Below are 72089 nucleotides of genomic sequence, written 5' to 3'. Positions count from 1 at the left end.
GTTTGACCTTACTGTGTATAATATATGTCTTTAAAACAGGTTTTTCTTTTCATAACAGCTATTTCTATTAGATTATCACAGGGTCCAAACGTTTGACCTTACTGTGTATAATATATGTCTTTAAAACAGGTTTTTCTTTTCATAACAGCTATTTCTATTAGATTATCACAGGGTCCAAACGTTTGACCTTACTGTGTATAATATATGTCTTTAAAACAGGTTTTTCTTTTCATAACAGCTATTTCTATTAGATTATCACAGGGTCCAAACGTTTGACCTTACTGTGTATAATATATGTCTTTAAAACAGGTTTTTCTTTTCATAACAGCTATTTCTATTAGATTATCACAGGGTCCAAACGTTTGACCTTACTGTGTATAATATATGTCTTTAAAACAGGTTTTTCTTTTCATAACAGCTATTTCTATTAGATTATCACAGGGTGCAAACGTTTGACCTTACTGTGTATAATATATGTCTTTAAAACAGGTTTTTCTTTTCATAACAGCTATTTCTATTAGATTATCACAGGGTCCAAACGTTTGACCTTACTGTGTATAATATATGTCTTTAAAACAGGTTTTTCTTTTCATAACAGCTATTTCTATTAGATTATCACAGGGTCCAACTTCCTGGGCATCAACAGTTTATTGTTGTGAACATTTTGCCACTTTCAGGACTCAACAAAAAAGGCAAACTTCTGTTTTTTAGCAGCACTAGTGATTGAGGCTTTCCAGCCAATTGTGTCAAAAATGTATTCATTACTGGAGGCTTTGATCAAAACAGGCCGTAGCACGTGCTTAACGTAGCGGTTTTTTGTCGCCAACGGAAAACCAATACCAAACCAATCCAATCAGGTGGTTGTGAGAAAACGAAGCTTTGGACGTCATGGATGACGTGCTTCTGATAAAGTGTGATGCCGTTGAGCTATAAAAGAACTGGAGACGGCGTCTCCGTTGTTTTCAACTTAAATTTACTCACGTTCACATCCTCCGTTTTGTGGTGACAGACATCTTTCTAGATCCGGTTTGCAGAGCCGACAGCGCATGCGCACCGGAGCCCAGCGCAAGCAGCGATGACGTCATCCAGAAGCATGGCAGACGTTGGATGAATATTAGATCACTCACATATCTTCGGGTGTGAGTGATGGGGGAAAAAATTGGCATCTAAGACGATTACTTGAATAATTAGGGGGTTCTCTGTATTATTTTTTTTATGCTCAAATGACTGAAGCATAGATTGGTAACTGTTTATTCTAATTTGGCACACAGAAACTAGAGGCCATGAGTAACTTGGTAAATAATAATGGCACTGATTGGCCTATAGGTGGCGCTGTTATAAGCCGCCTCACGTAAACCCTCCATATTCTTCTCTCCATTTGACCAAGAGACTTGAAACTTTGTATGAATGTTTCTTTCCTCGTGCTGAACACATTTACCTCAAGGACCCATAAGGTTTGTCAGGACAGATTTTCCTCTATCTTGGAAATTTCTGAAAACATTTTGAAAAACTTCTCATGAACCATAAGTCCAAATAACACCCAAACCATTAACTTAGTTTGAGAAAAGCTAAGGGGTTGGTTAAGAGATGGCTGAGTTATTGATAAATCAGAAAATCAGATTTTACTTGTCCATTTAATTCCCTTCTAAATCCACTCCACAATGGCCATAATGGAAACTTGAAACTGTTTAGGGTCATCAAAGCCATTGCCATGATGAACCATGTTAAGTTTGGCATTGATATCTTAAACAATTAAGGAAACAATTAACAATTCACTTTGACTATGTAATGCTAATAATTGGGATTAGGTCTGGTCTGGACTTTGACTAGGCCATTCCAAAACTTAAAATTTGTTGCTTTTTAACAATTTTCATGTTGACTTGATTTTGTGTTTTGGATCCTTGTCTAGCTGCATGACCCAGCTGAGCTTCAGCTCACATACAGTTGGCCTGACATTCTCCTGTAGAATTCTCTGATACAGAGCAGAATTCTTGGTTCCTTCTATTAAGGCAAGTCGTCCAGGTCCTGAGGCAGCAAAGCATCTCCAAACCATCACACTACCACCACCATGCTTGACCGTTGGTATAAGCTTCTTACAGTGGAATGCAGTGTTTGGTTTTCACCAGGCATAATGAGATGCAGCAATTACATTTTTTTTCCCCTGTCAATTAAATTTGCCTTGATGTGATGTGATTGGTGTGAAGCCAAATCCAAACTGGCTTCCCTTGACACTTTGTTTTGGTGCGCCAGGACCATTCGCAGTTGAGCTCACTCAGTTTAATTTGACGCTGATTGGCTATAATTGTATAATCTTTTATCAAGGGAGGCCAAATCCTCGCTGGCTTCCCTTGCATTCAATGCTACGGGCGGCAACAATAATCATACGAGTCCCCTGTGTCTGTAGCCTCGATGGATGTGTCCCCTATGTCTGTAGCCTCGGGGGACACAAAACGTACAATTAGAGCATGTACTGGCAAACAATTGGAGTCGCACTCACATGCTGGAAAAAATTGTTTTTTTCTTTAATAGTGCTATAGAGAGCGTTGAGCTGAGCTCTTGGTAGCCTGGCACGGTTGTCTGTGGCTGGTTGCTTGGTGGTCTCACGTTGCGCCGGGCCTGCTGGGTTTCAGCGTTGGGTGAAGCCTCTCGCAGTTGCGTCGGGCATGTCCCCGTGTCAGCAGGCGAACAGCGTAGAGAAGCAGCGCACAGCAGTAACGAGGTGGACGTCCGTTGGTCGAGAGGTCCCCAGTCCCAATCCTGCTGAAGGTAAGTTCCAGTTCCTTTTAACTCTAGTTCTGGGGGTGTGTTTAGCAATTAGTTTGGGGAGGGAGAAGGTGATGTCTAGCTCCATGGAGGATGACCTGTCCAGTTCCTGGACTGACCTTTCTAGCGCCATGGAGATCAGAGCCGTCTGCATCACCACCAACGACCTACTGGAGTAACCGGTTCATCCTGAGGTCAATGACACCCATTTTAAAGTCCTATCCGAAAGACTGCACCCTATGCAGGGCAATGTCCCCTTTACTGCCCTGAGATCTCCTTAGACCAGAGGGAAATGTCCCCTTCGCTGCCCTGGGATCTCCTTAGACCAGAGGGAAAAGTGTCCTTTACTTGGCCCTCCAACACAACTTCCAGCAGCATCTGGTCTCCCATCCAGGGACAGACCAGGACTGATCCTCCTTAGCTTCAGAGGCAAGCCAGCAGTGATACAGGGCGGGACCAGTGGGACAGGGACTTACCTGATCCAGACCTGCCCCCTTGGCTACAATCAGCACAATGATGTTGCCAAAGGCTACAGTCAGCAGCCAGCCGGCCTGCAGCACTGACTTCAGGTTAGGTGGGGCCTGTAATGAACATAGACATATTGTTTATAATTTGTAGGGAAAAGCAGGGACATTATTACAGATCACACAGCTCTGGGGGATCAAAAAATGTCTCTCCTTGTAATTCCAAATAATTAACCCTAGCCTTGTATACCCCTAGACTTGTATACCCATAGACTTGTATACTCAAGTAACTTCATGTATACTGAACAAAAATATTAACGCAACAGGTAAAGTGTTGGTCCCATGTTTCATGAGCTGAAATAAAGCTTATTTCTCTCAAAGTTTGAACAAATTTGTTTACATCCCTGTAAGTGAGCATTTCTCTTTTGCCAAGACAATCCATCCACCTGACAGGTGTAGCATATCAATAAGCTGATTAAACAGCATGATCATTACACAGGTGCACCTTGTGCTGGGGACAATAAAAGGCCACTCTAAAATGTGCAGTTACGTCACACAACACAATGGCACGGATGTCTCAAGTTTTGAGAGTAGCGTGCAATTGGCATGCTGACTGCAGGAATGTCCATCAGAGCTGTTGCCAGAGAAGCCGCTTCCAACGTCGTTTTAGTGAATTTGGCAGTACGTCCAACCGCCCTCAAAACCACAAACCATGTGTAATCACACCAGCCCAGGACCTCCACATCCGGCTTCTTCACCTGTGGGATCGTCTGAGACCAGCCATCCGGACAGCTGATGAAACGTTGGGTTAGAAATGGTCTTAGGGAAGCTCATAGGCTTGTTGTCCTCACCAGGGTCTTGACCTGACTGCAATTCGGCGTCATACAGACTTCAGTGGGTAAATGCTCACCTTCGATGGCCACTGGCATGCTGAAGAAGTGTGCTCTTCACAGATGAATCCCGGTTTCAACTGTACCGGGCAGATAGATGGCAGACAGCATGTATGGCGTCATGTGGGTGAGTGGTTTGCTGATGTCAACGTTGTGAACAGAGTGCCCCATGGTGGCGTTAATGGTATGGGCAGGCATAAGCTACGGACAACGAACACAATTGCATTTTAGCGATGGCTATTTGAATGCACAGAGATCCCGGGGCCCATTGTCATGCCATTCATCCGTCGCCATCACCTCATGTTTAAGCATGATAATGCAAAATGTTTTGCAACGGAAACCATTTACTCCAAACGGGAACCGTTTACTCCAAAAGGAAACCGTTTACTCCAAAAGGAAACCGTTTACTCCAAAAGGAAACCGTTTACTCCAAAAGGAAACCGTTTACTCCAAACTGAAACTGTTTACTCCAAACGGAAAACGTCTTGCAACGAATTGGACAAATGTATCTATCAAAGTGTTAATTTAACTCTGAAAAGTGTGGACCTACAGTACCAGTCAAAAGTTTGGACACACCTATTCATTCCAGGGGTTCTTTATTTTTACAATGTTTTACATTGTAGAATTATAGTGAAGACATCAAAACTATGAAATAACACATATGGTATCATGTAGTAACCAAATAATTGTTCAACAAATCAAAATGTATTTTATATTTGAGATTATTCAAAGTAGCCACCCCATGCCCTGATGACAATTTTGCACACTCCCAGAATGATGCATGCTTTTGTCACTTCTAGATTAGACTACTGCAATACTCTACTCTCTGACTACCCTGATAAAGCACTAAATAAACTTCAGTCAGTGCTAAACATGGCTGCTAGAATCTTGACTAGAATCAACATTTTTTATCATATTACTCCAGTGCTAGCCTCTCTACACTGGCTTCCTGTTAAGGCTAGGGCTGATTTCAAGGTTTTACTGCTAACCTACAAAGCATTACATGGGCTTGCTCCTACCTATCTCTCTGATTTGGTCCTGCCGTACATACCTACACGTACGCTACGGTCACAAGACGCAGACCTCCTTATTGTCCCTAGAATTTCTAACAAACAGCTGGAGAAAGGGCTTTCTCCTTCAGAGCTACATTTTTATGGAATGGTCTGCTTATCCATGTGAGAGACTTAGACTCTGTCTCAACCTTTAAGTCTTTACTGAAGACTCATCTCTTCAGTGGGTCATATGATTGAGTGTAGTCTGGCCCAGGCGTGTGCGAAGGTGAATGGCAAGGCACTCGAATGACAAACCGCCCTTGCTGTCTTGCCTGGCAGGCTCCCCTCTCTCCACTGGGATTCTCTGCCTCTGACCCTATTACGGGGGCTGAATTACTAGCTTACTAGTGCTCTTCCATGACGTCCCTAGGAGTGGTGCGTCACATTGTGCCAGTTCTTTTTCCTGCTATACTCGACTTGACTGCTTTGAGTCACTGACGTGATCTTCCTGTCTGGTCTTGCGCCCCTTCGGGCTTGTGCGGTGGAGATCTTCGTGGGCTATACTCACCCTGTCTCAAGGTAGTAAGTCGGTGTTCTGTTGATCTCCCTCTAGTGGTGTGGGGGTTGTGCTTTAGCAAAGTGGTTGGGGTTATATTCTGCCTGGTTGGCCCTGTCCCTCGTCTCAGCCTCCAGTATCTATGTCGATGTGCCGGGGGGCTAGGGTCAGTCTGTTATATCTGGTATAAGACAGGATAAATATCTGGTGTCCTGTGGGAATTTAAGTATGCTCCTAATTCTCTCTTTCTCTCCCTCCCCTCCCAGAAGACCTGAGCCCTAGGACCATGCCTCAGGACTACCTGGCCTGATGACTCCTGGCTGTCCCCAGTTCACCTGGTCGTGCTGCTGCTCCAGTTTCAACTGTTCTGCCTGCTGCTATGGAACCCCGACCTGTTCACCGGATGTGCTATCTTGTCCCGGACCTTCTGTTTTCGGCTTTCCCTGTCTCTCTCTCTCTCTACTGTAACTGCTGACTTGACCTCTGAATGCTCGGCTATGAAAAGCCAACTGGCATTTACTCCTGAGGTGCTGACCTGTTGCACCCTCTACAACAACTGTGATTATTATTTGACCCGGCTGGTCATCTATGAACGTTTGAACATCTTGAAGAAAAATCTGGCCTTAAAGGCCATGTACTATCTGCACCCGGCACAGCCAGCAGAGGAATGGCCACCCCTCAGAGCCTGGTTCCTCTAGGTTTCTTCCTAGGTTCCTGCCTTTCTAGGGAGTTTTTCCTAGCCACCATGCTTCTACATCTGCATTGCTTGCTGTTTGGGGTTTTAGGCTGGGTTTCTGTATAAGCACTTTGTGACATCTGCTGATGTAAAAAGGGCTTTATAAATACATTTGATTGATGTAGTATAACTATTCTTCAATAGAGGGCACTAAACGCTAAGGCTAGAAGAGGCAATACAAGTATTTTTTTTTGCCTGCCACATCAATGGTTATTGGAGGTGCCTGAAAGAGATCCTGTAGGGAAATTGGAGGAGCCTAAAGGATTGCTAAAACAAACTATTAAATAACCACAGTTAACCTCTCCGCCCTGACTGTCTGTCTTTGAGTCAGCATGTAGGGCTTCCACTGACAGTTGGTTGGCCTATTTATAGACAACATGTGCAAGTGTTTTAGGAAACAGGGGATCAAGGCAGTACTCAAGAAGGGCTTCCCCTGGGCTGGCTGGCAGTATTTATGACCTACCGTGGTGTGTGTCCTCTTTAGGAAACAGACAGTGGATCACCAAAGTGTGTGTGTGTAAAAGGACACAAATTGAAAAATCTTTAAATATGTTTACATGACATTTCAATCAAGTGTATTTTATAAAGCCCTTTTTACATCAGCTGTTGTCTCAAAGTGCTATACATTACCAGCCTAAAACCCCAAAGACCAAGCCATGCAGATGTAGAAGCACAGTGGCTAGGAAAAACTCAAATCAATCAAATAAAAATGTCACATGCGCCGAATACAACAGGTGTCGACTTTACCATGAAATGCTTACTTACGAGCCCTTTCTCAACAATGCAGAGTTAAAAAGTAAGAAATGATTAGCAAATAAATAAATAGTAACACAATAAAATAATAATAACGAGGCTATATACAAGGAGTACCGGTACCGAGTCAATGTGCAGGGGTATGAGGTAGTTGAGGTAATTGAGGTACTATGTACATTTTGGTAGGGGTATAAGTGACTAGGCAATCAGGATAGATAATAAACACAGTAGCAACAGTGTGTGTGAAAAAAAATATATATATATACAGTATATGCAGTGGGGAGAACAAGTATTTGATACACTGCCGATTTTGCAGGTTTTCCTACTTACAAAGCATGTAGAGGTCTGTAATTTCTATCATAGGTACACTTCAACTGTGAGAGACGGAATCTAAAACAAAAATCACATTGTATGATTTTTAAGTAATTAATTTGCAGGAGCCTTTTGGTCCCAGACTTGGGGCTGGAGTCTTTGACACAGCCTGTTATAGAGGTCTTGGATGGCAAGGAACTCAGCCCCAGTGATGTACTGGGCCGTACGCACTACACTCTGTAGCGCCTTGCGGTCGGATGCCAAGTTATTGCCATACCAAGCAGTGATGCAGCCAGTCAAGATGCTCTCAATGGTGTAGTTGTAGAACTTTGAGAGGATCTGAGGGCCCATGCCAAATCTTTTCAGCCTCCTGTGTTGGTGTGTTCGAACCATGATAGGTCCTTAGTCATGTGTGGACACCGAGGATCTTGAAGCTCTCGACCCACTCCATTACAGCCACGTCGATTTGAATGGGGGCGTTCCTTGCCCCCCGTTTCCTGTAGTCCGCGATCGGCTCCTTGGTGTCACTGACATTAAGGGGGAGGTTGTTGTCCTGGTACCACACTGCCAGGTCTCTGACCTTCTCCTTGTAGGCTGTCTCATTGTCATCTGTGATCAGGCCTAACACTGTCGTGTTGTCGGCGAACTTCATGAGGGTGTTGGGAGTCGTGCCCCACCAAGCAGTTGTGGGTGAACAGGGAGTACAGGACGGGACTAAGCACGCACCCCTGAGGGGCCCACGTGTTGAGGGTCAATGTGGCGAATGTGTTGTTGCCTACCCTCACCACCTGGGGGAGGCCCGTCAGGAAGTCCAGGGCGGTGTTCCAAAATGCATACTTGTGTTCTATCTAGAGCGTAAAAAGGGTTACGGAAGTCATCTGTCACTTTTCAAGTGGGATTCCAAACACAGGAACGCGAAAAGGCAAGTATGTACTAAGTTTACCGGAAGTTCTATAAGCGTACTCGGGAGAGCTGGAAAACAAAGCACGCACGGGAGCATACTCTTTCGTTCCCTTTGATGGGGAAGCTATCCCATAGCACCTTGCGACACAGCGAAAATTCCCAAAACGTCTGTATCAATGGCAGACTGAAGACCCTTATGGGGGAAAAAATATTCCTGAGGAATAAGGAAGAACTTTGTAAGTGTTACGTTTATTTATTCACCAAATTATGTTCAGCAAATTACTTTTTCATATGAATTTTGTATTCAAATGTTAAGTCATTGCTGTTTATCAGCCCCGCTAGCCAAGCAAAGTTATTTTGTCAGATGCGATGGCTAGCTAGCTAGCTAGCTAGCAGGCGATCTCGTCCTAGTTATCAGCTGTTTAGGGATGAACAACTAAATTAACTAATCATAAAATCAGCAGTGTCGACAGTCTTTTAAAATCCTGAATTGGTGAACTTGCTAACTAGCTAATTTCAATTTGTTTTCAGGAACAGATGGCAACTGATGCATTCATTTCACTCAGTGGCATTGCCGTGGTAGGACAAAATAGTGGTGACCGAAGTCAGCGTGCATGCGCCCGGCCCGCCACAAGGAGTTGCTAGAGCACGACGGGACAAGAACACCCCGGCCGGCCAAACCCTCCCCTAACCCGGACGACGCTGGGCTAATTGTGCGCCACCTCATGGGTCTCATGGTCGCGGCTGGCTGCTGTCTCCATCATCCTTAAATGGAAGAAGTTTGGAACCACCAAGAGCTAGCCGCCCGGCCACAATGAGTAATCGGGGGAGAAGGGCCTTGGTCCGGGAGGTGACCAACAACCCAATGGCCACTCTGACAAAGCTCCAGAGTTGTTCTGTGTTCCTCTGATGAGAGAACCTTCTAGAAGGACAACCATCTTTTCAGCACTTCACCAATCAGACCATTATGGTAGAGTGGCCAGTCAGAAGCTACTCCTCAGTAAAAGGCACATGACAGCCCACTTGGAGTTTACCAAAAGGCACCTAAAGGACTCTCAGATCATGAGAAACAAGATTCTCTGGCCTGAATTCCAAGCATCACGTCTGGAGGAAACCTGGCACCATCTCTACGGTGAAGCATGGTGGTGGCAGCATCATGCTGTGGGGATGTTTTTCAGCGACAGAGACTGGAAGACTAGTGAGGATCGAGGGAAAGATGAATGTAACAAAGAACAGAGAGATCCTTGACGAAAACCTGCTCCAGAACGCTCAGGACCTCCGACTGTGGTAAAGGTTCACCTTCCAACAGGACAATGACCCCAAGCACACAGCCAAGACAATGCAGGAGTGGCTTTGGGACAACTCTCTGAATGTCCTTGAGTGGCCCAGCCATAGCCTGGACTTGAACCCGATCAAACATCTATGGAGAGACCTGAAAATAGCTGTGCAGCAACGCTCCTCATCCAACCTGACAGAGCTTGAGAGGATCTGCAGAGAAGAATGTGAGAAACTCCCCAAATACAGGTGTGCCTAGCTTGTAGCGTCATACCCAAGAAGACTCAAGGCTGTAATCGCTGCCAAAGGTGCTTCAACGAAGTACTGAGTAAAGGGTCTGAATACTTATGTAAATGTGATATTTCATTTTTTTATTTATATAAATGTGCAAACATTTATAAAATCCTTATTTTCCTTTGTCATTATGGGCTATTGTTTTTAGATTGATGAGGGGAAAAAACGATTTTAATACATTTTAGAATAAGGCTGTAACGTAACAGAATTTGAAAAAGTGAAGGGGTCTGAATGCTTTCTGAATGCACTGTATTATCTGCTTGATATGCATGCATATAATTAAATTGAACATTCTCCTTTATAATTAGCCAGTGTTTGTTTTGTATCAAATGCATTTAGCATACATTAGGATGAAGTAGTCTAGGCCTTCTAATCTAGTTGACTTTCCAGCAGGTCAGCGCATGCACTGTAGCTATTCCGTCTGGCCCTGTGACCATATGTAACAGTATAACTTTACCCGACCCGGGCGCGAACCAGGGACCCTCTGCACACATCAACAACAGTCACCCACGAAGCATCGTTACCCATCGCTCCACAAAAGCCGCGGCCCTTGCAGAGCAAGAGGAACCACTACTTCAGGGTCTCAAAGCGAGTGACGTCACCAATTGAAATGCTATTAGCGCGTAGCACCGCTAACTAACTAGCCATTTCACATCCGTTACACTCACCCCCCTTTCGACCTCCTCCTTTTCCGCAGCAACCAGTGATCCTGGTCAACAGCATCAATGTAACAGTATAACTTTAGACCGTCCCCTCGCCCCGGGCGCGAACCAGGGACCCTCTGCACACATCAACAACAGTCACCCACGAAGCGTCGTTACCCATCGCTCCACAAAGGCCGCGGCCCTTGCAGAGCAAGGGGAACCACTACTTCAGGGTCTCAAAGCGAGTGACGTCACCGATTGAAATGCTATTAGCGCGTAGCACCGCTAATTAGCTAGCCATTTCACATCCGTTACACATACATACATATACAATTTATTTATATAGCCCTTCTTACATCAGCTGATATCTCGAAGTGCTGTACAGAAACCCAGCCTAAAACCCCAAACAGCAAGCAATGCATGTGAAGAAGCACGGTGGCTAGGAAAAACTCCCTAGAAAGGCCAAAACCTAGGAAGAAACCTAGAGAGGAACCAGGCTATGAGGGGTGGTCAGTCCTCTTCTGGCTGTGCCGGGTGGAGATTATAACAGAACATGGCCAAGATGTTCAAATGTTCATAAATGACCAGCATGGTCAAATAGTAATAATCACAGTAGTTGTCGAGGGTGCAACAAGTCAGCACCTCAGGAGTAAATGCCAGTTGGCTTTTCATAGCCGATCATTAAGAGTATCTCTACCGCTCCTGCTGTCTCTAGAGAGTTGAAAACAGCAGGTCTGGGACAGGTAGCACGTCCGGTGAACAGGTCAGGGTTCCATAGCCGCAGGCAGAACAGTTGAAACTGGAGCAGCCGCACGGCCAGGTGGACTGGGGACAGCAAGGAGTCATCATGCCAGGTAGTCCTGAGGCATAGTTCTAGGGCTCAGGTCCTCTGAGAGAGAGAAAGAGAGAGCATACTTAAATTCACACAGGACACCGGATAAGACAGGAGAAGTACTCCAGATATAACAGACTGACCCTAGCCCCCCGACACATAAACTACTGCAGCATAAATACTGGAGGCTGAGACAGGAGGGGTCAGGAGACACTGTGGCCTCATCCGATGATACCCCCGGACAGGGCCAAACAGGCAGGATATAACCGCACCCACTCTGCCAAAGCACAGCCACCACACCGCTAGAGGGATATCTTCAACCACCAACTTACCATCCTGAGACAAGGCCGAGTATAGCCCACAAAGATCTCCGCCACGGCACAACCCAAGGGGGGGCGCCAACCCAGACAAGAAGATCACGTGGGTGACTCAACCCACTCAAGTGATGCACCCCTCCTAGGAACGGCATGGAAGAGCACCAGTAAGCCAGTGACTCAGCCCCTGTAATAGGGTTAGAGGCAGAGAATCCCAGTGGAGAGAGGGGAACCGGCCAGGCAGAGACAGCAAGGGCGGTTCGTTGCTCCAGAGCCTTTCCGTTCACCTTCACACTCCTGGGCCAGACTACACTCAATCATATGACCCACTGAAGAGATGAGTCTTCAGTAAAGACTTAAAGGTTGAGACCGAGTCTGCGTCTCTCACATGGGTAGGCAGACCATTCCATAAAAATGGAGCTCTATAGGAGAAAGCCCTGCCTACAGCTGTTTGCTTAGAAATTCTAGGGACAATTAGGAGGCCTGTGTCTTGTGACCGTAGCGTACGTGTAGGTATGTACGGCAGGACCAAATCGGAAAGACAGGTAGGAGCAAGCCCATGTAATGCTTTGTAGGTTAGCAGTAAAACCTTGAAATCAGCCCTTGCCTTAACAGGAAGCCAGTGTTGGGAGGCTAGCACTGGAGTAATATGATAAACATTTTTGGTTCTAGTCAGGATTCTAGCAGCCGTATTTAGCACTAACTGAAGTTTATTTAGTGCTTTATCCGGGTAGCCGGAAAGTAGAGCATTGCAGTAGTCTAACCTAGAAGTAACAAAAGCATGGATACATTTTTCTGCATAATTTTTGGACAGAAAGTTTCTGATATTTGCAATGTTACATAGATGGAAAAAAGCTGACCTTGAAACAGTCTTGATATGTTCGTCAAAAGAGAGATCAGGGTCCAGAGTAACGCCGAGGTCCTTCACAGTTTTATTTGAGACGACTGTACAACCATCAAGATTAATTGTCAGATTCAACAGAAGATCTCTTTGTTTCTTGGGACCTAGAACAAGCATCTCTGTTTTGTCCGAGTTTAACAGTAGAACGTTTGCAGCCATCCACTTCCTTATGTCTGAAACACAGGCTTCTAGCGAGAGTAATTTTGGGGCTTCACCATGTTTTATTGAAATGTACAGCTGTGTGTCATCCGCATAGCAGTGAAAGTTAACATTATGTTTTCGAATGACATCCCCAAGAGGTAAAATATATAGTGAAAACAATAGTGGTCCTAAAACGGAACCTTGAGGAACACCGAAATGTACAGTTGATTTGTCAGAGTACAAACCATTCACAGAGACAAACTGATATCTTTCCGACAGATAAGATCTAAACCAGGCCAGAACTTGTCCGTGTAGACCAATTTGGGTTTCCAATCTCTCCAAAAGAATGTGGTGATCGCTGGTATCAAAAGCAGCACTAAGGTCTAGGAGCACGACGACAGATGCAGAGCCTCGGTCTGACGCCATTAAAAGGTCATTTACCACCTTCACAAGTGCAGTCTCAGTGCTATGATGGGGTCTAAAACCAGACTGAAGCATTTCGTATACATTGTTTGTCTTCAGGAAGGCAGTGAGTTGCTGCGCAACAGCTTTTTCTAAAATTTTTGAGAGGAATGGAAGATTCGATATAGGCCAATAGTTTTTTATATTTTATGGCTTTTTCAAGAAAGGCTTTATTACTGCCAATTTTAGTGAGTTTGGTACACATCCGGTGGATAGAGAGCCGTTTATTATGTTCAACATAGGAGGGCCAAGCACAGGAAGCAGCTCTTTCAGTAGTTTAGTTGGAATAGTGTCCTATATGCAGCTTGAAGGTTTTAGAGGCCATGATTATTTTCATCATTGTGTCAAGAGATATAGTACTAAAACACTTGAGTGTCTCTCTTGATCCTAGGTCCTGGCAGAGTTGTGCAGACTCAGGACAACTGCGCTTTGGAGGAATACGCAGATTTAAAGAGGAGTCTGTAATTTGCTTTCTAATGATCATGATCTTTTCCTAGTCTTTTCCTAGTCAACCTCACTATGAGCCCTCTGCCTCAGCACTGCATCTTCCATTCCTATCAAGTTTCAAATTATGTTTGTCAGGTTTTGGCCAGGACTGTTCAGGTTTTGGTCACTAGATGTCCCCATTGCACCTTTTTTGTACCTTTTGTTTTTTCCTTGCTCTATTATTGTTTGCACCTGTGTGTCGTTCCCTTGTTAGTATTTAATCCCTGTGTGTTCCTCAGTTCTTTGCTCAGTGTTTGTATGTTAGCACCCAGACCCAGCCTTGTTGTGAACATATAGTTCTCTTATTGGATTTTCCAGAGGTTCTCTGGTTTAGTTCTTGTGTATTTTTGAGTAGTCTTTTGAGGTTTGTTTTTCCCTGCTGTTTTTACCACTTTGTGGAGTTTCTTTGTATTTTGGAGGATATCCATTTTGTGCCTCTTGGCTTTATTTTTGGACGTGGTGGATTTATATTCTTTGCCTGAAAATCTTGTCCTTTTATTAAACCACCATCTCTAGTAATGCTGAGTCTGCCTCATCTTCTGGGTTCTGCCGACTATTAGTGACTGTTTCTCTCACCGGGTCCTGACAGAAACACTGAGCCATTAAAATGAACCCAGAGGCAGCCAGTACCCAGGACTTTTTTCCCATGCTGTCCCACCACGAGGGGACTGTCCAACGTCACGAAGCTGCTCTGGTTCAGCAAGAGGCCTTAATGGCTGGACATTCTCAACTTCTGTCGGAGATGATGACTTCCATAAAGCAGATTTCTGATCAACTTTCCCCTGCAACCGCTTCTGCTCCAGTTCATCAGATTCAAGTGCCCGTGGCAGTTAACCCCCTTGCTGAACCTCGTCTGCCGCCTCCCCAACGGTTCTCAGGTGATCCGAGTGTTTGTAAGGGGTTTTTCACCCAATGTTCTCTCTCCTTCGAGCTGCAACCCTCGTCGTTTCCCACCGACCGGTCCAAGATAGCATATATCATCACCCTGCTGTCGGAAAAAGCCCTAGCCTGGGCTACTGCTGTGTGGGATGCCCAAAGGCCTACTCGACCTTTGCTGAAGAATTCAAGCGAGTGTTTCAAGATCCCACCAGCGGTCCTGACTCAGCCAAACAGCTCCTGACTCTCAGCCAAGGTCGGCGCAGCGTGACAGACTATGCCATCCAGTTCCGCACGGTGGCAGCAGCGAGTGGCTGGAACGACGAGGCGCTCACAGTGTGTTTTTTGAAGGGTCTTTCCGACACCATCCAAGATGAACTGGCCACTCGGGAACCACCGGACAACCTCGAGTCCCTGATCAAGTTGGCTTCACGCATAGACCAGCGTCTGAGAGAGAGAGAGCTCAACCGTAGATCTCTCACCCTAGCTCCTATCGGTCCCAGCTCCGAGTCTCCACCTTTATCCTCGCGGGCTCCACCGGAACCCATGCAGGTTGGACGCATCTCCCAGGCTGAGAGAGACCGCCGGATAAGGGAGCGATGCTGTCTATATTGCGGCAAACCGGGCCATTTCCTCTCCACGTGTCCCGGGCTCCAGGGAAAACGCACTCTCCCGTGCAGGCCTGGGAGGACTGTAACGGGAAACATAACCTCCTCCCATCGATCCAACTCCCGCCTGCTTATTCCAGTTACCCTTTCCTGGGACAACCACGAGCTTCCCCTTCAAGCCTTGGTAGACTCTGGAGCCGCAGGTAACTTCATGGATGGTGTCTGGGCGAAGGAGAATGGCGTTCCCTCTGAACCTCTAAGTGACCCCATAAGGGTTACTACGTTGGATGGAAGCCCTTTGGGATCTGGACTTGTCACTCGTGTCACTACCCCCTTGCGACTTTCAGTTTCCCAACATCAGGAAGTGATGAACTTTCATCTGACCTCGTGTTCCGAGTTCCCTCTCGTCCTTGGATACCCCTGGCTTCACAGCCATAACCCTCACATCGACTGGTCTGTGGGCACTATCAAGCAGTGGGGTCCTACGTGCCAAGCCACTTGTATCTTCCCTAGTTCCCTGAGTTCCCCTCCCGAGTCTCTAGAATCCATCGACCTGTCCCGAGTTCCCGAGTGTTACCATGACCTCAAACCGGTATTTAGCAAACAGAGGGCCACCAAACTACCACCCCATAGACCTTACGATTGCCCCATCGACCTGTTTCCGGGCACCTGCCCCCCCAGGGGTCGGATCTTTTCCCTATCTCCTCCCGAACGAGCTGCTATAGATACCTACATCAAGGACGCTCTGGCAGCAGGCCTCATGCGTCCATCCACCTCGCCGGCGGGAGCAGGGTTTTTCTTTGTGGCCAAAAAAGACAGTGGATTACGTCCTTGCATCGACTACCGGGGACTTAATGCCATAACCGTCCGTAACCGCTACCCGCTACCCCTTATGGCCACAGCCTTTGAGCTGCTCCAGGAAGCAGTGGTCTTCACTAAGCTTGACCTACGGAACGCATACCATCTTGTGCGGATCAAACCCGGTGACGAGTGGAAAACCGCTTTCAACACGCCTACTGGTCACTACGAATACTTGGTGATGCCCTTCGGCCTGACCAACGCCCCGGCTGTGTTCCAAGCGCTCATAAACGATGTGCTTAGGGATATGCTTAACATTTTCGTGTTTGTTTACTTGGATGACATCCTCATCTTTTCGAGCTCCCTTCAAGAACACACTAAGCATGTCAGACAAGTGCTCAAACGCCTCCTAGACAGCCATTTGTACGTTAAGCCGGAAAAGTGTGAATTACATTCATCTCGAGTACAATTCCTGGGATTTGTAGTGGAACCCGGTCGAGTCCAGATGGACCCCAAGAAGGTAGGGGCGGTAGCGGATTGGCCCACCCCCAAGTCCGTTAAGGAAGTTCAGCGTTTCCTGGGCTTCACTAACTTTTACCGCAAGTTCATCAAGAACTTCAGCTCGGTGGCAGCCCCTCTCTCAGCTGTAACCAAGGGTGGCAACACAAGGTTTCTGTGGGGAAGAGAAGCTGAGACGGCCTTCCAAGGACTCAAGCAGTGCATCCTCTCTGCTCCCATCCTGACACTACCGACGGCGGATGAACCTTTTGTGGTGGAGGTAGACGCATCAGAGGTTGGTGTTGGAGCTGTCCTGTCTCAGAGGGGTGAAGACAAGAGGCTTCATCCTTGCGCCTTCTTCTCTCACCGGCTTACCCCGGCCGAGAGGAATTACGATGTGGGGGATCGTGAACTCCTAGCGGTTAAGATGGCATTGAAGGAATGGAGACACTGGCTCGAGGGGGCTTCTCAACCATTTCAAGTACTTACGGACCACAAAAATCTGGAGTATATCCAGCAGGCGAAGCGGTTGAACTCCAGACAAGCTCGATGGTCTCTTTTCTTCAGCCGATTCCAGTTTATCCTCACCTATAGACCCGGGTCGAAGAATCTCAAACCGGACGCCTTGTCACGAGTCTACTCTCCTGCCATTCGAGAAGATACTGACATGACTGTTCTTCCTGCCGCTAAGATCGTGGCTCCAATCTCGTGGCAAGTTGAGGATACCGTGAGACAAGCTCAAGCCATCGAACCGGGTCCTAAGGGAGGTCCTGCCAATCGGTTGTTTGTTCCCAAGGCAGCTAGATCCCAAGTCCTTCTGTGGGGGCACTCCTCTCGCCTCACCTGTCACCCGGGTGTAGGTCGCACCTTGGAGTTCATTCAGCGTAAGTTCTGGTGGCCCACCATAAGAGAAGACGTTGCCACTTTCGTCAAGGCCTGTCCCGTGTGCTGCCAGGGCAAATCTTCTCACCTCCGCCCTCAAGGACTCCTTCACCCTTTATCTATTCCCCACCGACCCTGGTCCCATATCTCGTTGGACTTTATTACTGGCCTTCCTCCGTCCCATGGCAATACTACTATCCTAGTCATCATCGACAGGTTTTCTAAGGCGGCCAGGTTTGTTCCCTTGACCAAATTACCTTCTGCCAAGGAAACAGCTGAGTTGGTGATTAACCATGTGTTCCGAGTCTTTGGCATTCCGCAAGATATGGTTTCCGACAGAGGTCCCCAGTTCGCCTCAAGGTTTTGGAAGGCCTTCTGCCAACTCATAGGGGCCACGGCCAGTTTATCTTCAGGGTACCATCCGGAGTCCAACGGCCAAACCGAGAGGATGAATCAGGAGCTGGAAACCACCCTCAGATGTATGGTTTCCAACAACCCGTCCACATGGTCATCCTTCATTGTTTGGGCCGAGTACGCGCACAACACCTTGTGCTCCTCCTCCACTGGTATATCCCCGCACGAGTGTCAGTTTGGCTATGCCCCTCTATTGTTCCCGGACCAGGAGGCAGAAGTCAGAGTGCCTTCAGCCTCGAGGTTCATCAGACGCTGTCGGCTTACGTGGAAGAAGGCCCGTCTTAATCTTCTGCGTTCCTCACAGCAGTACCAGCGACAAGCCAACAGACGTCGCCGTCCCGGTCCTACCCTGTACCCCGGCCAGAGAGTATGGCTCTCAACAAAGAACTTACCGCTACGGGTTGAGTCTCGCAAGCTGTCCCAGAGATTCATCGGTCCCTTTAAGATTGCCAGGAGAGTCAATCCCGTTACTTTTCGCCTGCACTTACCCAGATCCCTTAAGATCAATCCAACATTTCACATTTCTTTATTAAAACCTGTTGTTTTTTCTCCCCTTATCCCGGCAGGCAGACCTCCCCCTCCGCCCCGTGTCATCGGAGGCCAGTCGGCTTATACCGTCCACCGGATACTGGATTCCCGCCGGGTGCAGCGGTCCTGGCAGTATCTGGTGGACTGGGAAGGCTACGGTCCCGAGGAGCGCTCCTGGGTTCCTGCCAAGGACATACTGGACCCTGACCTCATTCGTCAGTTCAGGGCCCTCCACCCTGAGAAGGCTGGTAGGAACGTCAGGAGCCGTTCCTAGGAGGGGGATTCTGTCAGGTTTTGGCCAGGACTGTTCAGGTTTTGGTCACTAGATGTCCCCATTGCACCTTTTTTGTACCTTTTGTTTTTTCCTTGCTCTATTATTGTTTGCACCTGTGTGTCGTTCCCTTGTTAGTATTTAATCCCTGTGTGTTCCTCAGTTCTTTGCTCAGTGTTTGTATGTTAGCACCCAGCCCCAGCCTTGTTGTGAACATATAGTTCTCTTATTGGATTTTCCAGAGGTTCTCTGGTTTAGTTCTTGTGTATTTTTGAGTAGTCTTTTGAGGTTTGTTTTTCCCTGCTGTTTTTCCCACTTTGTGGAGTTTCTTTGTATTTTGGAGGATATCCATTTTGTGCCTCTTGGCTTTATTTTTGGACGTGGTGGATTTATATTCTTTGCCTGAAAATCTTGTCCTTTTATTAAACCACCATCTCTAGTAATGCTGAGTCTGCCTCATCTTCTGGGTTCTGCCGACTATTAGTGACTGTTTCTCTCACCGGGTCCTGACAATGTTTTCAAAAGATCAGGAACCATCAGCCAGGTGAAACAAAAAAGCTGGTGCAGGGTCCAGATCAGGGGAGATCGATCTTCATGGTCAATCTTTGTGTACATTTTTTAAAAAGACAATCATGGTACCAATAATTGTTTCGATGAAACCAGATGTCTGTTAGGTTAACTCTTTATGGTATGGCTGGCTAGCTAGCAAGCTGGCTAATTGTTTTTGTTTGAATGATGTATCTGGACCAATGACTGTATATACAGTACAAGTCAAAGGTTTGGGCACACCTACTCATTCAAGGGTTTTTCTTTCTTTTTTACTATTTTCTACATTGTAGAATAATAGTGAAGAAATCCAAACTATGAAATAACACATGAAATCATGTAGTAACCAAAAAAAGTATATTTTATATTTGAGATTCTTCAAAGTAGCCACCCTTTGCCTTGATGACAGCTTTGCACACTCTTGGCATTCTGTCAACCAGCTTCACCTGGAATGCTTTTCCAACAGTCTTGAAGAAGTTCCCACGTGTGCTGAGCATACGTATTTTTTAGAACTTGTACCAGCATACAATTCAAAGAGAAAATCTATATTTCCTTCTATGCATAAAATTATTCAGTGTTTAAATTAATACATCTGTGTCGACTACACCATTTCCCCCATATGAATAGGGCAACGTAAGTATCTTTGCTAACACTCTGCAGTCACCACCAGACTAGCTAGCTATGTAAATAACTCATTCTGTGAACCATTGGTGTATTAAAAGGAGCAGAGAGCATGTGACGCAGTGGCAGCAGCAGGAATATCTCACAGAAGGTGGCTTGGTTGTTGCGTAGTGGTGCTTGCAATAATTCAATAATATATTATTAGACAAGCAGTAGCAAGTCTTTACCCGTTTAGGAAAAAAGCATTTAATGTATTCGGTAATGTTACACTTATCCACATTTACCAGAGGGTTCAAATTGCAATGAGTTGGAGGCTAGATCACTTTGTCAGCATACACATTATAGAGGCTTCACAGTTTTATGAGAAAGCTATAAATAGAATCCACAGTGGCGGGAGAGGTTGGAATGAAGGTCCAACAGTCAGTCAACACAGACTAAATACATGGAGTCAGAAGGCAGTTTTTGGAACAGTGAGCAGTTACCCACTCTGTAAGCTTACATTAGTTGCAGGCTAGATGGGATACAGCTTTAAGATTTTGCATTTTAGCTAACCTTAACCTAATTCTCCTAACCTGCTGTGTAAATTAAAAAAAATTAATTCTGACGTAGAGCTGTATACCATCTAGTCAAAACCAAAGAGAAAGGTCCAGGACCATGGAGTGCGAGGGGAAGTTGATCAGACACATTGGTCCCACACTAATGTCACCTCAATGTGATTTTGAACATATTTAGCGTTCAACATGTCAAAATGAAGTGGATTATGAATAGGTTCTGAAAGAGGAAACATTAACTACTGGAGGAAGGGAGGTTAGCTAGAACGTCAGTCTGTATGCCACATGATTTTAGCTATTAGAAAGCTATTGGGGTGATTCCTCACCAAACTAGAAGAAGAAAAAAAGATTTGGGATTTTAACATTTAATCCATAGAAGGGTCCTTTGGAAGAAGGATTGTTGACATATATTTGACATTTGCATCTTAAAACATAATTTAATAAATAAACCATTTAAGTTGGAACATTTGTGACATTTAACGACCCTGTTTATAAATCTGGTATGTGGTTCTCATAACGGCTGAACAGAACATGAGAGGTGGGCAGTGTTTTGTGTAACTCCATACAGGTTCATTTGCTGAGTTTCATTGAAATTGTTGTTATATTGGCTTAGATGTGATGGTATATCGATTTTTTATTTAACATTGAGAATTGTGACGACCCTCCCACTCTGTCTGCAGAATTCTTTCTCTTTGCTCTTGTTTTCCTTAATAGGATGTCGGTGGGCGGAGCCGGGAGGGTCGTCAGTGAAATGGGACACACCTGGGCTTGGGTGTGTCCCAGGATTAATGCACCTCCTCCCCATTCAGTGAGGAGACTCTCTCCATGCAGACACAGACAGAATTTGGTTGTGGCATTTTTGTGGCTATTTAGTTTGTTTGCTTTGGCACCTTTCAACACCCCTCATTATCACATGTATACAAGCGACCACTCCCTTACACTACTGACTAAACACACACCATTGTTAATTGTATTTACTTTACTTCAGTTAATAAATATATTTTGTTATTCTTTATCTCCACGTTGTCTCCCTTTTTGTTTCGGCCTCCGAGCCGGTTCGTGACAGCATTGAACAATGCCTTTTTAAGAAGCCGGTGGCCACTAGCTTAATGTTTTGCTATACTGTACCTAATGAACACAACCCTGATTCTGATCCAACAAGTTGAGTACAACATTATTTATATAATTGCGATATTAAAGTTGACTGTTATTATGACTGTTTGACATGTTATGACTTTTTGGTTCATAAATTGCAGGACTATAAAGCAGAGGCTCTTATCAAAGATATAACAGCTGCCATAGACGTCAAGGATATTACGAAAGCAGCAGTTAAACTGGACAACTTTCTATTCAACACCTTCTATTCAACTCATTCATCGACAGACAGGAACACTTCCCATTTTCCCCATGATTTAAACCAGTCTTCCAATTGTGCGACTGGATGTGAAGGGTTTAACTTCTAAACAGTGATCTTTGATGGGGTCATCTAGTGGATTGGACTGTCACTTGTCCTGACTCTTCCAAAAGGCTTGGCTAGGACGAGTCCCCTGCTCTCTCAGAAAGGCTTGTGTTCCAACAGCTGCAGGTGTGGGATTCCCAGTTTTATTGATGTTCTCTGTTATGGACTTTACTTATATTGTCATTGACTGGTTCTTCTTGCGATCTCTGTTGTTTTTACATTTGAAAGTCTAAAAATAAAGCTGTCCAAAAAGAAGCAGGTATTTGACTGGTCTATTTAATGGCCATATCAGTTATAAGTCTGTTTCTTATATGGTCATATCCTCTGGTGTACGGCTCAAATGGCAGCAGATCTGCCAATAAACCAACGCCAAATTACCTTAGATATATTGCTGTGGAAGCTGGATGTATTTCTGACACACGCACTTCTGAACATGGCCATATTGGGCTTGTAAATGATCTGTTGCTTTGGTTTGCTTCCTGTAACTCTGTCATGGACTGTATGGGATCAAATGTTAGTTTCAAGAACAGCACAGCAGGTATCATGAAGCAATCCTAGAGGGTCATAAAGCAATCCCAATTGACTATAGGCTGCATGTATTTCTGACACGCAGTTTCATATGGCCATGGTTGGAGGTCACTGAAGGGGGTAATCATTTGAATAATTTGGACTAAAGATCTGTGAATCTTGCTGAAAAACCCAACAGCTCCCCATTTGATCCAAGTGTTTCTTCTTGTAAATGCATTAGATTCATATTACATTTAGTCCTCCATTGACTTCCCACTGCATGCTGAAAGGTGAAGACCTCATACCTTTACTGTGGACCACAGAGATCCGATACAGGCCAGCACATTATTTTGACCTTATTAGTCAACCATAAGGTCCTCACATTGCTGACACAGTAATAGATTTACAGCAAGATATGTGACCTGGAAAATAAGATCTGAATTAACCGAGCCAAGATTGGGAGGTTTTGTGGATCCATGCCACAAGCATCTGACATTTCATATCCAGATTTAGATTTTTACTGGCTGTGACATTTTAATGGATTGATTCATGTGAAAGAAATGCTGACTTGACCCAAGGCGCTGGGGTGTCTCAGGCAAACTCCTGTCTGTGGTGATAAAACTACTTTGCAAGCCCAGACTGATCATTTAAAGCACCCTTAAAATGTATAAGATCAAGAGTTACTATTCGATTCCCTCCCATGGGCCAATGTGTACAAACAGTTTTATAACGACAGCTTACTCAACTGCTTAATGACATCTGGCAGTTAATAACAGTATACCAGGGGCCTGCAACTCTTGTTCTGGACAGTCCATCCACATGGTTTGCAGGCTCTTGTTCCACCCCAGCACTAACTCATCGGGTTCAGCTAAATCAACTTGTTGTGAAGGTCATCCCACTGGGCACACCACGTCATTTCAACGTGGATAATTGGGTAATATTTGGTTGAGATGTTAATCAATAAGATTACAACCTATATTCACCCACTCATAAAGACAGCCAAAAGATAGTTGAATTTCCAATGTGTGATCATTATGCTTAAAGCATAACCAAATTCCAATGAAAAAATTATATCTGATTTTTGGTTTAATGTCACCCAAATGTCTATCACTGCACTTTCAATCAAAGTTCAAATTTGGTTTATTTCCCGGAGGGTAACTTCTGCCCAGAGCAAGTTTGGAGCTCATGCCGGGTGTACACGACAGGTCATATATCATGCAAGATCTTTGCACATTAAAATAACTTAATCTCATAAACATTTAGTTTGCATGGTGCTAATGTTCTCTCCAACCACAAACATGGCAAGAAAATATCTTGTCTAATAACAGTGGCCTCAGTGCCAGAATTAGGCTGCGTTGGCAGATATATCAAACAATAAACCTTGGCTGCAGTGAAGACGAGAGCACAGTCCAAGAAATGAAAAGGCCTAGATTGTCAGCTCCCTGCTCAACTAGTGTATCCAGTAGCTCCCCCCCTTGGGGCTTCTTGTAGGGGAGACTGGGGTTGGTTGTCAGAGTGCTAATTATTCCCAATCTAAATGGCGCTGTGTAATATATTTAAGGTTCGAATGTGTGAATTGTCTGAGCTTTCGTAGCATTAAGATAATCTTTAGAACCTTCTTACAATGTCTCTTTAGTAGTCAAAGTGTTTCCCAGAGCCTTTGTTAGTAACGTGTCTCTTAAAAACCTTTGCACATCTACGAGTGACCACTCGTAGAGCAGCCAAAGTGCATTGTTATTCACAGATCTCTGCTAAACATAGAATCAAGAGGTTTGGGCTATCTGTCTGACTGTGACTGCCGATAACTTCAGAACAAAGTTGATTACAAATACAAAGTTGCCAAGGAATTTTCAATTGTTATAAACAAGTGAAGGATACATTGATAGGCTTTTCAATCATATTGAATTAAAAGTCATGTTCAATCAACTGAAGTCTATTTTGCGACCAGGCTACTATCTGTAATTTTTTATGTTCCCAATCTGTGATTTGGTGCATTATTATTGGGTAAGCATAATAAGCCGCCTCATTTGCCTATTTGCAGCCATAGGTGATAATATCTCTCTAGGAGCTGATCCGTCATCAGTATTGTGGAATAATTCTAATGTTAAGGTAAGATTTGAATGGAGAAAGCTGATCCCAGAGCAGAGGTGCTTTTCTTTCCATCCTATCAGTATCGACAAATGGTCTAACGATGCATTTAGCAAACGCTTTCTCTACGCGCTTGTTTGGGAAACACTCTTAAAAAATTTGCTCGTATAATAACAATGCATCTGGTGTGATCATCGCAGTGCTCAAGTTACATCACAACTGGGGAAAGGAGGCCCTGGGCAATTCATGTGAGCATGACAAAACATTGATGTGAGGGGAATTTTAGTTTTTTTTGTAAATGTTCGAACTATGAGAGAATCCATGAATTATGTTTGTTGAAAAGAAGAAAGGGAAAGCTATATATCAAACCTATTTTCTGACTTTCTAGGTCAAGCCATGGGGGTATACAGTAATGTATAGAGTATACTGCCAGTATACACTAAATGCCAAGATCAAAATGTCATATGCTTTTCTTAAAGCATAAAATTCTGCATTTTGTTAGGAATATTGTTCAATCAAAGAAAGACTTGGCTATTGCTAAAATTCTGTTTGCTCTATTGCATCACTTCCTCTTCCCAAAAGAATAACCCCATACTGTGTGACATCATCAGTATTGTGGAATAATACTGCCCCTGCGATGGGGCTGGTTGTCACAAGTGGACAGAGTGTGTTTGATGACTCATAACTCCATGTTGGAATGAGATATGAGGATAAAAAGGGTTCCCATTTCAACCCAAGACATTGGTTTCCTCATAAGATGTTGTCACGTTGGTATGAAGGATCGGGAGACAGGCGCAGGAATGCATAATAGGGGTTTTTATTTCCCAAATGACAGCGTGCCGTGTTAAAGGCACGGGGACGAAGACCAAACAAACACGTATACAAAACACAGGGTTGAGACCCTAACAAAAGAGCGAGGAGTACATCGAATAAATACACCGGGATGAGACCCGTAACACACACGCACACAATGATTCCACACGGGATGAAAACCGTAATCATCTGCACAATCCACAATGGCACGAAAGCCAACACAACATAGCACAGGTACTCACACGAACCAACGGACATTGTGACAATAATCAACAGGACACTGGTAAACCAAAGGCACACTTATACAATTACTAATCACTGGGAATAGGAACCAGGTGTGTGTTATGACAGTTCCGGAGGGATCCGTGACAGATATACTGGTGATGATAAATACACACCAGATTAAAAAGTGACAACCAACCCCGGTCTCCCCTACTAATGTGCTGGGTGGACACAGCACCCCAAACACAGGGTGTATTCAGGTGGTGAAAATGTAATGTAAATGTAAAGGAATCTGTAACTTTATTGTAACTATTCCCTATTCATGTTATAACAGTTTTACTGAAGCCAGCTCAGCTGCTAAGCGGTTAACCTCAGAGTGTAATAAATGTTTGAGACAGCTATATCGCTGTCAGCAATATGAGTGGATAAGATGATTGAAATACTGATATGTTGTTATGTAAGTCATAAGAATCCTACTGGACCGTTTTAGCCAACTGAAATGTGAGACAAATAAAAGTGCCTCCAGAATCTTTTTAATAGATCACACTGTAGATAAATAACACATTAGATTTAACGGTTTTATAAGCTGTTATTGAAAGCCTAAATGTGTCCGTTATAGCTTTCAAATATTCATTTAATATGGTTCCACAGGGGTGATAAATCAAATTAAGAGGTAACGGCCAACTCCGTCACAAGCATGAGGTGAGGAGACAGTTCCGATGTGTTTACAAGCTAAATAATAGAAATAATAGGTGAACATATATATAAAGTTGTTGATGAGGATTAAGGCCACTAAAATGGAACTAAATAAAGTCAGATTAGATTTAATGAAAACTATTTTAGTTGTAGTGGGGCAACATGGACTCAATCCATTACAGTATATGAGGTTCAGTATAGAAGTAACATTGGGATGAATCAAACTTTTGATATTGTCATAATTATTAGTAATGACATCTCTCATTTACGTAAATTCAGCAAAATTCAATTCGGAGACAAACATTAAAAAGTTATGTAATGGGAGTGTGGCGCTCCTGGAAGTGGGAGGTGCTAGTGATACACAGAAATAAACAGGTCTCTCATCCAATTCATGTCCTTTCCCAGAGTGGTCCATAATTAACTTTTGCCTGGGTGGCACTTCCAACCAGATATAAGGAGGCTGAGGCCCCAGCATCCATAAGTCAGAAACCTTCTTCCTCTGTGGTAAGACTTTCTCCACCTCCTTAGATTTGTATATTTGTCTCATCTTTACTCAGCAACTGAGGCAGCAGCTAACTGCACTGTTTAAATTGAGTGCTGCATGTCTCTCGTAAGATTTGACAGTATGCAATCAAGTGTCATTGGTTTTCTTTAAATGTGCTTAAAATCTGTAACTTCCTTTTGTGGTCTAAAGTGGTGCTGCTGCACCTGTTTGTAAATTAATGGAGTAGTCTAGAATGCAACTGGGTTTTCAGGGGTATTTATTTCAGTAGTAAAGTGCGATGCCATTAGGAAAATGAAAGTTAGCAGTTGCACCTGTAGTTTAAATTGACATGGCTTTAATTCTTTTGTTAAAATGTTTTTTAGACATTCTGGGGTTAAAATGATAAGGATTTATTCAGACTTGTGCTTTTTCACAACATAACATTTGCTACGCTCCAGTCATTATTATGAGCCGTCCTCCCCTCAGCAGCCTCCACTGCTGTAGACTTTTGCGTTTTAACAACACCTTATGTTTCACAGGGCCCTCTAAGAAGTACACATTCATCTGTAGGAGGGGAAAAAGAAGGTGAGACATGGTTTGAGTCTTCACATAAAAAGTGAGATTATTCTGTGAGATACTGCTCACCTAACTCTGTTGACTGGGAAGGAAGCAACACGGAGTCAATCATGTTTCTTGTTTCATCTCTTTCCTAGTTATCCGTCACCATGAGTACGGACGCTGAGATGCAAATCTACGGCAAGGCTGCCATATACCTTCGTAAGCCTGAGAGGGAAAGGATTGAGGCACAAACCGCACCCTTTGATTCAAAGAACTCCTGCTATGTGACAGACAAGGTGGAGCTGTACCTTAAGGGTCTGGTCACTGCCAGGGCCGACGGGAAGTGTACTGTAACAGTCACGAAACCTGACGGCACTAAGGATGTAAGTCTGATCTGAAAAATCTTCAAGTTCAAGTTCGTGTAATTACTCTGTTTCATGAAAAATCATCAAAATGATCAAAAACATTTCAATATAAAATCTTTAATAAAATATATATTATGAAGCATTTTTTTGAAATCAGTAACAACAGATAGATTAAACATTTATTTGTTTTTCTGAGCAGAATATAACCTTCAAATACATCATGTTTAAAGCTGCTATTTAAAATTGGCATGGAACTTTTGATATTGACAAGTCAAGAATCACCAGATATGTGTCAGTGGGTGATAACAAAGTAGTTGGATTAAATGTGGATGTACAATTTTTTAAAGATTAAACTTTTAAAAGCATTCAGTCATGTTCAGTTTGATCTGTGTGTAATCTAGATTTCTGACTGTTTCAGGAAGGAAAAGAGTTCAAAGATGCAGACATCTATGAGATGAACCCCCCTAAGTACGACAAGATTGAGGACATGGCCATGATGACATACCTGAATGAAGCCTCTGTGTTGTATAACCTCAAAGAGCGTTATGCAGCATGGATGATCTATGTAAGAAACCTGCACATACAAACACACACATACATGAACATAATAAATACACACATACAGTACTACACATAAATGAATGGTAGAAACCAAAACATATCAATACAGTAGTCCACATCAGTATACCAAAGTACACCCACATCCTCAAATAAATCCAGGTAAATGTACATCTGACTTTAGTAATCCCCTAATTGAATCACTTTCCTCCAGACCTACTCTGGGCTCTTCTGTGCCACGGTGAACCCCTACAAGTGGCTCCCTGTGTACGACGCAGAAGTTGTCAACGCCTACAGAGGGAAAAAGAGGATGGAGGCTCCACCCCATATCTTCTCCGTCTCTGACAACGCCTTTCAGTTCATGATGATTGGTACGATATCTCATGGATGGATCAATCAATCACATTTATTTATAAAGCCCTTTATACATAAGCAGATATCACAAAGTGCTTATACAGAAACCCAGCCTAAAACCCCAAACACCAAGCAATGCAGATGTAGAAGGAAAAACTAGGAAAAACTAGAGGGTAACCAGGCTCTGGGGGGTGGCAAGTCCTCTTCTGGCTGTGCCGGGTGGAGTGTATGAGATTACATGGCCATTAAGGCCAGATCGTTCTACAAGATGTTCAAACATTCTTAGATGACCAGCAGGCGTAATATAATTATCACAGTGGCTGTAGAGGGTGCAATAGGTCAGCACCTCCAGAGTAAATGTCAGTTGGCTTTTCATAGCCGAGCATTCAGAGGTCGAGACAGCAGGTGCGGTAGAGAGAGAGAGAGAGAGAGAGATGGTTGGTTGGTTGGTTGGTTGGTTGGTTGGTTGGTTGGTTGGTTGGTTGGTTGGTTGGTTGGTTGGTTGGTTGGTTGGTTGGTTGGATGGCTGTCCATTAAGTGCGTATGGCTCTCAAAGTCCATTAAGTGATGCTGGATAGATGGATGGATGCATCAATGGAAATTAAAATATGCTTCAGAGAGGTATCTACTGTTTTCTAGTCTAGGTAATAACAGTTTGCTGGGAATATCTGATTTCACTACCCTTGAATGGAAAATGTTCCAAATTTAAATTTGTGATGATGCTATGTATTAAATAATGTCCCCTGAATGTTGCTTGAGTATGATAAGCAATGTGTTTTTTGGTTCCAGATAAGGAGAACCAGTCCGTCCTGATTACGTAAGTTGTTTACTAAAATGTCACTTGAGAAAGTGTTCCTATTGTAATAAGTTGGGTCACCTGGTGTGATGAAATACATGACATTTTGAATGGATTAGAGCATTAGGCTATGTGTAATAACGAGTCGATGAGAAGGAGTATTTGTTAAAGACTAATGTCAGAACACTGGTTAACAGTGTATTTTTCTATGCTATTTCTTAGTGAAAGCAAATCTGACACTCGGACATATAACTAAAACCCCTCTTTCTCTGTCATATAAACCAGTGGAGAATCCGGTGCAGGAAAGACTGTCAACACCAAGCGTGTCATCCAGTACTTTGCAACAATTGCAGTGTCTGGTGCCAAGAAGGAAGCAGACCCTGGCAAAATGCAGGTAAGTTGTTCTTATGTTTGTCTTTTTAACACATTTCAGTTTGGTTGGCTGTGTAAACTGTTTTTCCAGTGGTGAATCCTGTTTCAAGTTATTGAGAAAAACGAACTTTACCATGTTACCAGTTTTTGAGCAACTTGTGTTTGTCTCAATCAGGGGTCTCTTGAGGATCAGATCATTGCAGCTAACCCTCTGCTGGAGTCTTACGGTAATGCCAAGACAGTGAGGAACGACAACTCGTCTCGCTTTGTAAGTATGAAGGGCATATATTGGAAAAATGTAATTCAGTAATCCCCATTCGTTATACAGATTTACAATTTTATTTTGATCACTGATTTGTTGCTGAAAATTCAAACTTGTAGTTTATTCGAGGTTCTAAAATTGTAATTTTCATCTTTAAAATGTCATCATAATTCACATTTCCTGTTGCTACTGGATCCTACATCAAGATCCTATATCTGTATCAATAGACCCAACATCTGTCCAACAAACTGTAACATTTGTTGGCCTATTTCTAACCCCCATGCTCTACTACAGGGTAAATTCATCAGGATTCACTTCCAAGGTGGTAAACTGGCTAAAGCTGACATTGAGACCTGTGAGTTAGATTTTATTGTTTCTCAATGCTTTCCTAAATGCACACAGAATTTTTTGGGGAGATCATTCAATTTAAATCTATCTCACGTTCTCTCTCTTGTTCTCTCGATCTCGCTCTCCTTTTTCTCTCTCTCTTTGTGTCGTTCACTCTCTCTCTCTCTCCCTCCCTCTCCCCCAGACCTGCTGGAGAAGTCCAGAGTGTCCTTCCAGCTGCCCGATGAGAGAGGCTACCACATCTTCTTCCAAATGATGACAGGCCACAAACCTGAGCTAGTTGGTACGACAAAGTAGAGTTCCAGTGGAAATGATTCCCACCCCCATCTGTGGAATATATAAAAAATATTCATAATACACAGTAATAATACTATTACAATGATTACATCCAAGGTAACAAGGCATCTAGACATTTGGAAGGTCTTTGGGAAAAATCTATCAAGTAATGCACTGTGATGCACTAGTCCACAAGTCTCAGTCTCCTCTTCTGATGCTATTTATTATATACTACATGTATTATTGAGTCCATCTACTGAGTAAAGGAGGGAGAGATACTGTAAAGGTAGGACAGCAGAATTCTAAGAGATTTAACTGACAAGCTGTTCTCCGTTGTCCACAGAAATGTCGCTCATCACCACCAACCCCTACGACTTCCCCATGTGCAGCCAGGGACAGATCACTGTGGCCAGCATCAATGACAATGAAGAGCTGGATGCCACAGATGTGAGTCAAACAAAGGGTTAATGTATGTTTTTGTTTGATTCTAAATGACTTGTGTTAGTTAGGCATGTGCCTCAAGGAACTCTTCATGACTTCCTCAAGAGAGCACCACTAAGTGCCTTGTGGAACTGTGTAAAACAAATGTTGTGTTGCCATCTACTAATGTGTTTGCCAAGCGTAATCATGTGGAAAAGAGAAGCCAGTCACATCTATCCATCCCATTTGTTCTGCAGTGAGCAGCACATAACTGTAGTGTAACTGACCAAACTACAGTTCAGTTCATTCTGTGGTACTTCCTCTTTAATGCCAGGATGCCATTACAATCCTGGGCTTCACTAATGAAGAGAAGATTGGCATCTACAAGCTGACAGGAGCTGTATTGCACCATGGAAACTTGAAATTCAAGCAGAAGCAGCGTGAGGAGCAGGCTGAGCCAGACGGCACAGAGGGTGAGTCCCACTCATAGATATACAATATGTAGAGCATTAGTCCCATTCCCAGTCCCCAACATAGAAATAGAACACCTAAGACCATGGGTGTCAAACTCTGGCCCGCGGGGTAATTATATTTGGCCCGCGAGACAATACCAAATTACTACTAGAGCTGGCCCGCCGGTATTATACAGCGCATTCACCGCTAATACTACGAATCCCATAATGCTCTGCTGTTGTTTTCGCGCGCCAATCAGGACAGGACCCAGAAACGCCCTCTCCTCTGTGACAGTAGTCATAGCAACATAGACGCTACAACTGTCAGCGCGCTATCCCTTCCCAAAAATGGCGAAAAGAAAGGCAGAAAACAGGAGCTTTCTGGACAAGTGGGAGGTAATAAGCGATGCTTGTTCCATATTCAATGTTAAAGCAAAACTTGTTTGGGTCCATATTAAAAGGTTCATTTGTTCAATGTTGGCCCGCGACTTTGTTCAGGTTTTACATTTTGGCCCACTGGGTATTTGAGTTTGACACCCCTGCCTAAGACAGACAGTGCCACATGAAAGTCAGGCAGGAGATCATTTTTGGAGAACAAATTCCAACCTCCAAAATGTGGGTGAATGTGGGTGAATCAAAACCTAACCCACAAAGAAACCCACAACCAAACTATTATGTCAGTGTGAAATCAGAAACAAGTGATCTTGTGTCCCTGAGTCTGTTGTTGTTGGTTCTCTCTCCAGTGGCTGATAAAATCGCCTACCTGCTGGGCCTGAACTCAGCTGAGATGTTGAAGGCTCTGTGCTACCCCAGAGTGAAGGTCGGCAACGAGTATGTGACCAAGGGACAGACTGTGCCTCAGGTAAGGCGGCCAAACACAGCATCTACCATTTTCTGAGCACTGGATTTTGGGGACGAGTGCATTGCTTTTGTTTTTCCAAAGCTTGTTTCACCTTATCACTAGACATGGTCAATATCTCATGTATTAATTTGAGGTATTATCATTGCAGGTTAACAACTCAGTCAGTGCTCTGGCCAAGTCCATCTATGAGAGGATGTTCTTGTGGATGGTCATCCGTATCAATGAGATGTTGGACACCAAGAATCCAAGGCAGTTCTATATCGGTGTGCTTGACATTGCCGGGTTTGAGATCTTTGATGTGAGTATGAGACCAGAACAAGACACTTAGTTGTGATTGAGAGGGATTACAACCTTGTATGATGAAATTATCCCTTTTAAAATTCCATCAACAGTACAACAGCATGGAGCAGCTGTGCATCAACTTCACCAATGAGAAACTGCAACAGTTTTTCAACCACACCATGTTCGTCCTGGAGCAAGAGGAGTACAAGAAGGAGGGAATCGTCTGGGCCTTCATTGACTTCGGCATGGACTTGGCTGCCTGCATTGAGCTTATTGAGAAGGTAAGCTGTCTGTGAGGATTTTAATGGACCGTTATAATGGACCATAACAGCAAAGCTCATATGGAGCGCTGTGTGATATATTATCACAGTGGTACAACATATACAGCATTAAAATCACTGGGGAAGCCAATCGAGTCAAAACAATCCATATTACAACCTGTGTTGTGATAATTGCGTTGTTTGCTCTATAACCTGATAGTTCATATGCTTTGACTCCAAGATATGAGGAAGCCTAGTGGTTAGAGCGTTGGACTAGTAACCGAAAGGTTGCAAGATCAAATCTCTGAGCTGACAAGGTAAAACTCTGTCGTTCTGCCCCTGAACAAGGCAGTTAACCCACTGTTCCTAGGCCGTCATTGAAAATAAGAATTTGTTCTTAACTGACTTGCCTAGTTAAATAAGGGTAAAATAAATAAAAAATACAGGCCTAAGGCCGAGACAATAAGAAGACACAGTGGCAGAATAAATTCAACCACATCTTTGTTTCATCACAAAACCGGAGAGCAACATCTGTCTTGTGGAGTCCACAAAGCATAATGCATGTAACAAACAGTTACATGACCTACAGCATGGTCAGTCAAGTACATCTTTCTGCCATTTTCGGACCACTAAACATCTATTGACTTAGAACCACGGAGAGTTACCGCAATTCGCAAAGAAAACAGGAGCTGCCTCCCTCCACTATTCCAGCACCATTTCAATTTCAACATTATCAAATCACCTATGCTTAGTCTAATACAGTGAAAACGAAAAGATTCCAAAAACGATTTTAGTCCAAGCTAAATGTGTTTGTCCATATTACTAATGTATGTGTTTGTGTGAGTAAGTAGAAAAAACATGTTGACTTTCTCTTGCAGAGAAACGCCAATAACATCCTCCTCTCTTTCATGTTGCAGAAACGCTTTAAAAAATCTAACTTCCTTTCCTGGGCAACGATTAGGTAGTCAACATTAGCCTTCTACATCTAGCTACATATTGAACTTCCATACTCTCAGGCCAAAAGCACAATGTATTAATTTTATAGTTGGATCAGAATTGGTGTTAGAACCATTGGCCAGGATGGGGAATTAAGTAAAACTATGAGTACAAGTCCCTATCTCTAACCATGGCTAATTTAGGAAAGGGCCCAATTTAGCTAGCTATCCTCCAGAGGACAACAACACAATGAGATGCAACAATTGAAGTTTTTCTTTCTGTCAATGACGTTTGGCTTGATTTGGTGTGAAGCCAAATCAAAACTGGCATCACTTGACACGTTTTTTGGTGCACCAGGACCATTCACGGATTAGCTCACCTCTGATTCGCTGTTATTGTATACAAAAAAATATCAAGGGAGGCCAAATGATCGCTGGCTTCTCTTGCATTCAATGCTACAATATCATACAATTTTTGACCAGACAGCATCAGATAGAAGGGCTACACATACAGAGACAGAGGGGCGCAGTTTTGCTCACTCTGATGCTTTACCTGGTGAGATATATTCAGCCTCTTGCTAAGCGAGATGAAAGATACATTATATTATGTCCAATTTTTGGGGAAACCTCACTTCCCTTGGCACCCATTAATATACGCCACTGACAATTATCTGAATGTTGAGAACTCAATGTTTCCTATTATGGGTCCCTAAATGAATATAATCCTATAATAGCATGTTTACTAAATGTAAATATCACTAATTTGAAATCTCTTTTCATAAAGCCATTGGGCATCTTCTCCATCCTTGAAGAGGAGTGCATGTTCCCCAAGTCTTCAGACACTACCTTCAAGGACAAGCTGTACGCCCAGCATCTTGGCAAAACAAATGCGTTTGAGAAGCCCAAGCCTGCCAAAGGCAAGGCAGAGGCCCACTTCTCCCTGGTGCACTATGCCGGTACTGTGGACTACAACATCACTGGATGGCTGGAGAAGAACAAGGATCCCCTGAACGACTCAGTTTGTCAGCTGTACCAGAAGTCCGGAGTCAAAATTCTGGCTGCCCTGTATCCCCCTCCCCCTCCTGAGGGTAAGACTAGCATCACGTCACAATATTTAACTAAATACTAGTTATAACTCAGACCCAAATGTTCTTTAAAGCCTTTCAATGTATCACAATTTCTCAGGGTTTATCTCTGGGATGATTTACTAATACACTCGGTTAAATAAATAAAACAATAGGTGTTATTTTAAACAATCTCATTGGCAGCATTTGCCTCTAGAGACGTGTGAAGTTAACCAGAGATTCTCTGGTTTATAATTAGTGTGCTTGCTGAAGACAAGACCACTCTAGATTTCTTACATACTCTTATTATTATTCTATTTATTCCACCCGCTCTAGGAAATGTACTTTTCTAGTTATCTTTTACTTTTCCCCATTTTAACAGATAAAGCCAAGAAAGGAGGCAAGAAGAAGGGTGGTTCCATGCAGACTGTGTCCTCCCAGTTCAGGGTGAGCTTTTGAAATGTGTAGATTCAGTCCTTCAAAAGGTGCATTGATTATCGTAAATGAGAAAATGGTTTGTAACCCTCTTACAGGAGAACTTACATAAGCTGATGACCAACTTGAGGAGCACTCATCCTCACTTTGTGCGCTGCCTGATCCCCAACGAGTCAAAGACTCCAGGTACAGGAAATATTGAGTTAAATATGTAATCCTATCAGTACAGTATCAGTAACCTTAACAATCCCAATCTTTAACCTATTTATGAGTATTAAAAGAGACTTGTTTTGTTTTACCAGGTCTGATGGAGAACTTCCTGGTTATCCACCAGCTCAGGTGTAATGGTGTACTGGAGGGTATCAGGATCTGCAGAAAGGGCTTCCCCAGCAGAATCATCTATGCTGACTTCAAGCAGAGGTACATACGCGCAAGCAAGCACACGCACACACACATGCACACACACCACATAAAACATCTGCTCCAAGGGTTTTCCCAGCATCAGAATAGGCTTATCTTATACAAAATATAACTAAGATAATACAACTTGACATATGTTAAAAATTGCTCCTCATTCAGGTACAAAGTACTGAATGCCAGTGTCATCCCTGAGGGCCAGTTCATGGACAACAAGAAGGCTTCTGAGAAGCTGCTTGGGTCCATTGATGTGAATCACGAGGATTACAAGTTTGGACACACCAAGGTCAGTCAAACACCCCCAGTAAAAGCTGACAACAAAACACAACTTGAATAATGATTTAAACCTGTACCATATAAAATCCATCCAGATGATCTATCCATCCTTTTGTTCTTTCTTCTTTATTTATCTAATGGAAAAGTTGGAAAAACATTGTGTTTTTTTCTTTAGTCATTCATCACAAGTATAGAAGAGAAACTAAACTCATTATCATGTACATTGTGTTAGAGTGGTATGGCTTCAGTTATCTGTATCTGTGTACATTATTAATATACAACTGTACAATAATTAACAACTTAGAAACAACCGATCCAATGGTATGTTTGTAACCGTTGCAGAGTTAATGTTGTTTAAATCAATCAAGTGGTGTTGTTCCCCTCTTTTGATTCAACCCTTTCTATCTGTCACCATCTGTGGTTCCATTGACCATGTTAACATGTGTCTCAGGTGTTCTTCAAAGCCGGTCTGCTGGGTGTCCTGGAGGAGATGAGAGATGAGAAGCTGGCCACTCTGGTCGGCATGGTCCAAGCTCTCAGCCGTGGATTCCTCATGAGGAGAGAGTTTAGCAAGATGATGGAGAGGAGGTGAGGAATAGTAGACATCTTGGCAAAGCTTTCTGTCAACCACCTGTATCTAATGCATTATGATTACATACTGTATATGCTGTGAGTTGTTCAGAATGAGAAAGTACATCTTATAATGGTCAACTAAAGCTTTTGGGTTCATTCATTTAGTCCAGAAATGGATGTAGCAACTAAGGATTCTAGCTTTATAGCTGCAGTTTAAGACTTGGCTGTTCAATTGTCATTTAAATGTGTGGTATTTACCCATTCATTCTTGAAGTATATAAAATGCCTCATGAGCTTAGCATGCACGACCTGTCAGATCTTGCATCTAGAGCACTGTCTATGAATTTAAGAGGGGTTACATTTCCCTAGCCCCATTCCTCAACTGTAAACAAACAGTGGCAGTTGGTTCTGTTTTGTTGCTCTTCGAGTCACAGACTGTAGCTTTAAGCATGTCACTCACCATGCCACTCTATCGTTTCTGTCGACCAGAGAATCAATTTACGCCATCCAGTACAACATCCGCTCATTCATGAATGTCAAAACCTGGCCATGGATGAAGTTGTACTTCAAGATCAAGCCCCTGCTGCAGAGCGCTGAGACTGAGAAGGAGCTGGCCAACATGAAGGAGAACTATGACAAGATGACGACAGACCTGGCCAAGGCTCTGTCCACAAAGAAGCAAATGGAGGAGAAGTTGGTGGCCTTGACGCAGGAGAAGAACGACCTGGCACTCCAAGTCGCATCTGTAAGTGAAAAAACAACAACCATTACAGGCAAATTTACATTCACATGAATACACACACCTTTTTATTGCCAATGTTATATACTTTATATATCTCATGAATTTCGATTGATTTGCTCTGACCTCTGAGTAAAAAGTATATTTTGATACACAAAGTGAGGCCTCTGATTTGTTTACTCCTGTTCTGAAACCAGGAAGGAGAGAGTCTGAACGATGCTGAGGAAAGGTGCGAGGGGCTCATCAAGAGCAAGATCCAGCAGGAGGCCAAACTCAAAGAGACGACCGAGAGGCTGGAGGATGAGGAGGAGATCAATGCTGAGTTGACTGCCAAGAAGAGGAAGCTGGAGGATGAGTGCTCTGAGCTGAAGAAGGACATTGATGACCTGGAGCTCACCCTGGCCAAAGTGGAGAAGGAGAAGCACGCCACTGAAAACAAGGTCTTGTGTCTTACCATAGACAGTCTAACCAAACAATAATCACCTCAAAACATAGCTTAACTGAAATGGAATTCAAGTTGTATTGTGGGTGCAGGAAATATTAAGACACAACGGTAGAATTTCAGTTGTGGGGTACTCCCAACATTCATTGCATGTTCTACTCCCCCATTTATGACTTCCATTCAGTACACTGGCATGGTGAACACTGCCATCTAGTGTTGAATCTACAGTACAGTAATTGTAGATGCAGTTCTAATCTAAATGAATTGAATGCAATATATAACAAACTAAATCTCCCCTTTATGGTGAAGTGACCAAAGACTAATTTTGATGTTGCCGTTTCCAGGTTAAAAACCTGACTGAGGAGATGGCGTCTATGGATGAGAGTGTTGCCAAGCTGACCAAGGAGAAGAAAGCCCTCCAAGAGGCCCACCAGCAGACACTGGATGACCTGCAGGCAGAGGAGGACAAAGTCAACACTCTGACCAAGGCCAAGACCAAGCTGGAACAGCAAGTGGACGACGTGAGTGGAGTTTGACATTTTGGCCATGATAGTATGTAAGATGATATTATCTTCAGTTGTTTAGATTTGAACAATATATGTGTTTTTATCTTCTAGCTTGAGGGTTCTCTGGAGCAAGAGAAGAAGCTCCGTATGGACCTTGAGAGATCCAAGAGAAAGCTGGAGGGAGATCTGAAACTGGCCCAGGAGTCCATAATGGACCTGGAGAATGACAAGCAGCAAGCTGATGAGAAAATCAAGAAGTAAACACAAACAAATGACTACAGTATTACCTGCTATAATGATTGTTCTTGACTAATTCTTGTAATTATGAATTAGCATGTGATTCTTAAAAGCAAAGTGAATGGTATGATCCTCTCCCTTTACACTATCAAAGCAAAACCAACTCTGCAATCGACCTATTTGTGTTTCTTAGGAAGGAGTTTGAGACCACCCAGCTCCTCAGCAAGGTTGAGGATGAGCAGTCTCTGGGAGCTCAGCTGCAGAAGAAGATCAAGGAACTCCAGGTATAGTACAGAATATAGGCTCCAGTATAGAAAAGCACAGACTTGAATCATTTCCTTTAAAAAAATATATACTTCTTCTGGCAGCAGACAGTTTTCCAGGTGGCTTCTGATGGCTCAGTAGGTTGGAAGACGGTGTTTCTTGTTGGTGCTTCTTACCATCCCTACCCAGCCCTCAATGACAATATCCATATTAAAATGGCTTATATACATCTAGAGTCCTCTGTCTAACTTCTTACCTTTGAGGGTTTGGCTCCTGCATGGGACACTGTCTACTGAATATATTAGTGTAACTGGCTTTTTATTAAACACATTTATGCAAAATATACATACTAGTATTATTTTGTGAGGTTCAATTGTTTCAACTGTATTGTAGTGTTCATCCCCCCTGCTCCTGCCCCCTGTTCTAGGCCCGTATTGAGGAGCTGGAGGAGGAAATTGAGGCTGAGCGTGCTGCCAGGGCTAAGGTTGAGAAGCAGAGGGCCGATCTCTCCAGGGAACTTGAGGAGATCAGCGAGAGGCTGGAGGAGGCCGGAGGCGCCACTGCTGCTCAGATTGAGATGAACAAGAAGCGTGAGGCTGAGTTCCAGAAGCTGCGTCGTGATCTTGAAGAGTCCACCCTGCAGCATGAGGCCACAGCCGCCGCTCTGCGCAAGAAGCAGGCCGATAGTGTGGCTGAGCTCGGGGAGCAGATCGACAACCTGCAGCGCGTCAAGCAGAAGCTGGAGAAGGAGAAGAGCGAGTACAAGATGGAGATTGATGACCTCTCTAGCAACATGGAGGCTGTCGCCAAGGCTAAGGTGAATAGTGAAGTTTTGATCAAGTAGTATTGAGGATGATCAACTACATTACCATTCAAGTGAACTGAAGTTGACAGGAGTCACATATATAAAGTAATGATGGTACATGTTTCACTAACAGGGCAATCTGGAGAAGATGTGCCGTACTCTTGAGGACCAGCTGAGTGAGCTCAAGACTAAGAATGATGAGAATGTTCGCCAGGTCAACGACATCAGTGGACAGAGGGCCAGACTCCTGACAGAAAATGGTACCTTCAACAATGATCAACAAGCCAATGCTTTTCTTCAGTAGAACACAACATGTATTAGGGGCTATATCCACATAGCTTCTACTGTACTATTCACCACCTAACATTGCCCTATGATACCTCAAAATACATTTTCAATCTCAGACAACAGAGAGACTATTAACAAGATGTTCCTCTGTCCCTGCAGGTGAGTTTGGTCGCCAGCTGGAGGAGAAGGAAGCCCTGGTGTCTCAGCTGACCAGAGGAAAACAGGCCTTCACCCAGCAGGTGGAGGAGCTGAAGAGGGCGATTGAGGAGGAGGTCAAGGTAAGGGACCCAAAATGTCCTCCACCGTCCACAGAGTTTAGAGCTGTATCTTCATATAGATGGTGACTACACCACCCGCAGAGTTCTACTGTCTCTCCACCCTCAGAGACTGCTACTGTCTCACCACCCTCAGAGACTTCTACCATAATTTGTTTGACTGTCTCACTCATGTCTCCTTGTCTTTGTCTTTCTTTCTCACAGGCTAAAAACGCACTGGCCCACGGTGTCCAGTCTGCCCGCCATGACTGTGACCTCCTGAGGGAGCAGTTTGAGGAGGAGCAGGAGGCCAAGGCAGAGCTGCAACGCGGCATGTCCAAGGCCAACAGTGAGGTGGCTCAGTGGAGGACTAAGTATGAAACTGATGCCATCCAGCGCACAGAGGAGCTGGAGGAGGCCAAGTGAGTCGCACACAACAGAAAAACTCAGATATGGTGTGGATGGTGAGGGTGGTATGGGGCTCTGAGAAAATGTTACATCACCATGTATTGTAACATATCTTTCACTCCATAAAACCAACCTCTGTTGTCCAACAGGAAGAAGCTGGCCCAGCGTCTGCAGGATGCCGAGGAGACCATTGAGGCGACCAACTCCAAGTGCGCCTCCCTGGAGAAGACCAAGCAGAGGCTGCAGGGAGAGGTGGAGGACCTCATGATTGATGTTGAGAGAGCCAACGCATTGGCCGCCAACCTCGACAAGAAGCAGAGGAACTTTGACAAGGTGAAAATGAATAAACCTCACCATAGGTTGATATTTTCTGTCTGCTATATGATTAATTGTAGTATAATTGTAGCATATTTATAATTCAAAACTCTTCATCTTCGATTTCTAATGAAAATCCCATGGATTCTCCTAGGTTCTGGCAGAGTGGAAGCAGAAGTATGAGGAGGGCCAGGCTGAGCTGGAAGGAGCTCAGAAGGAGGCTCGCTCTATGAGCACTGAACTCTTCAAGATGAAGAACTCCTACGAGGAGGCTCTGGATCATCTGGAGACTCTGAAGAGAGAGAACAAGAACCTGCAACGTGAGCATTTGACAGCAATTCTATTTGGCTTATGTTTTTATTAGCAATATGATTTGCTGTTAATAAACTGTTGTTCATGATTCAATGTCAACATTGGCGATATCCACTGAAAATCTCCCAAGTCTAAACTTCTCGTGTGTGTGTGTGTGTGCAGAGGAGATTTCTGACCTGACTGAGCAGATCGGAGAGACTGGCAAGAGCATCCATGAGCTGGAGAAGGCCAAGAAGACCGTGGAGACAGAGAAGTCTGAGATCCAGACCGCTCTGGAGGAGGCTGAGGTACAAACTACAGCTGTTTGATGGGGAAAGCAGTGTTACACTAGCCAACGCCAGCTATAGTCCAATGATCCCTGTATTGGAGTTTATTGTAGTCATATATATTTAATTCCTATATCCAAATGTATTGAATACAATTGGCCTGACTGCTTCTGTTTGTCCAGGGAACACTGGAGCACGAGGAATCCAAGATTCTGCGTGTGCAGCTGGAGCTGAACCAGATCAAGGGTGAGGTGGACAGGAAGATCGCTGAGAAGGATGAGGAGATGGAGCAGATCAAGAGGAACAGCCAGAGGGTGGTTGACTCCATGCAGAGCACCCTGGACTCTGAGGTCAGGAGCAGGAATGATGCCCTGAGGGTGAAGAAGAAGATGGAGGGAGACCTGAACGAGATGGAGATCCAGCTGAGCCACTCCAACAGGCAGGCCGCTGAGGCCCAAAAACAGCTGAGGAATGTCCAGGGACAGCTCAAGGTAAAGTGACTGGGACATCAGGCTCAAAAACCTGAACATGGAGAGGGATTTGTTTTGAAATGTGGAGAAAAGAATAGAACAGAGGATTTGAATAGAGTGGTTTATGTACTAAAGGTAGCGATACTGGGGAAATTCTGATCACTGATCACTGATCGATCCTATCACCTCTACATCCACAAGTCCTAATGAACGTATGTCATTGTGAACCCCAGGATGCCCAATTGCACCTTGATGACGCCGTCCGTGTCGCAGAAGACATGAAGGAGCAGGCAGCCATGGTGGAGCGCAGAAACGGTCTGATGGTGGCTGAAATCGAGGAGCTGAGAGTTGCTCTGGAGCAGACAGAGAGAGGCCGCAAAGTGGCTGAGACTGAGCTGGTAGACGCCAGCGAGCGTGTTGGACTGCTGCACTCCCAGGTATGGATCAAAAGCCATTTCTAATGAAAGTCAACCAGGCATACAGTTTAAACACACCTGGAATTTGACAGTGCTTGCCTTAGATTTTCATAATTTCAGTCTTGTGACTTGCAAGTTCTCTTGAGAGTCAAACAAATCATCTTGTTTACTCCTTCAGAACACCAGCCTTCTGAACACCAAGAAGAAGCTTGAGACTGACCTCGTGCAGGTGCAGGGAGAGGTGGACGACATCGTCCAGGAGGCCAGGAATGCAGAGGAGAAGGCCAAGAAGGCAATCACTGATGTGAGTCCTTGAATAACATCAACTTGATTTGTCCCCAAGTGCCAATGGTAACAGGGCTGGTTAAGAACAACAAAGATCTCAGAGGAATGTTAATGATTGGTGCCAATTGGTGCATAAATTAAACAAACTACTATTCTAGGCGGCCATGATGGCTGAGGAGCTGAAGAAGGAGCAGGACACCAGCTCTCACCTGGAGAGGATGAAGAAGAACCTGGAGGTCACAGTCAAGGACCTGCAGCACCGCCTGGATGAGGCTGAGAATCTGGCCATGAAGGGAGGCAAGAAGCAGCTCCAGAAACTGGAGTCCAGGGTGAGTTATCAGCAGGGTAGATTAGGGTGGATTGAAAGACTGATTGCTGGAAATGTATTTGATCATATAAAAATACACAGGAGCATTGTTTAATGACTTGTTCTCGAAATAACCCACCTAGATCAGGGGTTCCCAAACTTCTTTGCATCGGGGACCACCCCTTTTGTAATAGTAACAGAACACACCTCCTACTTTAAAGTGCGATAAAAATAGCATCCACACAGATTTCCTATGACTTCCTCAGTGCATGACTGAACTAATCAAGTCTCGGGCCCTGGGAAATAACATTTTTAAGTCCCCCCCCCCTCTTTGCATCAGAGAGAAAATGTTGCTGTTTTAAAGGTCATTTCCTGTCATTCTACACATTTAGCCTTTGGGCAAAAATAACATGTTGCAGTTTTAAAGCTTAAATTACAGTGAATTTATGATCATAACAAAACAAATTATAATAATTTGACACTTATTTAGTGGAGTTGATCCAAGACCTTTAAATACATTCAAATGTATTCAGGTGCTTCGTTCAGGCTTAAACTGTTGTCACAGCAGACTTCTTCTAATCTGCCATTTCATTCATAATAATAATAATTCACAATAAATATCAACACAGAATATAATATACATTCATCGAATTAATGTCATAGTAATAATTTCTCTCTCTATTGTTACGTCTCATTCACCGGCCGTTGCTAGAGAAGCTAGCGTTGTTATGCGGGACTACCAGCTAGCAGGCTAATGGCTGAATTAGCTTGTAGGCTAGCGGAGGTTAATAAGTTCATAAAACCTGAAAACACAACATAACATCTCAACAAACATATGTACATACTCCAGAAACATTACCGTCTTGAATATAGTGATTTTACACTCGCTTACCTTCAAAATAAAGATATAAAAATGTATTTATGTCGGTGCTTCTGTCTTGCTGTTGACTCAAATGGCGAACTTCTCTCAACTGCCAAGGCGCGAGCCCCAAAATAGAAGCAATTAAAACATGCGAGTGGCGGCCTCTAGTCGCCTTACTGGTACTGCACCATACACCACTAAACGCATGACAACATGGATAGTCATGTTACTAATACAAGAAGAATTGAGTTGTGAGCCTCCCAGACCCGTTGTTCATCTAAGAGTTAATAACATAAAATGTGGATGAATAATATTACATTGTACTGTATTGCACCCTCTAAACGTTTTCCAAAGATCCCTGGCTGTTTAATCTGTTCTTGCTAGAAATATACATAAACAAATATAAATGTAAATTCCACTTTGAGAACCACTGACCTAGATAATGAAAAGTTGTTGTTATTATTACAGACCCCTTCAATAAATGTTTTAAAAGAGTACACAGGAACAGATGACAATTGTGCCCCCTTGACTGGGTTGAAGACTATACCTGTTTTACAAATATTTGTTACGTCTGATTTCACGACCTCCAACAAACTCCTACGTTTATTTCTTCCACAAAGGTGCGTGAGCTCGAGACTGAGGTGGAGGCAGAGCAGAGAAGAGGTGTAGACGCAGTCAAAGGAGTCCGCAAGTATGAGCGCAGAGTAAAGGAGCTCACTTACCAGGTAAGAGAAAGTGCATTCTTTATACACTTGACACTAACACAGACAGGTTTGTGTATAAAACTATACTGACATTGACTATTTGATCTTCTCCCACAGACTGAGGAGGATAAGAAGAACGTTAACAGACTTCAGGACCTGGTAGATAAGCTGCAGATGAAAGTGAAGGCCTACAAGAGGCATTCTGAGGAAGCGGTGAGTCACAGACTCTGAAAGCATACATTCGAAAATGTAGTTTTTCTCTACAAAACACAATGTGCATATGGTTTAGTTGAAGTGTTGCTTCAGCACACCAGTCAACAATGACAATTGATAGTGCAAGTAAATACTGATGAAATTATACACATTTCTGAGTGCCTCCTATGCCTATGTGTTACCAACTTAAAGGAGAGGGGTTGAATATTAATTAGCTGGTCTAGTGATCGTGCTGGAGGCAGTGGTTTGATCCCCCGTTCAGCCACTCACTTCCTCTGCTGTATCATCTATCTCCCTATATACATTGCTTTCCTAAATCTGCCAATATGTGTTTATGTTGAAAATAATATTTATATTTGCTACCTGAAGCTTCAAACTTTAAATGCTGATGTTCTGCTCTCCCTCTCTTTTCCTCACCCAGGAGGAAGCAGCCAATAGCCATATGTCTAAGTTCAGGAAGGTTCAGCATGAGCTGGAGGAGGCTGAGGAGCGTGCTGACATCGCTGAGACTCAGGTCAACAAGCTCAGAGCCAAGACCCGTGACTCTGGAAAGGTACAGAACTGCTGCTAAACCTATACCTGACTCATGTTCAGATATGACCACATCAACACCACCTATGATTCAGTCTTCTCAGAGGTCAATACAGACCTTTTACACTCACTCAACAAGCACATTTCAGGGCATTTAAAAAAACATATATTTCAAGTTGGTAGTTCAAAATTGAAATTCCAAGCTGAGCACTGAGCATTAAATGCTTGATCCATTATATTCTATCCATATATTTATCATGTTCATTATTATTACTGATCCATTATATTCTATCCATATATTTATCATGTTCATTATTATTACTGATCCATTATATTCTATCCATATATTTATCATGTTCATTATTATTACTGATCCATTATATTATTTATTTCTTCTTACAGGGAAAAGAAGTTGCTGAATAAACAAGACCAAAGTATTGAAGATCAAAGTCCATTTTCCTGTGTTGCATAAAATATGATTTTCATGGTGAAATGTTGAGCATTGATTAAAAACTTGTAGGCCTACATACACTTCCTTTGGGACTGTGGACTTATTACTCAGCAAACAGCTTTTTAATACCATAAAATATATTGTTCTTTAATTAATGGAGCAATCTGGGATTTGAACAACAATAGTGGTCACCCCGACAAAGCAGTTTGTTTTTTTTGTAAACAGCTGAGGGATGAGGCTGAAGAAATGTAACCAACCAAATTCTCAGACTGAGGTTTGGTTACAAGTTTGTTGTTGCTTAGCCTTACTTTTATTGAATTCAATGTAGAGCAGCCATCCTCTGTATTTAAGATGCTGCTTTTTTCAAGGTAATGCTGGTAGATTGCCATTGGAGAGAATGACTAGTGTGTAAAAATCAGACACGGACTAAATATGCTAAAAATGCTAAATATGCATGTCAATTTCTAGCCTTACACACTAGTCATTCTCTCCGTTTACGGTGCGATGTCTGACAACACAAGGCAATTCAATGGCTGGCAGAGACTGATTTAACTGATATCTTGACAGAAAAGTCAGTGAGAAGATACTTTATGTAATCAACATTTGTTCATCCAAATAAGACAGGAAGCAAATAGTCCTAGTATAAACTTTCTAAATGACATTTTACATCACAGTACCAGCTTTGCCATTATATGTGCAGCCATGAGTTCACCAGTCAAACTGCTAAGGTCAGAGGGTCCATGCCCGTTCTAGTCATTCTATTTCTATGGTCATAACACTGTCATAGGGCACCACAACACATACCATGCCTTCGGAAACTATTCAGACCCCTTGACTTTTTCCACATTTTGTTACGTTACAGCCTTATTCCCAAATTTATAAAATTGTTTCTCCCCCATCAATCTACACACAATACCCCATAATTTCTTATGGCTGCAGGGGCAGTATTGAGTAGCTTGGATGAAAGGTGCACAGAGGTTCCCATAGTAAACTGCCTGCTCCTCAGTCCCAGTTGCTAATATATGCATATTATTATTCGTATTGGATAGAAAACACTCTGAAGTTTCTAAAACTGTTTGAATGATATCTGTGAGTATAACAGAACTCATATGGCAGGCAAAAACCTGAGAAAAAATCCAACCAGGAAGTGGGAATTCTGAGGCTGGTCGATTTTCAACCAAGATCCTATTGAATTCACAGCGAGATATGGATGAGTTTGCACTTCCTACAGCTTCCACTAGATGTCAACAGTCTGTAGAACCTTGTCTGATGCCTCTATTGTGAATGGGGGGCCGAATGAGAGGGGAATACCATGCTCTGACCATCCGCGTTCACATGAGAGGGAGCTCTGTTCCATCGCATATCCACTGGGATTCTCTGCCTCTAAACCTATGATGGGGCTGAATCACTAGCTTACTAGTGCTCTTCCGTGCCATCCCTAGGAGGGGTGTGTCACATTGTGCCAGTTCTTTTTCCTGCTATACTCGACTTGACTGGGTTGAGTCACTGATGTGATCTTCCTGTCTGGGCTTGCGCCCCCTCGGGCTTGTGCAGTGGAAATCTTCGTGGACTATACTCAGCCTTGTCTCAGGGTAGTAAGTTGTGTTCTGTTGATATCCCTCTAGTGGTGTGGGAGTGGTGCTTTAGCAAAGTTGGTGGGGTTATATCCTGCCTGGTTGGCCCTGTCCCTCGTCTCAGCCTCCAGAATCTATGCTGCAATAGTCTATGTGCCGGGGGGCTAGGGTCAGTCTGTTATATCTGGTATAATTCTCCTGTCTTACCTGGTGTCCTGTGTGAATTTTAAGTATGCTCCCTCTAATTCTCTCTCTCCCTCCCCTCCTGGAGGACCTGAGCCCTAGGACCATGCCTCAGGACTACCTGGCCTGATGACTCCTCGCTGTCCCCAGCCCACCTGGTCATGCTGCTGCTCCTGTTTCAACGGTTCTGCCTGCTGCTATGGAACCCTGACCTGTTCACCGCAACTTTACCTGCTGTCTCGACCTCTGAATGATCGGCTATGAAAAGCCAACTGGCATTTACTCCTGAGGTGCTGACCTGTTGCACCCTTTACAACAACCGTGATTATTAATTGACCCTGCTGGTCATCGATGAACGTTTGAACATCTTGAAAAATAATGTGGCCTTAATGGCCATGTACTATCTCCACCCGGAACAGCCAGAATGACCACCCCTCACAGCTTGGTTCCTCTCTAGGTTTCTTCCGAGGTTCCTGCCTTTCTAGGGAGTTTTTCCTAGCCACCATGCTTCTACATCTGCATTGCTTGCTGTTTGGGGTTTTAGGCTGGGTTTCTGTATAAGCACTTTGTGACATCTGCTGATGTAAAAAGGAATTTAAAAATACATTTGATTGATGTAGTATAACTATTCTCCAATAGAGGGCACTAAACACCAAGGCTAGAAGAAGCTACATGACAGGCCTTTTTTTGCCTGGCATTTCAAAGTTTATTGGAGGTGCCTGAAAGAGATCCTGGAGGGGAATCGGAGGAGTATAAAGCATAGGGAAATTGGCCAAAACAAACTGTTAAATAACCACAGTTAACCTCTCCACCCTGACTGTCTGTCTTTGAGTCAGTATGTAGGGCTTCCCCTGGCAGTTGGTTGGCCTATTTATAGACAACATGAGCAAGTGTTTTAGGAAACAAGGGATCAAGAAAGTACTCAAGAAGGGCTTCCCCTGGGCTGGCTGGCTGTATTTATGGACTAACGTGGTGTATGTGGTCTTTAGGAAACAGACAGTGTATCGTGTGTGTGTGTGTGTGTGTGTGTGTGTGTGTGTGTGTGTGTGTGTGTGTGTGTGTGTGTGTGTGTGTGTGTGTGTGTGTGTGTGTGTGTGTTGTCGGCGAACTTCATGAGGGTGTTGGGAGTCGTGCGCAGACACACAGTTCTGGGTGAACAGGGAGTACAGGACGGGACTAAGCACGCACGTGTTGACCCACATTGACCCACGTGTTGAGGGTCAATGTGGCAAATGTGTTGTTGCCTACCCTCACCACCTGGAGGAGGCCCGTCAGGAAGTCCAGGGCGGTGTTCCAAAATGTATACTTGTGTTCTATCTAGAGCGTAAAAAGGGTTACGGAAGTCATCTGTCACTTTTCAAGTGGGATTCCAAACACAGGAACGCAAAAATGCAAGTATGTACTAAGTTTACCGGAAGTTCTATAAGCGTACTTGGGAGAGCTTGAAAATAAAGTGGGCATGGGAGCATACTTTTTCGTTCCCTTTGATGGGGAAGCTATCCGATAGCACCTTGCGACACAGCGAAAATTCCCAAAACGTCTGTATCAATGGCAGACTGAAGACCCTGTTGGGGAAAAAATATTCCTGAGGAATATTCCTGGGAACCACCCTGAGTCATGTAGCCACTGGACTTATCCTCCTTCACAATCTGTAGCACCCACGTGGGTGATTCCCCAGCAGCTCTGGGCGCCAGAAAGCTCTCCACACACAGTTCAGATTCAGAGTCGTTGTCACGTTCCTGACCTTGTTTTCCTTTTGTATAGTTGTGTTTAGTGGGTCAGGACGTGAGCTGGGTGGGGAGTCTGTGTTGTTTGTTCTATGTTAAGTGTCATTGTTAATTGACCTTGTATGGTTCTCAATCAGAGGCAGGTGTTTGACGTTTCCTCTGATTGAGAACCATATATAGGTAGGTTGTTTCACATTGTTTGTTGTGGGTGGTTGTCTCCTGTGTCGTATATGTTACCACACGGGACTGTATCGTTTGTTTGTAGTCTGTACCTGTTCGTGCGTTCTTCGTTATATGTAAGTTCACATGTTTTAGGTCAGTCTACGTCGTTTGTTATTTTGTTAATTATCAAGTGTTATTTCGTGTTTCGTCGTTTGTTTAAATAAATCAATATGTCAACATTTCACGCTGCGCTTTGGTCCAATCCCTACTCCTCCTCTTCAGACGAAGAGGAGGAGAACGATCGTTACAGAACCACCCACCAAACAAGGATCAAGCAGCGTGAGAGGAACCAGCAGCAGCGGCCAAAAAACCAGGACTCGTGGACTTGGGAGGAAATATTGGATGGAAAAGGACCCTGGGCTCAGACAGGGGAATATCGCCGCTCTTTTGAAGAGAGGGAGGCAGCTAAAGCCCAGGAGCGGTGGTATGAGGAGGCAGCAAGGAGACGTGGCTGGAAACCCGAAAATAAACCCCAAAAATGTCTTGGGGGGGGCTAAAAGGGAGTGTGGCGAAGTCAGGTAGGAGACCTGCGCCTACTCCCTGTACTTACCGTGGAGAGCGAGAGTACGGGCAGACACCGTGTTACGCAGTAGAGCGCATGGTGTCTCCTGTACGTCTGCATAGCCTGGTGCGGTACATACCAGCTCCTCCTATCGGCCGGGCCAGATTGAGGATTGAGCCGGATGTCATGAAGCCGGCCCAACGCATCTGGCCACCAGTGCGTCTCCTCGGGCCGGCTTACATGGCACCAGCCTTACGCATGGTGTCCCCGGTTCGCCTACATAGCCCGGTGCGGGTTATTCCACCTCCCCGCACTGGTCGGGCGACGGGGAGCATACAACCAGGTAAGGTTGGGCAGGCTCAGTGCTCAAGGGAGCCAGTACGCCTGCACGGTCCGGTATTTCCGGCGCCACCTGCCCGCTCCAGCCCAGTACCACCAGTGCCTACACCACGCACCAGGTTTCCTGTGCGTCTCCAGAGCCCTGTTCCTCCTCCACGTACTAGCCCTGTGGTGCGTGTCTCCAGCCCATTTCCACCAGTGCCTACGCCACGCACCAAGCCTCCTGTGCGTCTCCAGAGTCCTGTACGCACTGTTCCTTCTCCCCGTACTCGCCCTGATGTGCGTGCCCTCAGCCCGGTACCACCAGTGCCGGTACCACGCACCAGGCCTATAGTACGCCTTGAGAGTCCAGTGTGCCCTGTTGCTGTTCCCCGCACTAGCATGATGGTGCGTGTCCTTAGCCCGGTACCTCCAGTTCCGGTACCACGCACCAGGCCTACAGTGCGCCTCAGCCGGCCAGAGTCTGCCGTCTGCCCAGCGCCATCTGAGCCATCCGTCTGCCCAGCGCCATCTGAGCCATCCGTCTGCCCAGCGCCATCTGAGCCATCCGTCTGCCCAGCGCCATCTGAGCCATCCGTCTGCCCAGCGCCATCTGAGCCATCCGTCTGCCCAGCGCCATCTGAGCCATCCGTCTACCCAGCGCCATCTGAGCCATCCGTCTGTCCCGAGCCATTAGAACCGCCCGTCTGTCCCGAGCCGTCAGAGCCGTTCGTCAGTCAGGAGCCGCTAGAGCCGCCAGTCAGCCAGGATCCGCCAGAGCCGCCAACCAGCCAGGATCTGCCAGAGCCGCCAACCAGCCAGGATCTGCCAGAGCACGCCAACCAGCCAGGATCTGCCAGAGCCGCCAGTCAGCCAGGATCTGCCAGAGCCGCCAGTCAGCCAGGATCTGCCAGAGCCGCCAGTCAGCCAGGATCTGCCAGAGCCGCCAGTCAGCCAGGATCTGCCAGAGCCGCCAGTCAGCCAGGATCTGCCAGAGCCGCCAGTCAGCCAGGATCTGCCAGAGCCGCCAGCGAGCCATGAGCAGCCAGAGCCGTCAGCGAGCCATGAGCAGCCAGAGCCGTCAGCGAGCCATGAGCAGCCAGAGCCGTCAGCGAGCCAGGAGCAGCCAGAGCCGTCAGCGAGCCAGGAGCAGCCAGAGCCGTCAGCGAGCCAGGAGCAGCCAGAGCCGTCAGCGAGCCAGGAGCAGCCAGAGCCGTCAGCGAGCCAGGAGCAGCCAGAGCCGTCAGCGAGCCAGGAGCAGCCAGAGCCGTCAGCGAGCCATGAGCAGCCAGAGCCGTCAGCCAGTCCGGAGCTCCCGTCCCTCAGTCTGGAGCTCCCGTCCCTCAGTCCGGAGCTGCCGTCCCTCAGTCCGGAGCTGCCGTCCCTCAGTCCGGTGCTGCCCCTTATCCCGGTGCTGCCCCTTATCCCGGTGCTGCCCCTTATCCCGGTGTTGCCCCTTAATTTAGGTGAGTTTATTTGGAGGGTGGTCATTGGGAGGGGGATACGGAAGCGGGGAGTGACTATGGTGGTGTGGGGACAGCGTCCGGAGCCGGAGCCGCCACCGTGGACAGATGCCCACCCAAACCCTCCCCTTGAGGTTTAGTTTTGCGGCCGGAGTCCGCATCTTGGGGGGGGGGGGGGGGGGGTAATGTCACGTTCCTGACCTTGTTTTCCTTTTGTATAGTTGTGTTTAGTGGGTCAGGACGTGAGCTGGGTGGGGAGTCTGTGTTGTTTGTTCTATGTTAAGTGTCATTGTTAATTGACCTTGTATGGTTCTCAATCAGAGGCAGGTGTTTGACGTTTTCTCTGATTGAGAACCATATATAGGTAGGTTGTTTCACATTGTTTGTTGTGGGTGGTTGTCTCCTGTGTCCGTATATGTTACCACACGGGACTGTATCGTTTGTTTGTAGTCTGTACCTGTTCGTGCGTTCTTCGTTATATGTAAGTTCACATGTTTTAGGTCAGTCTACGTCGTTTGTTATTTTGTTAATTATCAAGTGTTTTTTCGTGTTTCGTCGTTTGTTTAAATAAATCATTATGTCAACATTTCACGCTGCGCTTTGGTCCAATCCCTACTCCTCCTCTTCAGACGAAGAGGAGGAGAACGATCGTTACAGTAGTAGCCAGTCATCCTCACTATGAGCCCTCTGCCTCAGCACTGCATCACTGTACTGCATCTTCCATTCCTCTCAAGCTTCAAATTATATTTTCAAAAGATCAGGAACCATCAGCCAGGTGAAACAAAAAAGCTGGTGCAGGGTCCAGATCAGGGGAGATCGATCTTCATGGTCAATCTTTGTGAAATTTTATTTTAAAGACAATCATGGTACCAATAATTGTTTCGATGACACCAGATGTCTGTTAGGTTAACTCTTTATGGTGTGGCTGGCTAGCTAGCAAGCTGGCTAATTGTTTTTGTTTGAATGATGTATCTGGACCAATGACTGTATATACAGTACCAGTCAAAGGTTTGGGCACATCTACTCATTCAAGGGTTTTTCATTATTTTGACTATTTTCTTCATTGTAGAATAATAGTGAAGACATCCAAACTATGAAATAACACATATGGAATCATGTAGTAACCAAAAAAAGTATATTTTATATTTGAGATTCTTCAATGTAGCCACCCTTTGCCTTGATGACAGCTTTGCAAATGCTTGGCATTCTCTCAACCAGCTTCAACTGGAATGCTTTTCCAACAGTCTTGAAGAAGTTCCCACGTGTGCTGAGCATACATCTTTTTTAGAACTTGTACCAGCATGCAATTCAAAGAGAAATTATATATTTCATTCTATGCATAACATTATTCAGTGTTTAAATTAATACATCCGTGTCGACCACACCATTTCCACATATGGTGGATATGTGCACATTGCTAACACTCTGCAGTCACCACCAGACTAGCTAGCTATGTAAATAACTAATTCTGTGAACCATTGGTGTATTAAAAGGAGCAGAGAGCATGTGACGCAGTGGCAGCAGCAGGAATGTCTCACAGAAGGTGGCTTGGTTGTTGCTTAGTGGTGCTTGCAATAATTAAACAATATATTATTAGACAAGCAGTAACAAGTCTTTACCCGTTTAGGAAAAAAGCATTTAATGTATTCGGTAATGTTACACTTATCCACATTTACCAGAGGGCTCAAATTGCAATGAGTCGGAGGCTAGATCACTTTGTCAGCATAGGTTTACCAAACACATAACTGGGGCTTCACAGTTTTATGATAAGGCTATAAATAGAATCCACAGTGGCGGGAGAGGTTGGAATGAAGGCCCAACAGTCAGTCAACACAGACTAGATACATGGTGTCAGAAGGCAGTTTTTGAAGCAGTGAGCAGTTACCTACTCTGTAAGCTTACATTATTTGCAGGCTAGATGGAATACAGCTTATGTCAAATTGACATCAAAGTTTAAACATTTTGCATTTTAGCTAACCCTAACCCTTTTCCTGACCTTAACCTAATTCTCCTAACCTGCTGTGTAAATTCTAACCTGCTTCAAAAATTCAATTCTGATGTAGAACTGTATACCATCTAGTCAAAACCAAAGAGAAAGGTCCAGGACCATGGAGTGCGAGGGGAAGTTGATCAGACACATTGGTCCCATACTAATGTCACTTCAATGTGATTTTGACCACATTTAGCGTTCAACATGTAAAAATGAAGTGGATTATGAATAGGTTCTGAAAGAGGAAACGTTAACTACTTGAGAAAGGGAGGTTAGCTAGAAAGTCAGTCTGTATGCCACATTATTGTAGCTATTAGAAAGCTGTTGGGGTGATTCCTCACCAAACTACAACAGAATTTTTTGGGGGGGGATTTTCACATTTAATCCATAGTAGGGTCCTATGGAAGACGGATTGTTGACATATATTTGACATTTGCATCTTAAAACATAATTTAATAAATAAACCATTTAATTTGGAGCATTTGTGACATTTAAGGACCCTGTTTATAAATCTGGTATGTGGTTCTCATCACGGCTGAACAGAACATGAGAGGTGGGCAGTGTTTTGTGTAACTCCATACAGGTTCATTAGCTACATTTCATTGAAATTGTTGACATATTGGCTTAGATGTGATGGTTTAAATATTTTTTATTTAACATTGAACAATGCCTTATTAAGAAGCCTGTGGCCACCAGCTTCTTAATGTTTTGCTACACTGTACCTAATGAACACAACCCTGATTCTGATCCAACAAGTTGAGTACAACATTATTTATATAATTGCAATATTAAAGTTGGCTGTTATTATGACTGTTTGAAATGTTATGACTTTTTGGTTCATAAATTGCTGGACTATAAAGCAGAGGCTCCTATCATCAGGTCTTCAGTCATCCCAGATATAACAGCTGCCATAGAGATCAAGGCTATTACCAAAGCAGCAGTTAAACTGGACAACTTTCTATTCAACTCATTCACCGGCAGACAGGAACACTTCCCATTTTCCCCATGATTTAAATCCGTCTTCCAATTGTGCGACTGGATGTGAAGGGTTTAACTTCTTAACAGTGATCTTTGATGGGGTCATCTAGTGGATTGGGCTGTCACGTGTCTTTTCTGTTCCAAAAGGCTTGGCTAGGACGAGTCCCCTGTTCTCCAAGAGACGCTTGTGTTTCAACAGCTGCAGCTGAAGGGAGGTTGTGGGATTCCCAGTTTAATTTATGTTCTCTGTTATGGACTTTACTTATATTGTCATTGACTGTGTTTTCCTGCAATCTCTGTTGTTTTTACATTTGAAAGTCTAAAAATAAAGCTGTCCAAAAAGAAGCAGGTATTTGACTGGTCCTTTTAATGGCCATATCAGGTATAAGTCTGTTTCTTATATGATCATATCCTCTAGTGTACGGCTCAAATGGCAGCAGATCTGCCAATAAACCAAAGCAAAATTACCTTAGATATATTGCTGTGGAAGCTGGATGTATTTCTGATACACCCACTTCTGAACATGGCCATATTGGGATTGTAAATGATCTGTGGCTATAGTTTGCGGGGGTAATCATTTTGACTACTTGTTTGTGTAAAGATCTGTACAGCTTGCTGAAAAACCCAACAGCTCCCCATTTGATCCAAGTGTTTCTCCTTGTAAATGTATTAGATTCATATTACATTGAGCCCTCCATTGACTTCACACTCCATGATGAAAAGTGAAGACCTCATACCTATACTGTAGACCACAGAGAGATCTGATACAGTCCAGCACATTATTCTGACCTTATTAGTCAACCATAAGGTCCTCACATTGCTGCTACCGTAATAGATTTATAGTGAGATATGTGACCTGGAAAATAAGATCTCAATTAACCGAGCCAAGATTGGTTGTTTTGTGGATCCATGCCAGAAGCATCTGACATTTCATGTCCAGATTTAGATTTTTACTGGCTGTGACATTTTAATGGATTGAATCATGTAAAAGAAATGCTGACTTGAGCCAAGGCTCTGGGGTGTCTCAGCCAACTCCTGTATGTAGTGATAAAACTACTTTGCAAGCACAGACTGATAATTAAAGCACCCTTAAAATGTATTCGATTCCCCCATGGGCCAATATGTACAAAACAGTTTTATAACGACAGTTTACTCAACTGCTAAATGACATCTGGCAGTTAATAACAGTATATCAGGGGCCTGCAACTCTTGTTCTGGACAGCCCATCCACATGGTTTGCAGGCTCTTGTTCCACCCCAAGCACTAACTCATCGGGTTCAGCTAAATCAACTTGTTGTGAAGGGTCATCCCACTGGGCACACCACGTCATTTCAACGTGGATAATTGGGTAATATTTGGTTGCGATGTTAATCAATGAGATTACAACCTATATTCACCCACTCATAAAGACAGCCAAAAGATAGTTGAATTTCCAATGTGTGATCATTATGCTTGAAGCATAACCAAATTCCAATGAAAAAATGATATCTGGTTTATGGTTTAATGTCTATCACTGCACTTTCAATCAAAGTTCAAATTTGGTTTATATCCCGGAGGGTAACTTCTGCCCAGAGCAAGTTTGGAGCTCATGCCGGGTGTACACGACAGGTCATATATCATGCAAGATCTTTGCACATTAAAATAAATTAATCTCATAAATATTTTGTTTGCATGGTGCTAATGTTCTCTCCAACCACAAACACGGCAAGTAAATATATTGTCTAATAACAGTGGCATCAGTGCCAGAATTAGGCTGCATTGGCAGATATATCAAATAATAAATCTTGGCTGCAATGAAGATGAGAGCACAGTCCAAGAAATGAAAATGCCTAGATGGGATCCTTCCAGATGGTCAGCTCCCTGCTCAACTAGTGTATCCAGTAGCCCCCCCCCCCCCCCCTTGGGACTTCTTGTAGGGGGGACTGGGGTTGGTTGTCTCACGGGTTGGTTGTCAGCTCAGCATTTAACACCATAGTACACTCCAAACTCGTCGCCCTGTGCAACTGGGTACTGGACTTCCTGACGGGCCGTCCCCAGGTGGTGAGGGTAGGTAACAACATCTCCACCCCGCTGATCCTCAACATTGGGGCCCCACAAGGGTGCGTTCTGAGCCCTCTCCTGTACTCCCTGTTCACCCACGACTGCGTGGCCATGCACGCCTCCAACTCAATCATCAAGTTTGCGGACGACACTACAGTGGTAGGCTTGATTACCAACAACGACGAGACGGCCTACAGGGAGGAGGTGAGGGCCCTCGGAGTGTGGTGTCAGGAAAATAACCTCACACTCAACGTCAACAAAACAAAGGAGATGATTGTGGACTTCAGGAAACAGCAGAGGGAGCACCCCCCTATCCACATCGACGGGACAGTAGTGGAGAGGGTAGTAAGTTTTAAGTTCCTCGGCGTACACATCACGGACAAACTGAATTGGTCCACCCACACAGACAGCGTTGTGAAGAACCTCAGGAGGCTCTTCAACCTCAGGAGGCTGAAGAAATTCGGCTTGTCACCAAAAGCACTCACAAACTTCTACAGATGCACAATCGAGAGCATCCTGTCGGGCTGTATCACCGCATGGTACAGAAACTGCTCCGCCCACAACCGTAAGGCTCTCCAGAGGGTAGTGAGGTCTGCACAACGCATCACCGGGGGCAAACTACCTGCCCTCCAGGACACCTACACCACCCGATGTCACAGGAAGGCCATAAAGATCATCAAGGACAACAACCACCCGAGCCACTGCCTGTTCACCCCGCTATCATCCAGAAGGGGAGGTCAGTACAGGTGCATCAAAACAGGGACCGAGAGACTGAAAAACAGCTTCTATCTCAAGGCCATCAGACTGTTAAACAGCCACCACTAACATTTAGTGGCTGCTGCCAACATACTGACTCAACTCCAGCCACTTTAATAATGGGAATTGATGGACATGTATGTAAAAATGTATCACTAGACACTTTAAACAATGCCACTTAATATAATGTTTACAGACCCTACATTACTCATCTCATATGTATATGTATATACTGTACTCTATATCATCTACTGCATCTTGCCATCTTTATGTAATACATGTATCACTAGCCACTTTAAACTATGCCACTTTATGTTTATGTAACGGATGTGAAATGGCTAGCTAGTTAGCGGTGGTGCGCGCTAATAGCCTTTCAATCGGTGACGTCACTTGCTCTGAGACCTTGAAGTAGTGGTTCCCCTTGCTCTGCAAGAGCCGCGGCTTTTGTGGAGCGATGGGTAACGATGCTTCGTGGGTGACTGTTGTTGATGTGTGCAGAGGGTCCCTGGTTCGCGCCCGGGTCGGGGCGAGGGGACGGACTAAAGTTAAACTGTTACATTTATATACCCTACATTACTCATCTCATATGTATATACTGTACTCTATACCATCTACTGCATCTGCCTATGCCGTTCTGTACCATCACTCATTCATATATCTTTATGTACATATTCTTTATCCCGTTACACTTGTGTGTATAAGGTAGTAGTTGGGGAATTGTTAGGTTAGATTACTCGTTGGTTATTACTGCATTGTCGGAACTAGAAGCACAAGCATTTCACTACACTCACATTAACATCTGCTAACCATGTGTATGTGACAAATAACATTTGATTAGATTTTTTAAATTTGATTTGAGAGTGCTAATTATTCCCAATCTAAATGGCGCTGTGTAATATTTTTAAGGTTCGAATGTGTGAATTGTCTGAGCTTTCGTAGCATTAAGATAATCTTTAGAACCTTCTTAGGATGTCTCTTTAGTAGTCAAGGTTTTTCCCAGAGCCTTTGTTAGTAACGTGTCTCTTTAAAACCTTTGCACATCTACCAGTGACCACTCGTAGAGCAGCCAAAGTGCATCGTTATTCACAGATCTCCACTAAACATAGAATCAAGAGGTTTGGGCTATCTGTCTGACTGTGACTGCCGATAACTTCAGAACAAAGTTGATTACAAATACAAAGTTGCCAAGGAATTTTCAATTGTTACGCCCTGACCTTAGAGATCATTTTTATGTCTCTATTTTGGTTGGTCAGGGCGTGAGTTGGGGTGGGCATTCTATGTTTTGTTCTTTGTGTTGTATTTCTATGTGTTTGGCCTGGTATGGTTCCCAATCAGAGGCAGCTGTCAATCGTTGTCTCTGATTGAGAACCATACTTAGGTAGCCTGTTCCCACCTGTGTTTGTGGGTAGTTGTTTCCTGTTGTGTGTCTGCACCAGCCAGAACTGTTTCGGTCGTTATTCTTTGTTATTTTGTTATTTCAGTCTTCTTTTAATAAATATGGACACGTACCACGCTGCACCTTGGTCCTCTCCTTCCAACAGCCGTTACAATTGTATAGAGTATACTGCCAGTATACATTAAATGCCAAGATCAAAATGTCATATGCTTTTCTTAAAGCATAAAATTCTGCCTTTTGTTAGGAATATTGTTAATTCAAAGAAAGAATTGGCTATTGCTAAGATTCTGTTTGCTCTATTGCATCACTTCCTCTTCCCAAAAGAATAACCCCATCCTGTGTGACATCATCAGTATTGTGGAATAATACTGCCCCTGCGATGGGGCTGGTTGTCACAAGTGGACAGAGTGTGTTGGAGTTATGAGTCAATGTTGGAATGAGATATGAGGATAAAAAGGGTCCCCATTTCAACCTAAGACATTGATTTCCAGGTTTCCAGAGACCCGTAACACACACACAATGATTCTACACGGGACGAGGCCCGTAATCATCTGCACAATCCACAATGGCACGAAAGCCAACACAACATAGCACAGGTACTCACACGAACCAACGGACATTGTAACAATAATCGACCGGACAATGGTGAACAAAGGGCACATTTATACAATTACAAATCGCTGGGAATAGGAATCAGGTGTGCGTAATGACAGTTCCGGAGGGATCCGTGACAGATATACTGGTGATGAGAAATACACACCAGAGTAAAAAGTGACAACCAACCCCGGTCTGCCCTACTAATGTGCTGGGTGGACACAGCACCCCAAACACACAGACATTGGTTTCCTCATAAGATATACTGGTGATGAGAAATACACACCAGAGTAAAAAGTGACAACCAACCCCAACCCCCCCTTTAATGACTCCAACCTAGGTGTATGTAAACTTCCGACTGAGGCATGGTCCTAGGGCTCAGGTCCTCCGGGAGGGAGAGAAATAGAGAATTAGAATTCACGCAGGACACCAAGTAAGACAGGAGAATGATACCATATATAACAGACTGACCCTAGCCCCCAGGCACATAGACTATTACAGCATAGATACTGTAGGCTGAGACGAGGGACAGGGCCAACCAGGCAGGATATAACCCCACCAACTTTGCCAAAACACAACCTCCACACCACTAGAGGGATATCAACAGACCACCAACTTACTACCCTGAGACAAGGCTGAGTATAGTCCACAAAGATCTCCACTGCACGAGCCCGAGGAGGTTCAAGACCAGACAGGAAGATCACGTCAGTGACTTAACCCAGTCAAGTCGAGTATAGCGGGAAAAAGGACTGGCACAATGTGACGCACCCCTCCTAGGGATGGCATGGAAGAGCACTAGTAAGCTAGTGACTCAGCCCCATCATAGGGTCAGAGGCAGAGAATCCCAGTGGAGAGAGGGGAGCCGGCCAGGCAAGACAGCAAGGGTGGTTTGTCATTCGAGTGCCTTGCCGTTCACCTTCGCAGCCCTGGGCCAGCCTACATTCAAATCTTAGGACTCATCTGAAGAGATGAGATGAGATGAGGTTTCAGTAAAGACTTAAAAGGTCAAGACCGAGTCTGTCTCTCACATGGATAAGCAGACCATTCCATAATAATTGAGCTCTATAGGAGAAAGCCCTGCCTCCAGCTGTTTGCTTAGAGGATCTAGAGACAATAAAGAGGCCTGCGTCTTGTGACCGTAGCGTATGTGTAGGTATGCACGGCAGGACCAAATCTGAGAGATAGGTAGCAAGTCCATGTACTGCTTTGCAGGTTAGCAGTAAAACCTTTATCACCCCTAGCCTTAACAGGAAGTCATTGTAGAGGCCAGCACTGGAGTAATATGATACATTTTTGGGGTTCTAGTCAAGATTCTAGCAGCCGTATTTAGCACTAGCTGTATAATTTAGTGCTTTATCAGGGTAGCCAGAGAGTAGAGCATTGCAGTAGTCTAATCTAGAAGTGACAAAAGCATGGATTATCTTTTCTGCATCATTCTGGGAGCGTGCAAAACTGTCATCAAGGCAAAGGGTGGCTCCTTTGAAGAAGGAAGGCTATTCCATGCAAGAAATTGCCAAGAAAATGAAGATCTCGTACAACGCTGTGTACTACTCCCTTCACAGAACAGCGCAAACTAGCTCCAACCAGAATGTCCCGGACCTGCTCTTTTCAACTCTCCCTGTCTCTCTCTCTCTACTTGACCTGTTGTCTCGACCTCTGAATGCTCGGCTATGAAAAGCCAACTGGTATTTACTCCTGACCTGTTGCACCCTCTACAACAACTATGATTATTAATTGACCCTGCTGGTCATCGATGAACGTTTGAACATCTTGAAGAATAATGTGGCCTTAATGGCCATGTACTATCTCCACCAGAAGAGGAATGGCCACCCCTCAGAGCTTGGTTCCTCTCTAGGTTTCTTTCTAGGTTCCTGCCTGTCAAGGGAGTTTTTCCTTGCCACCATCTGCATTGCTTGCTATTTGGGGTTTTAGGCTGGGTTTCTGTATAAGCACTTTGTGACATCTGCTGATGTAAAAAGGGCTTTATAAATACATTTGATTGATGTAGTATAACTATTCTTCAATAGAGGGCACTAAATGCCAAGGCTAGAAGAGGCAACGCAAGGGGCTTTTTGGAGTTTTATTGGAGGTGCCTGAAAGAGATGCTGGAGGGGAATTGGAGGAGCCTAAAGCATTGCCAAAACAAACAATAACCACAGTTAACCTCTCCACCCTGACTGTCGGTCTTTGATTCAGCATGTAGGGCTTCCACTGACAGATGGTTGGCCTATTTATAGACAACATGTGCAAGTGTTTTAGGAAACAGGGGATCAAGGCAGTACTCAAGAAGGGCTTCCCCTGGGCTGGCTGGCATTATTTATGGACTACCGTGGTGTGTGTGGTCTTTAGGAAACTGACAATGGATCACGTGCGAAACAAAATGAAAAATCTTTAAATATGTTTACATGACATTTCAATCAAATGTATTTTCTAAATCCATTTGTTTTACATCAGCTGTTGTCTCAAAGTGCTATACTTTACCAGCCTAAAGCCCCAAAGACCAAGCCATGCAGATGTAGAAGCACAGTGGCTAGGAAAAACTCAAATCAATAAAATAAAAATGTCACATGCACTGAATACAACAGGTGTCGACTCTACCATGAAATGCTTACTTACAAGCCCTTTCTCAACAATGCAGAGTTAAAAAGTAAGAAACAATGAGCAAATAAATAAATACAAATAAAAAAAATAAAAAAATAGTAACACAATAAAATAATAATAACGAGGCTATATACAAGGAGTACCGGTACCGAGTCAATGTGTAGGGGTATGAGGTAGTTGAGGTAATTAAGGTACTATGTACATGTAGGTAGGGGTAAAAGTGACTAGGCAATCAGGATAGATAATAAACACAGTAGCAGCTGTATGTGTGAAAAGTCTTTGACACCTCCTGTGATAGAGATTTTGGATAGCAAGCGGTGATGAAGCCAGTCAAGATGCAAGATTCTCTGGCCTGAATGCCAACCGTCACTTCTGGAGGAAACCAGGCACCGCTCATCACCTGGCCAATACCATCTCTATGGTGAAGCATGGTGGTAGCAGCATCATGCTGTGGGATGTTTCTCAGTGGCAGAGACTGGGAGACTAGTCAGGATCGAGGGAAAATTAATGTAGCAAAGTACAGAGAGATTCTTGATGAAAACCTGCTCCAGAGCACTCAGGACCTCAGACTGGGGTGAAGGTTCACCTTCCAACAGGACAACGACCCTAAGCACACAGCCAAGACAATGCAGGAGTGGCTTCGGGACAAGTATCTGAATGTCTTTGAGTGGCCCAGCCATAGCCCGGTCTTGAACTCAATCAAACATCTCTGGAGAGACGTGAAAATAGCTGTGCAGCAACGTTCCCCAAAAACCTGACAGAGCTTGAGAGGATCTCAAGAATGGGAGAACGAGGAATGGGAGAAACTCCACAAATACAGGTGTACCAAGCTTGTAGCGTCATACCCAAGAAGACTCAAGGCTGTAATCGCTGCCAAATGTGCTTCAACGACGTACTGTGTAAAGGGTCTGAAAACGTATGTAAATGTGATTTTTCAGTTGGTTTTTAAAATGTGCAAACATTTCTAAAATCCTGCTTTTGCTTTGTCATTATGGGTTATTGTGTGTAGATTGATGAAGAAAAAAACTATTTAATCAATTTTAGAATAAGGCTGTAATGTTTCAAAATGTGAAAAAGTGAAAGGGTCTGAATATTTTCTGAATGCACTGTATTATCTGTTTGATATGCATGCATATAATTAAATTGGACATTCTCCTTTATACTATGCCAGTGTTTGTTTTGTATCCAATGCATTAGGCTTACATTAGGATGAAGTAGTCTAGGCCTTCTAATCAAGTTGACATGCCAGCAGGTCAGCGCATGCACTGTAGCTATTCCGTCTGGCCCTGTGACCGTACATTCATATGTTTAAAGGTCTTACTCACATCGGCTACGGAGAGCGTGATCACACAGTCATCCGGAATTGCTGGTGGTCTATTGCATGGTTCAGTGTTGCTTGCCTCGAAGTGAGCATAGAAGGTACTTAGCTCGTCTGGTAAGGTCACGTCACTGGACAGCTCGCGGCTGGGTTTCCTTTGGTAATCTGTGATAGTTTGCAAGCCCTGCCACATCCGACTACCATCAGAACCAGTGTTATAGGATTAGATCTTGGTCCTGTATTAATGCTTTGCCTGTTTGATGGTCCATCGGAGTGCGTAGTGGGATTTCTTATCTTCTTCCGGATCAGTGTCCTGCTCCATTTCAAGCAGCAGCTCTAGCCTTTAGTTCAGTGCGTATGTTTCCTGTAATCCGTGATTCTGGTTGGGATATGTACAGTTGAAGTCGGAAGTTTACATACACTTAGGTTGGAGTCATTAAAACTCGTTTTTCAACCACTCCACAAATGTCTTGTTATTAACAAACTATAGTTTTGGCAAGTCGGTTAGGACATCTACTTTGTGCATGACACAAGTCATTTTTCCAACAATTGTTTACAGACAGATTATTTCAGTTATAATTCAATGTATCACAATTCCAGTGGGTCAGAAGTTTACATACACTGAGTTGACTGTGCCTTGAAACAGCTTGGAATATTCCAGAAAATTATGTCATGGCTTTGGAAGCTTCTGATAGGCTAATTTACATCATTTCAGTCCATTGGAGGTGTACCTGTGGATCTTTTTCAAGGCCTACCTTCAAACTCAGTGCCTCTTTGCTTGACATCATGGGAAAATCAAAAGAAATCAGCCAAGACCTCAGAAAAACAATTGTAGACCTCCACAAGTCTGGTTCATACTTGGGAGCAATTTCCAAACACCTGAAGGTACCACGTTCATCTGTACAAACAATAGTACGCAAGTATGAACACCATGGGACCATGCAGCCGTCATACCGTTCAGGAAGGAGACGCGTTCTGTCTCCTAGAGATGAACTTACTTTGGAAAGTGCAAATCAATCCCAGAACAACAGCAAAGGACCTTGTGAAGATGCTGGAGGAAACAGGTACAAAAGTATCTATATCCAAAGTAAAACTCGTCCTACATAAACGTAACCTGAAAGGCCGCTCAGCAAGGAAGAAGCCACTGCTCCAAAACCGTCTTTAAAAAGCCAGTCTACGGTTTGCAACTGCACATGGGGACAAAGATCATACTTTTCAAGAAACGTCCTCTGGTCTGATGAAACAAAAATAGAACTGTTTGGCCATAATGACCATCGTTATGTTTGGAGTTAAAAGGGGAAGCTTGCAAGCCGAAGATCACCATCCCAACCGTGAAGCACGGGGGTGGCAACATGTTGTGGGGGTGCTTTGCTGCAGGAGGGACTGGTGCACTTCACAAAATAGATTATATCATGAGGAATGAAAATTATGTGGATATATTGAAGCAACATCTCAAGACATCAGTCAGGAAGTTAAAGCTTGGTCGCAAATGAGTCTTCCAAATTGACAATGACCCCAAGCATACTTCCAAAGTTGTGGCAAAATGGCTTAAGGAAAACAAAGTCAATGTATTGGAGTGGCCATCACAAAGCCCTGACCTCAATCCTATAGAGAATGTGTGAGCAGAACTGGAAAAAGCGTGTGTGAGCAAGGAGGCCTACAGATCTGACTCAGTTACACCAGCTCTGTCAGGAGGAATGGGCCAAAATTCACCCAACTTATTGTGGGAAGCTTGTGGAAGGCTACCCGAAACGTTTGACCCAACTTAAACAATTTAAAGGCAATGCTACCAAATACTAATTGAGTGTATGTAAACTTCTGACCCACTGGGAATGTGATGAGAGAAATATAAGATGAAATAAATCATTCTCTCTACTATTATTCTGACATTTTACATTCTTAAAATAAAGTGGTGATCCTAACTGACCTAAGACAGGGACTTTTTACTAGGATTAAGTGTCAGGAATTGGATGAACAAACCTACAGTCAATAACACAATAGAAAAATCTGTATACAGTGTGTGCAAATGAAGTAAGGAGGTAAGGTAATAAATAGGCCAATAGTGGCTAACTAATTACAATTTAGCAATTTACACTGGAGTGATATATGTGCAGATGAGGATGTGCAAGTAGAAATACTGGTGTGCAAAAGAACAGAAAAAACAAAAACAAATATGGGGATGAGGTAGGTAGTTGGTTGGATGGACTATTTACAGATGGGCTGTGTACAGCTGCAGCGATCGGTAAGCTGCTCTGACAGCTGATGCTTAAAGTTAGTGAGGGAGATATAAGTATCCAACTTCAGTGATTTTTGGAATTCGTTCCAGTCATTGGCAGCAGAGAACTGGAAGGAAAGGCGGCCACAAGTGGTGTTGGCTTTGCGGATGACCAGTGATATATACAGTGGGGCAAAAAAGTAAAAAAAGTCTGGGAACCACCCTGAGTCATGCAGCCCCTGGACTTATCCTCCTTCACAATGTGTAGCACCCACTTGGGTGATTCATCAACAGCCCTGGGCGCCAGAAAGCTCTCCACACACAGTTCAGATTCAGAGTAATAGCCAGTCATCCTCACTATGAGCCCTCGGCCTCAGCACTGCATCCCTATACTGCATCTCCCATTCCTCTCAAGCTTAAAATTATGTCCTCCCCTCTTCTAGCCTCCCTACGTGCCATCTTCCAGCACTCCCGCTGCGGTGCCCATGGAGTTGGGAGGAGCTGCACATAGGGAGGCTGTAGGAGGTGCCATCACGTGCACCATCTGTGGCCGCAGAGGGCACACTGCCAGTCGGTGCCATATCGGTCCCTCTGGGAGTCGAGGCAACAGGCAGGGCACTCTGGCGTCACCCCAGGTGAGTCTGCACCACACTCATCCAGAGTCCTCTGTTGACCACCTGTTTGTACCTGTTAGTTTCCCTGAGTTTTCCCCGCATTCCCAGCATAAGGCGCTCGTCGATTCAGGTGCAGCTGGGAATTTTATCGACAGAGCGTTAGCCCTTAGTTTAGAGGATCCCCATTATTCCTGTAGTTAGACCTTTCCCGGTTCACGCTCTGGATAGTCGACCATTAGGGTCCGGGCTAATCAGGGAAGCCACCATCTCCCTGGCCATGGAGACGCAGGGGGGTCACAAGGAGAAAATCAGTCTCTTCCTCATTGACTGTCCTGCGTTTCCCGTGGTACTAGGCCTTCCCTGGTTGGCTCATCATAACCCCACTATTTCCTGGCAACAGAGGGCTCTCACGGGGTGGTCGCGAGAGTGCTCAGGGATGTGTGTAGGGGTTTCCGTTGGTGCTACCACGGTGGAAAGTCCAGACCAGGTCTCCACCGTGCGCATCCCCCCAGAATAGGCCGATTTGGCTCTCGCCTTCTGTAAAAAGAAGGCGACTCAATTACCACCTCATCGACGGGGGGATTGTGCGATAAATCTCCTGGCAGATGCTGCGCTTCCCAGGAGTCACGTGTATCCCCCGTCGCAAGCGGAGACGGTGGCTATGGAGACATATGTCTCTGAATCCCTGCGTCAGGGGTACATTCGGTCCTCCACTTCACCCGCCTCCTCAAGTTTCTTTTTTGTGAAGAAGAAGGATGGAGGTCTATGCCTGTGCATTGACTATAGAGGTCACAATCAAATCACGGTGAGGTACAGTTACCCGCTACCTCTTATCGCCCCGGCGATTGAGTCAATGCATGGGGCGCGCTTCTTCACGCAGTTGGACCTCAGGAGTGCGTATAACCTGATGCGTATCCGGGAGGGAGACGAGTGGAAGACAACGTTTAGTACCACCTCAGGGCACTATGAGTACCTCGTCATGCCGTACGGGTTGATGAATGCTCCATCAGTCTTCCAATCCTTTGTAGACGAGATTTTCAGGGACCTGCACGGGCAGGGTGTAGTGGTGTATATCGATGACATTCTAATATACTCCGCTACACGCGCCGAGCATGTGTCCCTGATGCGCAGGGTACTTGGACGACTGTTGGAGCATGACCTGTACGTTAAGGCTAAGAAATGCCTGTTCTTTCAGCAGGTCGTCTCCTTCCTAGGCTATCGCGTTTCCACATCAGGGGTGGAGATGGAGAGTGACCGCATTGCAGCTGTGCGTAATTGGCCGACTCCCACCACGGTAAAGGAGGTGCAGCGATTTTTAGGGTTTGCCAATTACTACCGGAGATTTATCCGGGGTTTTGGCCAGGTGGCTGCTCCCATTACTTCACTGCTGAAGGGGGGTCCCGTATGGTTGCAGTGGTCGGCTGAGGCGGACAGGGCTTTTGGGCAGCTAAGAGCTCTGTTTACTTCGGCTCCCGTGCTGGCCCATCCATAGTGGAGGTGGACGCGTCCGAGGCTGGGATAGGAGCCGTGCTCTCACAGCGCTCGGGTACGCCACCGAAACTCCGCCCCTGTGCTTTCTTCTCGAAGAAGCTTAGCCCGGCGGAGCATAACTATGATGTGGGGGACCGGGAGCTGTTGGCTGTGGTTAAAGCGTTGAAGGCGTGGAGACATTGGCTTGAGGGGGCTAAACACCCTTTCCTCATCTGGATTGACCACAGCAACCTGGAGTACATCCGGGCAGCGAGGAGACTGAATCCTCGTCAGGCAAGGTGGGCCATGTTCTTTACCCGTTTTGTGTCCTACAGACCAGGTTCCCAGAATATGAAGGCAGACGCACTGTCCCCGGCTGTATGACACAGAGGAGCAGCCCATGGATCAGACTCCCATACTCCCGGCCTCTTGCCTGGTAGCACTGGTCATGTGGGAGCTGGACGCGGACATTGAGCAGGCGTTGCGTACAGAGCCCGCTCCCCTCCAGTGTCCCGTCGGGCGTATGTACACTCCGTCTGCTGTCCGTGACCAGTTGATCTATTGGGCCCACACGTCACCCTCCTCTGGTCATCCGGAGATTGGTCAGACGGTGCGCTGTCTGACTGGGAAGTACCGGTGGCCTACCTTGGCTAAGGACGTGAGGGTTTATGTTCCCTCCTGCTCGGTGTGTGCCCAGTGTAAGGCTCAGAGACACCTGCCCAGAGGTAAACTACACCCCGTTCCACAACGACCTTGGTCACACCTGTCGGTGGATTTTTTAACCGATCTTCCTCTTTCACAGGGAAACACTACGATCCTGGTCGTTGTGGATCGTTTCTCTAAGTCCTGTCGTCTCCTCCTTCTGCCCGGTCTTCCTACGGCCCTACAGACTGCGGAAGCCCTGTTTACTCACGTCTTCCGGCACTACGGGGTGCCTGAGGATATAGTGTCTGGTCGGGGTCCCCAGTTCACGTCGAGAGTCTGGAAGGCATTCATGGAACGTCTGGGGGTCTCGGTCAGCCTCACCTCAGGTTTTCACCCCGAGAGTAACGGGGCAGGTAGAGAGAGTCAACCAGGATGTGGGCAGGTTTCTGCAGTCCTATTGCCAGGACCGGCCGAGGGAGTGGGCGGCGTTCGTGCCCTGGGCCGAGATGCCGCAGAACTCGCTTCGCCACTCCTCCACTAACCTCTCCCCCTTTCAGTGCATATTGGGGTACTAGCCGGTTCTGGCGACGTGGCATCAGGGTGAGACCGAGGCTCCTGCGGTGGACGACTGGTTCAGGCGCGTGGAGAAGACATGGGAGGCCGCCCATGTTCACCGTCAGCAAGCCGCGCTTCGCCAAAAGTCCAGCGCGGACCGTCACCGCAGTGAGACCCCGGTGAGACTGGGTCTGGCTCTCGACCCGAAACCTGCCCCTCCGCCTACCCTGCCGGATCCTGGGTCAGCGGTTTGTGGGGCCATTCAAAGTCCTGAGGAGGGTGAATGAGGTGTGTTACAGATTACAGCTTCCCTCTGATTACCGTATTAACCCCTCGTTCCATGTGTCTCTCCTCAGGCCGGTGGTGGCTGGTCCACTCCAGGAATCTGAGGTGCGGGGGGTTCCTCCGCCCCCTCTGGACATTGAGGGGGCCCCGGCGTACTCCGTTTGTTCCATCCTGGATTCGAGGCGTCGGGCAGGGGCATAACATTATGCATAACATTATTCAGTGTTTAAATTAATACATCCTTGTCGACTACACCATTTCCCCCATATGAATAGGGCAACGTAAGTATCTTTGCTAACACTCTGCAGTCACCACCAGACTAGCTAGCTATGTACACAACCCATTATGCGAACCATTGGTATATTAAAAGGAGCAGAGAGCATGTGAGCAGTGGCAGCAGCAGGAATATCTCACAGAAGGTGGCTTGGTTGTTGCGTAGTGGTGCTTGCAATAATTCAACAATATATTATTAGACAAGCAGTAACAAGTCCATACCCGTTTAGGAAAAAAGCATTTCATGTATTTGGTAATGTTACACTTATCCACATTTACCAGAGGGTTCAAATTGCAATGAGTTAGATGCCAGATAGCGTTGTCAGCATAGGCCTACCAAACACATAGACTTCACAGTTTAATGAGAAGGCTATAAATAGAATCCACAGTGGCGGGAGAGGTTGAAATGAAGTCCCAACAGTCAGTCAACACAGACTAGATACATGGTGTCAGAAGGCAGTTTTTGGAGCAGTGAACAGTTACCCACTCTGTAAGCTTACATTAGTTGCAGGCTAGATGGGATACAGCTTTAAGTTTTAACATTTTGCATTTTAGCTAACCCTAACCCTTGGCCACTAGCTTCTTAATGTTTTGCTACACTGTACCTAATGAACACAACCCTGATTCTGATCCAACAAGTTGAGTACAACATTATTTATATAATTGCGATATTAAAGTTGACTGTTATTATGACTGTTTGATATATTATGACTTTTTGGTACATGGCCCTGACAGTGGGATAAATTGCAGGACTATAAAGCAGAAGCTCCTATCATCAGGTCTTCAGTCATCCCAGATATAACAGCTGCCATAGAGATCAAGGCTATTACCAAAGCAGCAGTTAAACTGGACAACTTTCTATTCAACTCATTCACCGGCAGACAGGAACACTTCCCATTTTCCCCATGATTTAAATCAGTCTTCCAATTGTGCGACTGGATGTGAAGGGTTTAACTTCTAAACAGTGATCTTTGATGGGGTCATCTAGTGGATTGGGCTGTCACTTGTCTTTTCTGTTCCAAAAGGCTTGGCTAGGACGAGTCCCCTGCTCTCCAAGAGACACTTGTGTTCCAACAGCTGCAGCTGAAGGGAGGGTGTGGGATTCCCAGTTTTATTGATGATCTCTGTTATGGACTTGACTTATATTGTCATTGACTGTGTTTTCCTGCAATCTCTGTTGTTTTTACATTTGAAAGTCTAAAAATAAAGCTGTCAAAAAGAAGCAGGTATTTGACTGGTCTGTTTACTAATGGCCATATCAGTTATAAGTCTGTTTCGTATATGGTCACATCCTCTGGTGTACGGCTCAAATGGCATCAGATCTGCCAATAAAGCAATGCCAAATTACCTTAGATATATTTCTGTGGAAGCTGGATGTATTTCTGATATACACATTTCTGAACATGGTCATATTGGGCGTGTAAATGATCTGTTGCTTTGGTACACTTCTTGTAACTTTGCCATCGACTGTATGGGATAACATTTTTGTTTCAAGAACAGCTCAGCAGGTATCATGAAGCAATCCCAGAGGGTCATAAAGCAATCCCAATTGACTTCAGGCTGCATGTATTTCTGACACGCAGTTTCATATCATGGCCATGGTTGGAGGTCACTGAAAGGGGGTTATAATTTGAAGAATTTGGACTAAAGATCTGTACAGCTTGCTGAAAAACCTAACAGCTCCCCATTTGATCCAAGTGTTTCTTCATGTAAATGCATTAGATTCATATTACATTTAGCCCTCCATTGACTTCACACTGTATGCTGAAAGGTGAAGACCTCATACCTTTACTGTGGACCACAGAGAGATCTGATACAGGCCAGCACATTATTTTGACCTTATTTGTCAACCATAAGGTCCTCACATTGCTGCTACCGTAATAGATTTATAGTGAGATATGTGACCTGGAAAATAACCGAGCCAAGATAGGTTGTTTTGAGGATCCATGCCACAAGCATCTGACCTTTCATGTCCAGATTTAGATTTTTACTGGCTGTGACATTTTAATGGATTGATTCATGTAAAAGAAATGCTGACTTGAGCCAAGGCTCTGGGGTAATAAGCATACTGATCGTTTAAAGCACCCTTAAAATGTATTGGATCAAGAGTTACTATTTGATTCCCCCCATGGGCCAATATGTACAAACAGTTTTATAACGACAGTTTACTCAACTGCTTAATGACATCTGGCAGTTAATAACAGTATACCAGGGGCATGCAACTCCTGTTCTGGACAGTCCATCCACATGGTTTGCAGGCTCTTGTTCCACCCCAAGCACGAACTCATCGGGTTCAGCTAAATCAACTTGTTGTGAAGGGTCATCCCACTGGGCACACCACGTCATTTCAACGTGGATAATTGGGTAATATTTGGTTGAGATGTTAATCAATGAGATTACAACCTATATTCACCCACTCATAAAGACAGCCAAAAGATAGTTGAATTTCCAATGTGTGATCATGATGCTTAAAGCATAACCAAATTCAAATGAAAAAATGATATCAGATTTTTGGTTTAATGTCACCCAAATGTCTATCACTGCACTTTCAATCAAAGTTCAAATGTGGTTTATTTCCCGGAGGGTAACTTCTGCCCAGAGCAAGTTTGGAGCTCATGCCGGGTGTACACGACAGGTCATATATCATGCAAGATCTTTGCACATTAAAATAACTTAATGTCATAAACATTTAGTCTGCATGGTGCTAATGTTCTCTCCAACCACAAACATGGCAAGAAAACATCTTGTCTAATAACAGTGGCATCGGTGCCAGAATTAGGCTGCGTTGGCAGATATATCAAACAATAAACCTTGGCTGCAGTGAAGACGAGAGCACAGTCCAAGAAATGA

General features: G+C 44.6%; 1 protein-coding gene across 1 annotated transcript; it reads left to right on the top strand.

Annotated features, from left to right (window-relative positions):
- The first annotated feature begins 27118 nt into the window (after positions 1–27118).
- Positions 27119–45601, top strand: LOC120019399 (myosin heavy chain, fast skeletal muscle-like). Its single transcript, XM_038962691.1, has 40 exons — positions 27119–27165; positions 27294–27521; positions 27922–28068; positions 28276–28432; positions 29205–29232; positions 29497–29605; positions 29759–29851; positions 30140–30200; positions 30378–30476; positions 30813–30916; positions 31224–31362; positions 32085–32203; positions 32352–32501; positions 32596–32766; positions 34465–34768; positions 35127–35191; positions 35278–35365; positions 35482–35599; positions 35759–35882; positions 36324–36460; positions 36935–37190; positions 37382–37624; positions 37971–38147; positions 38244–38389; positions 38563–38653; positions 39061–39450; positions 39572–39698; positions 39886–40004; positions 40206–40402; positions 40538–40721; positions 40858–41023; positions 41178–41302; positions 41464–41772; positions 41985–42188; positions 42346–42471; positions 42611–42781; positions 44242–44346; positions 44443–44538; positions 44960–45091; positions 45472–45601. The coding sequence occupies exons 2-40, from the start codon at positions 27306–27308 to the stop codon at positions 45490–45492; spliced, it is 5814 nt and encodes a 1937-aa protein (XP_038818619.1). The 5' UTR covers positions 27119–27165; positions 27294–27305; the 3' UTR covers positions 45493–45601.
- Positions 45602–72089: the final 26488 nt, after the last annotated feature.

This window comes from Salvelinus namaycush, chromosome 2 (genome assembly GCF_016432855.1).
Source record: "Salvelinus namaycush isolate Seneca chromosome 2, SaNama_1.0, whole genome shotgun sequence".
NCBI classification, from domain to species: domain Eukaryota; kingdom Metazoa; phylum Chordata; class Actinopteri; order Salmoniformes; family Salmonidae; genus Salvelinus; species Salvelinus namaycush.
Note: the sequence above shows the minus strand (reverse complement) of the source record. Positions and strands in the feature narration are given on the sequence as shown.

Coding starts and splice junctions, on each gene's coding strand:
- LOC120019399 (XM_038962691.1), top strand. CDS start 27,306: ATGAGTACGGACGCTGAGATGCAAATCTACGGCAAGGCTGCCATATAC. Junction 29,606..29,758: donor CAGACCCTGGCAAAATGCAG/GTAAGTTGTTCT, acceptor TGTCTCAATCAG/GGGTCTCTTGAGGATCAGAT. Junction 39,451..39,571: donor AGGCTGTCGCCAAGGCTAAG/GTGAATAGTGAA, acceptor TTTCACTAACAG/GGCAATCTGGAGAAGATGTG.